Source organism: Cryptomeria japonica, chromosome 5 (genome assembly GCF_030272615.1).
Source record: "Cryptomeria japonica chromosome 5, Sugi_1.0, whole genome shotgun sequence".
Classification (NCBI taxonomy): domain Eukaryota; kingdom Viridiplantae; phylum Streptophyta; class Pinopsida; order Cupressales; family Cupressaceae; genus Cryptomeria; species Cryptomeria japonica.
The window spans coordinates 721781524-721848850 of record NC_081409.1 but is presented as its reverse complement, the minus strand read 5'-3'; the positions used below and the strand labels follow the sequence as shown (position 1 = coordinate 721848850).

The window sequence follows — 67327 nt, the reverse complement described above, 5'->3', positions numbered from 1 at the left end:
GAAGATTCTTCAATCGATAGAACCCCAATTCCCTTCCAATGGTTCTCCGCTCTCCTCTGCCGATTGAAGATGGGGGGAATTCAATTGTATGGGTGGCATAACGGGAAGGGGGCAGCACCTCGGCAAAGTGAGGTTGTGGAAGGGTGTATATGGGTGTTGTTGCATACTCATATGTATAGAAATGGTTTAAAAGGGCACATAGAAATGGCGTAGTGCGTCCATGCAAGGGCACATATAAATGTGGTTGTTTAGATAAATGCAAGGATATATGGATATGCTTATTTATGTATTTAGATATATATGTAGTTCAAAATAGTATACATTTACATGTGTGCATATGATAGAGGATCATACATATGTATATGCACATGAACACATGCACATGTACCTACATAGATATATATATACATAAATAGGCAAATGGCCACATATATGTAGTTTAGAACAATATATCTTTACACATGTGCATATGCAGATAGATAAATATGTTAATGTATATATGTATATGTATATGTACATATGTATATATATGTGTGTGTGTGTGTGTGTGGGTGTGTGTGTGTGTGTGTGTGTGTGTGTGTGGGTATGCAAAGAGATAGATGCATATGCAAAAAGATTTATTTCAAAAAGGCAGCATATATGCAGTTTAGAATGTCAATGGCATACCATTTGATGGGTAGGTTATGAGAAAAACCATAATAAAGGAAAAACATTAGTTTAGCAAAGGACATTTCACAATACATACAACATAGCTATCATTATGGATAGATGATAATTAAATTAATGTCTCAGTGAATAGCAGATTTTTAAAAAGCTAAAAGAATTACATAATGGATGGAAAGAAGCATATAGACTAATAAGTGTTTGAAAAGAGTAACCAATCTAAGATATAGATTAACAAAATTAAAGAACAAGAGAAGATATTTTTTTTTGCCAAAACACATAGTTTAGATGTTGATTGCTTAAGCAAATGTAAATATGGACTACAAAATCTATTGGTGTCATAATGAAGATGAACAAGCCATGGGAGGGGCTGAGGTCTTCTTAGAACCAATAAGCTGTAAAGAGATGGTAGCAAATAGAGATGTGGGTAACCTTGTTTTTTATTTCTGGGTCAGTGCAAGAAGATGAGTCCACTTTTTGGCCAAAAAGTGGAAGTGTTTTCCTTGATTTTCAGATTTTGTCTCATTTGAGCTTAAATTTTGAAATACTTAGAGATTGAATCTTGGAAAAAGTCAGTAATATAAAAGATAGCCCTCTGAGTGTACTTTCCAAATATATAATTTATTTTAATACCCACATAATAAAAAATAACTTTTTAAATGGAGTTCTGAAAACTATGTTTTAAAAATACCTGTTTTAGGACCATACCATGCATGTGTACGACCCACACTTTTTGACACAATTAAAATTATTTTCTCAAACCATTTTGGGAAATGGTTTGTAACACACTGAAGATTGATGAGCATATTTTTCTGTATTTTTTTTTAATTAATTTTTTAATGGCCGTAATTATCTTTTTAAAAATTTGACGTGTACGACCCATATAATTTGATGTAAACTTAACATTTTTTTATTTTATTTATTTTTAAATACAAAAGAATTTTGTGTAGATTGATGACATATAATTTTTTTTCCAAAATTCTTTAAAATAAAAAAGTTATTAGATTAACAAAATTAGTTAATATTTCAAATTTATGGACCCGATTTAGTATAAATTAAATGAAAAATAGTTAAAATAATCAATTTTTAAATAAATTTACATATTTAGAATCTAGACAATATAATCTGAAATGGGTTTTAATTTCGTATAAAAATTCTTTGATTAGAGGCATGTAAACTATTTCTGAAGTTCATATTTGTGCTTTCATTCATGGAGATTTGAATTTGCAGGTCCATGTCTCAGGTGTGGCCATCCCAGGCCTATCCCGGGCCTAATCCCGAGCCAAGTGGTAGGTTGTGGAATCAACTTCCACAAAATGGGCCCCCGTTTTCAAACAAGGGCTGCTTGTGGAAAAAAAAGGAAAATTGCCATTTAGAAACGGGGGCCCGCTTTTAAACAAAATGGGGGCCCGTTTTAGAACAAAACGGGGGCCCAATTTTTTTTGCTTCGGACCCCTGTTACCTTTCGGCTCGGGAGCCCGAAGCACAAACAGGCCCCCGTTTATAAGAGTGCATTTTCCAACGTGCGGCCTTCTGCAAATTTGTGACTCATTACCTTGTACTTGCCCTTCTTTTTTTTCCAAAAATTCGGGATTTCTACACTAAATTAGTAATTCGCTATTTCATAGGCAAGTTAGTTTTCCAAGAACTACTTACAATATAACAAAGCTATAATTGCGTAATTTGTAACCATCCATATTTGTTATTTGGCAAGATTCAATCACAATGAAATAATGTTATAGTTTAGAAGCTGCTGTAAATCATAGCCCAATGTGAAATAATATAGATGAAATTTGAAAATGCAGATGAAAGAATGCAAGTAGAATGTAAATAGGCATGAACAATTACTCCAAAGATAAACTTGTTGGAGCATAATATGAAGGGTGAGGCTCGGTGTCTGGAATCCATGAAAGGACGTTTAAGTGGAAGACTTACTATAGTAAATAGGTGGAAGCTTTTTTTTATGGAACAATTTGAAATGCAATGAAGAGACTTCAATCGGTAGAACCCCAATTCCCTTCCAATGGTTCTCCACCCTCCTCCGCCGATTGAAGATGGGGGGAATTCAATTGTATGGATGGCCTAATGGGAAGGGGCACACATCGACAAAGTGCGGCTGTGGAAGGGTGTACACAGGTGTGGTTGCACACTCATATGTATGGAAATGGTATGAAAGGGCACATAGAAATGGTGCAGTGCATCCATTCAAGAGCAGATACAAATGTGGTTGTTTAGATAAATGCAAGGATATATGGATATACCTATTTATGTATTTAGATATGTATGTAGTTCAAAATAGTATACAGTTACATGTGTGCATATGTAGATACATAGATAGAGGACCATATATATTTATATGCACATGAACACATGCATATGTACCTACATAGATATATATATATACATAAATAGGGAAATGGCCACATATATGTATTTTAGAACAGTATATTTTTACACATGTGCATATGCAGATAGATAAATATGGTAACGTATATATGTATATGTATATGCACATATGTATATATACTAACATGTATATATATATGTGTGTGTGGGGGGGGGGGTAGGTTGGTGTGTGTGTAAGTCTGTGTGTGTGGGGGGGTATGCAAAGAGATAGATGTATATGTAGAAAGATTTATTTCAAAAAGGTAGCATATATGCAGTTTAGAGTGTCAATGTCATGCCATTTGATGGGTAGGCTATGAGAAAAACCATAATAAAGGAACAATATTACTTTAGTAAAGGATGTTTCACAATACATACAGTAGAGTTATCATTACGGATAGATGACAATTAAATTAATGTCTCAGTGAACAGTGGAGCGAAGAGAATTTAAAAAAACTGAAAGAATTACATAATGGATGGAAAGCAGCATATAGACTAACAAATGTTTGAAAAGAGTAACCAATCTAAGATATTGATTAACAAAATTAAAAAACAAGAGAAGAAATTTTTTTTTGCCAAAACACATATTTTAGATGTTGACTCCTTAAGCAAATGTAAATATGGACTACAAAATGTGTTGGTTGTTTAGATAAATGTAAGGATATATGGATATACTTATTTATGTATTTAGGTATATGTGTAGTTCAAAATAGTATGCAGTTACATGTGTGCATATTTAAATACATAGATACAGGACCATATATATGTATATGCACATGAACACATGCATATGTACCTACATAAATATATATATACACATAAATAGGCAAATGACCACATATATGTAGTTTAGAATAGTATATCTTTACACATGTGCATATGCAGATAGACAAATATGGTAACTTATATATGTATATGTATATGCATGTATGTATATATACTAACATGTATATATATATATATATACATATATACATATATACATATATATGTGTATATGTGTATATATGTATATGTATATATATACATATATGTATATATGTATATGTATATATATACATATATGTATATATGTATATATGTGTGTGTGTGTGTGTGTGTGTGTGTGTGTGTGTGTGTGTGTGTGTGTGTGTGTGTGTGTGTTGGTGGGTAGGTGTGTGTGTGTGTGTTTGTGTTTGTGTGTATGCAAACAATTGAATGTATACACATATATGTGCAGAATGATATAATATGCAATTACATATGTGCAGACGTAGATAGATATATATGGGAAGACATATTAATCTGTGTATACACATGCACATATACTTAGGCACAGAGAGATTGAGATAGATAAACATGCACACTAATACATACATATATATATAAAGAGAAATATTTGGACAAGCTTGTATAGTGGTAATGTTAAGTTTAATTTTATTATGTAACAATCAATAACAAGGTATAAAACTGTAGTTAGAATTATTGTTGCAATAGTATATAAAGGAGACCTACATTTATATGTATTCCCAAAAGGTCTAAAAAGAATGTAGAGAACTTGAGGCACCGATGCAAATGCAATTTTGTAAATATGTACATAGTAACAAAGATTGTGTGTATATGTGGAAACCAAAATGGAATGCTATTAGTATTTACATAAAGTGTTTTTTGAATTGGAGCATTGTTAGAATAAAAGCATGCATAGAAAAAGAGGCTATGAACAAAAGCAGACACAGCAACTGCTAGCCTTCATTGCCAGAGACAAATATCAGTTAAAGGTTTGAGCTAGCCATCTCAAAATACAAAAGAACAGAATAGTAATGTGTGGTTATATGCAGTAGTTCAACGTTTGAAATAAGTATGACCGAATTTGGAGGAACAAAATATTGACAAACTGTTTGCAAATGGGGAAAACTGATGTTTATATACTAAATGCAGTCAAAGGGAAATCCTTTTTTTTTTGCTCCTGTAGTATAGAGTCATGCAGTTGCACCCATTTTGGCAATCTCTGCAAGCAAGTAGGTGCACTCATCTTCAAAATCAAGCCTCTGTGCTTTCTTGATTGTTACTTTTATTCTATGCTCAGAGTTGTATGTGTCAGTAGACACAAAAACTATAAAATAATAGTGGTTGAACATAGCTTCATTAAGTATGCTGTGAGGTGTTTTTTTTTTGTTAAGTCATATTGTAGCATGTATAATTAATTTGTAGGCAGAGCCAAGAGTTCTATACCAACCTCATCAAATGCACTAGCCCAAATAGTGCTTGTTTGATCTTGTAGCTTCATCTGTAGGAGGTATTTGTAATTACATTGAGGGAATTGTATTTGACACCTAGGGTAGAGCCACAAATTCTCAGCTAGTATACTATATTTCTTTTTACATTCTTTATCATTGAATTGTAACGGGCAAGCTATATAATAAAATTGGTCCCCCTTTATGAATCACAGGATAGCTGTAATAGTAGTCTCAATGGTTTCTGGCACAACGCTAAGATGTTGAAGGATGGATGCAATGGATATTCTCTGGTACTAGTTATTTTTGGCATGCACATCCATAGAGTGTGAATCAAGGCATTGTTCGACAGGGCCTCTTAAATGGAGGGGGTCTGCTTCAGGAATGGAAGGGTTAATTTTGAAAGTTGTTGACACTAAAATATTAATAACTTTTCCATTGAAATACCCAACCCTTGCATTTTGAATAGCAAGGATGACAAATGTTCCAGATGCATGCATATTCTTCAAGTCATTGCCTAGCTGTTTTGATGGCGGCCCCCAAAGGTTAACTTCAATTGTCAAAGTTGACATATCATTTATTTTTACTATTCTCTTGTTTACAGTAGATCCATCCTTTCTATGAATTACAAAAATCTCTCCGACATTGACAACAGCACCAATAACATCAACCAAACTATTGTTGGTGCTGGTGAGAACTTCATTAATAGGGGTGAAGTGGGTTTTTTTACTTGGCTCAGCAGAATCAGGGGCATAGCGCTTCAAAACTAAAGTTTTAGTCAAGACAATCTCAAGGTGGCTATTAAGCTTATTGTATACTATGTTTGCATCTTTTACAGAACCTTTGGAAAGAACATATGAAGCTCCTTTTTCAACTCGGTGATAGTGCAATTCTACTATTTGATCAAAGGAAGTAATTCTAATTTCACAACCCTCTTCGTCTATAATATCAAAACTAAAAAACTTGGCCATTGTGTTTTGTCGTATTATATTGATGCATTTTCCCCTTATTTGTGACTCGGCCTTTTATTGTCCAATTGTTTTGGAAAGGGTTCAAACTTTTAATAGGGCTGATATTTTCAGAGGGAGCATGTTGTGGAGAAGGCAGATCTACACTGAATTTAAGAAAATGTTTAGTGGATGGCGGGGTTTCTCTGCCCAACATTTGTTCTTCCTGTTCTTTAAAGAGGTATCTGGGTTTTCCAACCAAATCACAATTCATTTTTTTGTCATCTAAAGTGAATATAATGATGGTCCTGTAAAAGGAAGAAGGAGGTTTGCTCAATTGTAGGAAATACGTTCGTAAATAGCATAGAAATAGGTTCACACAAATGAGGAAAATAGACAATAGAGGCTACCTTGTGTTCCAAAAGTATCGACAAGCATAGTTTGTCAACAAAAGGAGAGAAAATATCTTCAATGTCTCCGCATGTAATAAGTCAGCATACTTAGGTGGCAAAATGGCCAACAACATATACATGCCATCAGACAAGACTATTTTGTATCTATCATTGTCATCTGGATCACCAACCATTTTTTCAAATGACAAGAGCTGCAGCAATGGGGAAGGGATATCATCTCCAACATTCATAGATTGGATTGCATATGGGGTAAGCTCGAGGTGGTCGTTAAGCCCCTACAAGGAGAGCACAAGAAGACTGAATGCATATCTGAGGGAAGTTTCATAGCAGCAATGCAAATCTGGTAAAAGAAAACTATGTTTGGCAATATATATATATATATATATATATATATATATATATATATATATATATATATATATATATATATATATATATATATATATATATTCAAAGATGGTGGAGCAATTTTGAATAAAAGAATGGGTCCCTGTATGTTTGAACAAGTCATTGGCTGTACGAGTTTTTTTTTTTTTGCCAATGGATGGATAGAATATATATCTAGACTGTGGAACACGGGAATGATGACAACTATGTAGATGCAGCAAAACATGTATACAGGTGATGTTTTTTGTGTGCTGTTGGAACACCCAAAACAATGCTCATATCTTAAAATTTGAAACAACATAGAACGGATTAGCTTACCAAAGTGTTTGGGGGAGGCTGCTGTGATGGAGTAGGAGAGCTGGCAGAAGATGACATAGTGCATAATGCTCTTCACAATTCTAGGAAATAGATCTTTTGTGAGAGCACACAACGTCTATAGAACAATAAGTAGCATAAAGGAAGGTTGAATAGCATATTCAAATAAATCCTCAGAAGGAAAGTGCAACATTAAAAATAAACATTCATAAATATTGAGATTAATATACATGCAAACTATAGATGCAAATTTTGAGCGACCAACAAATTGAAAGATTTGTTTCCTATTTTTCCAAGGTGGCAAAATACAAAATTATAGAGTGCCCAAATTAGAAATTTCAGGGCAGCACATTTATCCATGTATCCAGTGCCTACATTGCAATTCATTTATTATGCATGAGCTTTGGAAGCCTCATTTCCACAAGGTTATTGGAAACAATTTTTGCCATGCTCATTTTTTAAAAGAACCCGGAATCTAGACAATTTTCTAGGCATAAATGCCCAAACAGAAAGCTGATAGACATAGACATTTTTAATATATATATATAAAGCTATATATTTGCATGCACAAGCATAGAAATCCATATACATGTGTATGCAAAAACATAAATATGGATGTATATATATACATACACATATACACATACATAGATATGTATGTATGCAAATGGATATATAGATGTACAAGCATGTATGTATATATGGATATGTACATAAGTATATATAAACATAAACATATATATTTATATATGTATACATAAATGCATGCACACACACACACACATACATATATATGTATATAACTGTCTACAAAGCCATTCCACAATTTTGGTAAAAGTATCAAGCAAGAAGGTTCATTAGTTTTTAAACGGGCCTATCTGGGTGAAAAAACATGTAATAAATAGAAAATTATCAATGAAGGTACAATTCGAAATAGCGATGCGGGTCTAGACAAATTCTAATTTGACTGGACTTCTTGATTTGGGTTGCAAATGTACAATTCAAAAAAGTTTCGAGTATATGTTTTTTGTGTGGATTGAGATCCTAATTAGAGTTCTTGTATTAACAGATTTAACTGTTTGGTTTTTATTATTCTTATGACCATATAGCTGGATATAGAAATTAGAAAAATACATTGGTTTTTAGGCTTACAGTGAATGACAATGCTATTTTTATTTTTTTATTATATCTCATGTTCAACAAATAGCATGCCCATAGTAAAATTTTGTTAGATATCTAAACATGTAGTTTTAGTTCTTAAATGAGAAAAAGTAAATGGTATAGCAAGGATTTGATCTATTTCAAGTATAAATTTAATATAGAGTAGGTTTAAGTTTAGTTCAATCGAAATGAACCAGAATTTCAATTTTAGTATATGCAAAATATAAGACATACAACTTCACAATTTGTAGCCAGAATTTTGTTGAGGAGCTAAGCTGTATAAGAGATTCTTAAGTGAGAGCTATGAATAACAAAAGTGGACTCTAAATATCACAATGGCTACTTTCATTATAGTTCAAACACTTGAAGTGTTTTCGTATAACCAACAACGGCTCGAGACCTATGGACCATATCCCATATTCAAGCTACATCTTGTAGCCAATCATCAACTTGAAAATGGCATTACAATCCCAATTACAATTACATTGAATATTCGGATGAAACTAAAGTTTAAGTGACATATTAGAAGTAGTTTTCCATCACTTAACACAAACTAACCTCTTTTGCTTAAAAAAGCTACTGACCTTTGTTTTTTAGGCTTACAATGAACGACAATGCAATTTTTTATTTTTTCATTATATCTCATGTTCAACTAATAGCGTCCCCATAGTAAAATTTTGTTAGGTATCTAAACATTTAGTTTTAGTTCTTAAATGACAAAAAAAAATGATATAGCAAGGATGTGATGTATTTCAACTACAAATTTAATATAGCTACATTTTGCAGCCAATCATCAACTTGAATATTCGAACGAAACTAAAGTTCAAGTTGTTGGTGTAAATAAATATTCATTTTGGATATTATTACACTTACTTAAGTTAACTTAGGATAATGCATCTCTTCGTAGTTTGGATTTGAGACACTTAGGGAAGTGTGCACATAGGGATAGAGCTTGTAGGAGAAATTCCACCTTTTGTGGTCTTATTTTGCTGTTACACTCCACATTCGGTGGGTCATCCACCTCTTGTGGAATATTATATTATTTCTCCTACCTACCCCTAGTATTTCTTACCTACCCTTGTTTTTCATTGAGCCACATGTCATATTTGTGTGCTCATGCATCCATATGGCCTTGCCTATATAAGCAAGCCTATATTCATTGTATTGGTTAATCTAGTTGATCATTTGCATATTGATGAGAATACATTTTGTTCTTGTCATTCTATTGTCTCTTTTTATGCTTTTCATTGTGCCCTTGATCTTGGCAAAATCCTACACAAGTGACATATTAGAAGCACTTTTGCATCACTCAACACAAACTAACCTCTTTTGCTATAAAAAGCTATTGTGCTTTGTTTTTTAGGCTTACAATGAATGACAATGCATTTTTTAAATTTTTATTATATCTCATGTTCAACAAATAGCGTGACCATAGTTCTTAAATGACAAAAATAAATGATATAGCAAGGTTTTGATCTATTTCAACTACAAATTTAATATAGGCTATGTTTAAGTTTAGTTCAATCGAAATGAACCAGAGTTTAAATTTTTGTATATGCAAAATATAAGACATATAGTTTCACGATTTGTAGCCAGAATTTTGTTGAGGACCCCAAAAAGTTTGGTCTTTTACAATATAGATTTCAAGAAGTTGTTCTATATCTAATATTGATATTATTTAATATAATTTTACTAACACATACTTTACCTTCTTTGCTTAGATATGTGTATCCATTAGGGGGTCTCAATTTTATTTTTTTTATATCTATTTGTATTCGATATCACACCATTTCTAGATATGGGTAGGTATGTATTTTTATAATTTCTATATCCAGTTGTATGGTCACAAGCATAATAAAAACCAAATAGTAAAAATGCCAGATATGGGTACATATGTATTTTTATAATTTCTATATCCAGTTGTATGGTCACAAGCATAATAAAAACCAAATAGTAAAAGTGCCTTTGTGATAAGCATGCCACTAGCCAACAAATCAAAATCGTTAGCATAGTCTCGCAATCAGAACTAAAGGCAATCAAAATTTTGTAGAGGACCCCAAAAAGTTTGGTCTTTTACAATATAGATTTCAAGAAGTTGTTCTATATCTAATATTGATATTATTTAATATTTTAGTAACACATACTTTACCTTCTTTGTTTAGATATGTGTATCCATTAGGGGGTCTCAATTTTTTTTTAATATCTATTTGTATTCGATATCACACCATTTCCAGATATGGGTGCGTATGTATTTTTATAATTTCTATATCCAGTTGTATGGTCACAAGCATAATAAAAACCAAACAGTAAAAATTCCAGATATGGGTACATATGTATTTTTATAATTTCTATATCCAGCTATATGGTCACAAGCATAGTAAAACCAAACAGTAAAAATGCCTTTGCGATAACCATGCCACTGGCCAGAAAATCAAAATCGTTAGCATGGGCTTGCAATCAAAACTAAAGGCAAATAATATCTTTACAATATAGAAATCTACAGAACAAAAGGCAAATAATAGTTCTGTCGATTTGTGGCTAATAAATTGATGAATCTTTCCTTAATTATTAATTTTTTCTTTGATTGCTTAAACTATTATTTTAGATTGAAGTGTCATAAAAAGAGAACAAAGATACCAATGGAGTGGGTTCTTCTTCGCTTTTCCTTATGTGTCTATTTTTTTAGGTTTCTGGGCAGGCAATAAACCTAGTATTAGCCACAAATCGACAGAACTAAAACCCAAATAATTTGAAGGCCGCAAAACTAAATATCCTCCTGAATGCCAACAAATTTTTTTAATCCACCAAAACAGAAGGGAAAACCCTCAAAATGGCTGCAATTGTTATGAAAATTTTGGAATCACATTTGAAAAATAGCAAAGAATACTCTCCAAATGTCTGTTAAACAGAGAATAAACAAAATGGAAGCACCCATCTCTTCTTGGGTGGCCTCCCTTAAGACCCTTTTTTTCCCAATGCTCAAAATGTTAAACGACAATTCTAGGGATTTTAGATGGTTGTGGGCTACATACCTGGGAAAAATGGTTTTAGCCTGATCCTTTAAACACTTTCTTGTTTTCCATAGAGATTGCAAACATAAAACCTATGGAAACACAAAAACCAGCATTAGACAGTAGTCAGAAAGAAATAAATTGTACATAAAATAAGATTAAGAGTTACCTTAAGTCAAAAAAGCTTAAACGCTAACTACAGATCACAGGAAATCTTCGGACACCCTCTTCTTATCCAAAACAAAAAACTCACAGCAAAGTCACTGAAAACTAAACACAATACTAATATACCCAACAATGGTAAACCAAACTCCACATAACAACACAATCGATGAAACAAAAACCTCTAAATGCCCTCTTCTCTTCTAAAAAACATAATAGAGCCAGACAAATAGCAATGATGTTTTGAATACTGTCCACTCTGCAGGCTAAACGAAGATATTCTTCACTTCAAGTGAACAAAGAAATACGCAGATACTCTTCACTGGAACCGAACAAAAGCATCGAAAACCATTCTGCAAATATTTTTCATTACAAATGGATGAAACTGCTAAGGCCAAGCAAATTAATTATGTTGTTCAAAACCATTAATGCCCAAGGCAAACGATTTAATTTCGTTGTCAGTGAAAATTAAATCCACTTCTCGATAACATGTCATGCCAAATATATTTTTGTAAACTAATTAAAAAAAAGGCCATAAATTATATAAATAATAATCTTAATTAAAATACTACATATTTATGACTTTTTAACACAATTTCCAATAACTATTAAAAAAACACGGCAAAACACATCGATCGGAAATAGGGAATTCGATGCACTGACAATTTTCCAGGTATAAATGCCCCCACTAGAAAGCCTATTGGCTTAATAATAAAAAAAGGTGGATGTAAAAAGTTTGGCCCACTAACTCATGTTCCTTTATCCACAGCGTAGCACTGTCCATACACATTTTTTTATATTTAACTCCAACCTTTATAGTTGGAAGATATTTATAGGTATAAATGTATGAATAAGTATATATAAGTTTATTGATTGGATATTAAATGTTCTTTTGGCAGTCACTTCTTTATATATATTTTTTTAATGTATCATTTGAGGCTCTACAATAAGATAAAGAGATGGGTCTAACATCTAGGACATATCAAGTTTCATTATTAATCTTATTAATGGGGAGTAAAATGTTTGGAGGGTAAGAGATATTAGTTGTTGGCATTTTATAATCTTGTTTAATATTTTTTATAAGATTATTGTGAAAGTCTTGGTCATTAAGATTAAACTCGAGGTTCAGGAAATTGTTAGGGTTGAATAGACAAGATTCATCGTTGGTAGATTTATTCTCAATAACCTCATGCTTGCATGGGAGACTACATTGGGAGACTACTGAATGGGCTCAACAAATAGGACAAATTGTCATTCTGATCAAATTTGACTTTGACAAGGTTTATGATAGAATTTGTTGGAGCTTCATTCTTATAATGTTTCAATGGCTTAGATTTGGTCCTAAATTTGGAGCTCATGTTTAAAATGCTTTTTCAAAGCACTAATAATATGAATCTGATCTCAAAAATTTCTATCCCTAGTAATGTAGTTGTTACTAATTCTCACTATGTTGATTTCCTCTTTGATTCTATGAATGCTTACTAGTTGTCTAATCTTGATAGAATATTAGATCTATAACCACTACTCCTTTTCCTTTGATATAGATCCTGCTTGATTTTGATCAATGGTTACCATTAAATCTTATTGACACTTCCTTGACAAATTTTTAGAGATCTCATGGAAAATTGACTATGTGCAAACTCATCTTGATCTTATGGATAGGAAATTACAAAGATGTGCCTCCAAAATTTTCTTTAAGTTTTTAATTATTTTGTATCCCCACTTATTGTCCAATTGACCAATGTGAGTTTTACTTCAATAACTTTTTAAAATATTTGGGAGCTAATGTAGGCCTTTAATTAGCTTCTCCTTAATTAAATTTGCCAATAGGTTGCATGTGCCATTATATTGAAACTAGTCAATTGCTTGTATAACTCTAGATACTTTATATTGTACCTATTTTGAGATACTTTTGGTAGGCTTCATTAAAAAATGTGCATTTTCTTTTTTTGAAGGTGTAGTAAAATTTCATTATAGAGACCCTTAATTTAGCATGGGGATGAAATGGCATATTTTAACATTTATTTATGATCCTCAAGTAATCACCAAATAACTTTGTTGTATTTATTGGAAGTGATTGTATTAAAATGCATAATCTTATGAAACATGCAATAATTTTGAAGACCATACTTTTGATGCTTGTGGTTTGAATTGAATTAATTATTTTTTGTTATTACAAGATTTAGGAATACTAGCGACAAGTGTTGTCTTGATTGCAATCTATATTGTTCTTCTTGTTTAGGAGGGAATCCAAGATCCCATCTATAATTAGACCTTGATTATTTAAAAAAAAAAAAGGTACATAACTTGGAGTATAGAACTTATCTACAATTGATAATGAGATGAGCAACAAATTTGTTTGGGTCTTTATTCTATGTATAAGAATCCTCATATTTTTGCCTTAATGAACTTATTCATGAAAAATATTTTACAAACTCACTGAGTTCCTTAAAGGAATTAATGGATCCCTACACAACTTACTAAACTTATCTAAAACTATCCCTTCAAGCATTTTAAGAAAGATGCTCATGAGTACAACATCTAAAAGAGAATTCCCTAATAGACTTTACATAGGCTTTACAATGGACATTAGGATCTCCTTCCCCTTGTACTTCTAGTAAATCAAGTAAAGGCCTAAGTAATGTGAAATTCCTAATCAGGTGATCTAATAGTTTTTTGAGGTACTCAAGATTATATCTTATTATTTAGTTATTTGAGTGATAGCATATTTAATTGAGATGGATATAAGGATTAGAAAAATATATTGATTAGATGTATTCATAATAACCCTTTGCAAGTCAAGGAAACAACTTCTCTCATCACATCATACAAGATGTCAAGAGCCTAATTAAGTTATTCATATTAAGCTCTTTGTAAATGAAAAAGAAAAAACTAAACACTACCAAAACTATATCTACCAACAGTACAACCATGACCAAGATTCCCCCTAGAAGAGTTGTTCGTGCTTATTATGAAAACTCCTTGAGGAGGAGGAAGCGATCCACATGATTAATCTTCCTCATCGCTTATTTAGTCGGTCTACATTTTGCCCCAGTAGTCTAAGTACTAGTTCCTTGAGCGAAAAAATGTCACCTTGTAAAGATGTACACATCAATAAGATCCACTACAGTGGATAGATCATACTTAGCTGATATAGTCTTCTAAATACAAAAAACAACTTTCCCCCACATCTTCTCAACAACTAATTCGGCATCCTCAAAAATCCTATGATTCCTCTACACAAAGCTATAGTGTTAGCTAACTTGATTGGTAAATATTATTGATTCTCTTTTACACAAAGTTATAATAAGACAAAATTTGTCTTGTAACTTTTTTTATATTAAACAAAACAATTAAATAATGTTCACATCAAGAAACATAAAATATGAAATGAATCATAAAATATATTCCAAAATTTAAAAATAAAAACTGACATAATTTTTTTTAAAAATTAATTAATTTAAGTAAAGTGTAATAAATATTATATATTTATAATATAACTCATATTTCCACAAAACCTACTTCTCATAGAAGAAGCAAGATCAATGCGTCTTTCATAAAGATGTGACACTTTTGAAGAAGGTAATCAATGTAACATTCGTTGGGAAACAATTCTGTTAATAGAGTTTAAAATTTTAAAATTAAAATATCATTTGTTTTTCAATGGCAGTCATGTCTGTAGTGTATTTGTCTTTATACATTGTTCAAATTACAATAGTTAGTTGTATGTACGTGATATGATTATTTCCATCTGTTCTCATTTTATTTTATATATTTATCTAAAATTGTAGTCTAATTAGAGTAGTTAAATGTTCACTTCAACATGTGTTAAACAATGACTTTGAATGATGTCTTCATACATTGTTCAAATTACAATAGCTAGCTGTCCATCCGTGATATGATTATTTTAATCTGCTCTCATTTTATTTTATATTATCTAAAATTATAGTCTAATTGGAGTAGTTAAATGTTCACTTCAACATGTGTTTATTGACTTTGAATGATGTCTTCATACATTGTTCAAATTACAATAGCTAGCTGTCTGTCCATGATATGATTATTTCAATCTGCTCTCATTTTATTTTATATATTTATCTAAAATTGTAGTCTAATTAATGTAGTTAAATGTTCACTTCAACATGTGTTTAATGACTTTGAATCATGTCTTCATACATTGTTCAAATTACAATAGCTAACTGTCCCTCCATGATATGATTATTTCAATCTGCTCTCATTTTATTTGATATATTTATCTAAAATTGTAATCTAATTAGAATAGTTAAATGTTCACTTCGAATTGTGTTTCATGACTTCGAATGATAAAGAACAGGACAAAGAATTTTGAAAAGCAAATTTAATAAAATATTTTATGTGGATGCTGTTTATTCGGCAGTGGACTGAAGTACTGAAATTAGGGAAACACTGTGGGAGGATGATTAGCATACATAGCACATTCTATATCTTCTGTTTGGGGGTGTAGAATCAAACAGACACTTGTTTATATCAAATAAAAATAAATATCATGTTTAATTCACGCATGGTGGTTGATCCCTCCGATGGAACTTCAAAAAGTTTTTCAATTCCTGTTGTTCAGGAATTGGCATCTCAGAACCTACACAGCCTGCCTCAAAGGTATATCAGAACAGAGAAAGAGCGCCCAAATAACTCGACGACTCATCAATTGGATATCCCCATAATTGACATGGGCATGTTTTTGAGAGATTCGGATCTTTGCAGGCAAAAGGAATTGGAAAATCTTGGTACTGCATGCCAGCAATGGGGATTTTTTCAGGTGTGCACATCAAAAATGATTATAAATTATGTTATAGACTAGCAACTGTGAGAAAGTAGTATTTTATACACTAATTGTATTGTGTAATATTTTTTTATACAAATAATGATATTTATCATTAAAAAATGTTTCAACTCTCTATATAATTTATACTAACATTGTTATCATTGCACTGTGCTGCTCTGTAAGCCCTTATTATATTATTATTTTGAGGATGATTGTTTTAGCATCCTCCTGTTTATTACTAATATATGATGTGGTTTCAGTGTTATATTTTGAGGTTTTTTTTTTCAATAAATGACCATGACTTTGAGGTCGTTTTTTAATAAATGACCCTGGTTATCAAATAAGATGGTTTTCTGTAAATGTATTGTAATTTTTTTTTTTTCGAGAATAAGAAAAATTTAGAGTAATATTTTTAATAAGAGAATTATTGTTTTAATTTTATGAAATTTAAAATAAATATTAAAAAATAAATTATTTTATTAAATTATTATAAATAAATAATGAAATCTTTATGATAGACTTAATATTGATTGAAAATATTACAATTATTTTTCTTCAATTTTGAAAAATAAATATAAATTAAATATATAAACCATATCAACAATTGAAATTGAATATTTCTAAACAAACCCACCAGAAATTAAATCTTACTAAATCTTACTGAGTGTATGGCCATTATCTTTGTCGGCACAAAAGCTGCTACCTTAGTTTACTTCAAGAAATTAAAAAAAGACGGGGCAATCTTGGAGGCCCTCATTCTTTGTACAGAAGTGAAGTTTGAAAACAATCCTCTGTAGGATATGGGAGTCACTTTAAGGATCCTTTGTAGAATATAATAGTCATCTATATGATGTGGCATGCCAGTAATTTACAAGCTATTTATTTTAAATTAAAACGGAAAAACCTTTATGATTGAGTTAGGTTCCAAATTATCTGTGTCCTTTCAACATGCTTACTTTGCTAAGATAAGATAATATGTATGTTTCTGGCAGGTTGTGAATCATGGAGTTCCTCTGTCTCTCTTGGAAAAAATGAAGGATATTGTCAGGGAATTCATTCAACTACCCTTGGAAGAAAAGCTCAACTACAAAATGCAAGAAAACGAAGACTATGGTCAGATGTTTGTAGCCTCAGCTGATCAAACACTTGACTGGGCAGATTTATTGTTCTTGACAACTCTACCTCTAGAGAATAGGAAAATGAATTTTTGGCCAACAAATCCAACAGATTTCAAGTACCTAAGTATTTGTTAATCTAGGCGATCATAAGTACTTTAAGATCTAGGTATCCTATTAATTTATATATGATTAAGAGCAATTTATTTGCCACCACACCAAATCTATTTTTAGCTTTACAATGTCAAGGGATAATTTTCACAATCTTCTTTTTTTTCAAAGAATAGGGTAAACATCAATTAATCATAAAAGAGAGATATAATGTAAGAAAGAACAGCAACTAGGAAAAATCTTTCAATAGAGATAACTAGCTACACAATTCTATCTTCAGTAATTAATTTTTCCAAAACTTGAAAGTAATATACAGATAAGAGTTGCTAATCCATTACATTTCAACCTTCCATATATTCAGATGTTCATTTAACCAGGCAATCTGCAACTCTATTCTACTCCTGAGGAATATGATAGAAGGTAACATTCTCCAAGGAATCACTCAAACTGAGAAACAATGCTAGGTGCCAATTAACTCTATCCAAATTCTGCTTATTCAACATATCAACCACCACTTGTGAGTTAGATTCACAAGCAATCTTTCTCCAACCAAAGACACACTCTTTTTCCATAGCTTACAGAACAGCAAGGGCCTTCATAATACTATTCGAGTTTGCCCTCTATAGATAAGAAACGAAAACAATACATTTGTAAAACTATCTCTACCAATACCACCAATTCCTGCATGACTTGGATTCCCTCTAATAGAGCCATCAGTATTTATCTTCAATACTCCTTGAAAAAGAGGAAGCCACCACCCTACATGATTAATTTTCCTTTTAACCTATTTACATTCATTACGCCTAATAGATGCAGATTCATGCTGAGTAATTTTCAACTTACTGATTATGACTACATCCCTGGATCCACTAAACCACAAAGATCACACTTTGAAGAAACAGTCTCCTGAAGCTGAGCAATGATCCTCTGCCACAATTACTGAACCGCCAATATCTACAGTCCATAATAGTGTTTGTAAGTGCTTTTGGTTATAACTATGTAGTAGTTTTTAAGTAGTGGCCTGAATCATTCACAAACAATATAATATCTATCTCAAAAGTGTGCCGAGAAACTTCTGAAATTGTTTACAGTCCACCAGTTATGTGGAAGTTGGAACATAAACTTTTAGGCTGACCACCCACATTTTCAGAACTCTACATCTAACATTATCAGTAAAAGATTTCTTAGATGAAATCTCTACACAGACTGCCATTTGGCCTTTAAAAACTCCCTCAACCATTTCAGATGTTAAAGAGTGTGAGTTCGTTAGGTGATGCAAACTATTATACCTCCATTACACTAGCTACTGAAGTCTTGAGCCCATAAACTTGCCTCCTTTTTCATATGTAAACGTGTTTCTTTATCGTATTTTATGAAATTGTATAATAAAACAGAAGAGCCTCCACTGTGGGACTGCCCACAAAGAGCTATGTAAAACATTCAGGTCTGCTTTCCTTTTATTGAAAACATGACCCTGCACCAGTGACATGGAATGCAGACAAAGAAAAGAACGAAACAAATATATGGAAAAAAAAACTCTCTTTTTTATTCAAATGATTTGCTGCATATAAAGCAGAGGCATATAGAAATAGACTCCACTAATCTTGCCATGGATGAGAGATTTATTAACTGAAGTCTGAAACAAGACATCAGAAATTAGGATTTTACTGACTGCAAATGGACTGGACAAAATACCATTAATTTAGTACCTAGTGACCGATTCTTTACTAATCTAGACTGTCAGCACTGTCAGCAATGGCAGTTAATTATATTCCACACTCCCACTTTGGCCAACATATAGTAGTTTTTAGTTTGTCTTCATAGTTTTTGGATTTAACTGTATGATCAATTTTTTTCATCAATGTTTCCGATCATGTTTCATGATTTATTAATATATTATTATTTTCTCCTTTCAAGATTATTCATCCTGATAATAGATCATAGAACATGATCTAAAAAGTTGATAAAAAAAATGATCACAAAGTTAAATCTAAAAACTATCAAAACAATTTATCATGATTGCTGAAATTTCATACATTTTTTCTGGTCTCTTAACACAATTCATGTTTGAACTTTAAAACACTTTTGGTGTTGGTGTGGTGGCCGTAAATTTCAGCTCCACTTCTCCATTTTTTATTTTCTCTTAAACAAACAAGAAAGTGGTGCTGGATTCTATATGTTTTGTTGTCACATGGAACCTGGCATCTCTTGTTAGAGCTACACAACTTTTATTATCAAAGTATATGATAGTGAGTTGTCGTGCTCATATCTCAAATCTTTGAGCAACTTTCGCAGCCAAACTCCTTGCTTCATTGCTGACATATATTAAGCCTATATGGTGGACAAAGCAACAATTGGTTAGCTCTCATTTCCCCAGCTGAATGAGCCATATTTAATATAAAAAGAATTCTATTATCAACATCACCTAGCCAATTAGCATCACAATACCCTGCCAATCAACATCACAATACCCTGCTTCTCGTACAAAACATTTTTCCTTGAAAACAAATTCAATGAAAAGCTGCCCCTTTAAAATATTTAATTGTCTCACGCCGGACTTTTTCACCGGCTGGGAAATTTCACTGTTTGTCGTCGCTCGTGAATTTGACACTGAGCTTACATTATATTGGGTTGTTGGCAATCTCAGTCTTAGTTTGAAATCATTACATCGCAAGCCGCCAGACAAAAATCAAATCATTGGAAATGCTGCAAAGAAAAATAAAATCATCTACACCGCAGATTGTCAGGATCGATCTCATTTATTAATGTCACCAAAGGAAATAAGCCATACGACTTTGACTCGTCAGAAGTATCCTCACCCTCTTCCCACGATAGCCATATTTTTCCTTGTTCTTGCTTACTGTGGACATGATAAAGTGAGAGCCATATTTTTCTTGTTCTTACTTACTGTGGAGACGATAGAGTGAGGAAAACATTTGTCCATTTACCTATTTCTCCATCCCCACTTTAACTATTTTTCGAAAAAGGATAGTTATATTTACAGGGTTACTAATAGTAGTATCGGTAGAAAAGAATGGTAGATTTATTTTCATATTAGACTACTTCATCTCTCAAAATAGTTGACTTGTGTCTGTACTTTGTTATTTTTATATTTAATTTTTATTTATTAAAATGTATTCTATGCTAGTATTATAATGATAAATTTGTTGATCGTAGTGAGATACATTCATTTAGTAGTGATAATTCTATCGTTTAATTTGTTTCTATCTTTTTCTGTATTATATTTTACATATTATATTTTATGTTATCATTTTTTATCATTTGCTCTTATCACAAAAGATTTAATAAATTAGATGTATCAATAATAGTTATAATTTAGTGGAGGGAAAGTTAGATATTATTTTATGTTCTATTTCACATATCTATTGGTCACACAATGTTAAGCATCTTAATTACACAAATCTTTTATCGTGTCTTTTATGATCAAATTATGATGCTTATTGTTTAGATTCAACTTATTATATGGTTATAATTCCTCTTAATAAATCATGATCATATTATCATGGTTAGAGTTTCTACTCCAACATTTCTCTTTCCTTGATTCACCCCTTTCGAGACAAACAATTTATTTATTTCACCAATCACTTTCAACCGTTTTTTGTAGTTCAAAGTTAACTCTAAATGACAACAGTAGTTATTTTTTCTTTAAGTTGTGTTTATGATCTAGACAAGCATTCTTGTTCATACACATCTACATGTTTTTAACCTACCTACATATGATATTATAATGTCTATAGAGTGATTGAGATACCAACATGTGGCACACATCCCTTAAGTTAGCTATATGTATCACCTATACAACTTGTGTAATTAGGTACATTAAGAAATGTCTATTCCTATAATGGGTTTACTCGCTTAACATAATGTGTATTCCTATAATGGGTGTATTCATATAATGTGTATTCCTATAATGGGTGTATTCATATAATGTGTATTCCTATAATGGGTGTATTCCTATAATGTGTAAAAACATGTAGCTTTACTGTTGTGCATGCTAACCATCTCTTGAAGAGTGATATCATGGTAAGTTCTCTCATAAAAAATATTGAATGAATTTTCACTATATGAAAGAATTTTTCTATTTTATATATATATATATTGAATATTGGCCTATAAATTTTTTATGTCTTCTACATAAGCTCTCCTTTACATTATTTTATTGTCCTTATTATATGTGTAGATTATTATTACATGGTCACTAAAGTAGATAACATTTTAGAGTAGAAAACATATACTTGACACATACACCCATAATTTTATATTTCTTTGTTCAGAAATCATATCAACTTTGTGCTATGACATCATTTTCCATAATTAGCACCTTAATTGATCTAAACTCAAATTAACTGTTAAAATATTGTGATGTCTACTTAAATTTGATGCATTCATAATGAGAGGGTCCACTAAAGTATCGTTAAATAATATAGGTAGCGGTGACAATCCTTATTCATTAAAAATCATAGAAGAATTATAGATTTTGAGAAAGCGATCACAAAGTGATCTACTTTCTTTACAATGCTATCATTCAATATATTTTTGTGCAACACGTTACACTACCAGTAAAATTGTATCTAAATATATTTGAAGATGAGTCAAAGCATTTCTTGGCGAGGTAATTACAAAGCAGTAAAGTGATTTTATAGTAAGAAGGTAAATTTTAAATGGTATCTTGATTAACCATCAGCTTCTTTATAGTATACGAAAACTGTTTTTATTGAGGATAAAATCTACCTCAAAAAATTGGATCGATGAGATTTTTTCGGCATTAGCTATTAATACAGAGCCTTTTGTCTTCATGCACAATCCTTGAAGATAATATCCAACTCCTGTAACTATTACTCCGTGAATTCATTAAAAACATCACATTCCACTAGTGAATTCATGGGTAGCGCAACAGTTCTATAAAAAAAAATATGTGGCTGGGTCTAATGACGAAGTCAATGGTTTAGGGAGCTGTTAAATTTTACAGCATAAACAATAGTAAGAAGTTTCATGTCTAATCCAACTACCCAAGCAGATGGATGTCGTTCAATAACCAAGGTGACTACAATTGACTTTAACAGGCCCATCAAGCATGCTAGGGTTTTAAGAGAAAGTTGCACTGGATACTTCTTGAGAGTCCAAGCCTGAATTCACCAAACTTGATTGAATTAAATTAGAACAAGAAGGCATCAAAATAGGTATGATATATTTGTTGTATAGAAGTATGGGTCCTCATCATCCATCAATGCATGGTGTTCTTCGACTAATTGTTACTCTAGATGGTGAAGATGTTATTGACTGTGAACTTGTTAGCGTAATAACTTTTGTTACCTCCGTAATTCACAGATCTGACTCCAGTCTTCTCCTTTGTTTATGGTGATAAACTAATGATTGCATTCTTGAGTAGACTTACGGTAGAATTATGTTTGCATGATCGCTTAGTTAAGCCTAACCAAGGTGAACAACAAGTTAATTTTTCACGCTCCACCTCTTTCACCCTAACCAGCCAGTTTTGCGGTTGTTCTTCTTTGTTTCCTTCGTTGCTAATGTGGTGGTTCTTTGAATAAAACCATGCATTCAACAGATTGTAATTGTGACAATGAATTAACAGAATTATATTCATTTTGTTTTATTCTGATTTGATTTCTTTCCTGCAAGTTTTGTTTCTTCTTTCATGCTAGATCTATATTCTGCAATGCAGAAAATTTAACAAAACTTATATTAGGTTATTTACATAGAGGGATGGAAAAAATTGCTGAGAACCAAACAATTGTTCAATACCTCTCCTATGTAAGATGGAATTATTTGACTACTATGTTCATAGAGGCGATGATGGTTAATGCGTTTGAAAAATTAGAAAATATTCAAATACCTAAAAGGGCTAGCTATATTAGAATTATTATGCTAGAGTTAAGTTGTATAGCTTCTTATTTGTTATGGCTTGGTCCTTTCATGGCTGATATCGGTGCGCAGACTCCTTTCTTTTATATTTTAAGAGAGAGGGAAATGATATATGATTTATTTGAAGCTTCCACAGGCATGCGATGCTAATTATTCCCATATTGGAGGAGTATCTATGGATTTACCCTACGGTTGGATAGATAAATGTTTAGATTTTTGCTAATATTTCTTCCCAAAAGTGACAAAATATGAAAGGCTTATTACACGCAATCCTATCTTTTTGAAACGAGTTGAGGGAATAGGAATTATTAGTTCCTGCCTCGCATGGAACTATAGCAGAGGGACCTGTTTAAACAGTGATTAGTCTTAGTTTTTTCAACCAATCAAATTGTTCCTTCAAAAGACTTCCTAATCTTTAACACAATCTATAAAGTAGCAAAGCGAACAATATTTAACAATACAATTAATAAGTTTATTTTGTAAGTTTCTAACTGGTCAAGACAGTGACGTGGAGAGGCATGCTCAGTTCTCAACATAAGAGAACGCACAAAAAGTAATGCACTCTACTAGGTCCTCGGCAGTGATTGACAGAGGACAGTGACAGCATAATAGGGGTGTTCACACATTTATTACTGGGAATCAACATTTGTGCAGGAGGCTACAGACAGGTGGCAATTCAAAGCAGTTCACGTGCCTGTCTCTGCTATTACATTTTGCATACAGTTTAGGAAACTTTGCAGTTATTTTGTAGATATGTTTTTGATCCATTGTTTGTTTGAAGGAACGGAAGATGCAGGGAAAATATTGGTGTTCAAAATTACATTCACAGTTTCAGACCCTCAAACTAAGCCACCATTGGAAACACTAGTTTTTTAGGATTCGGCAAGGGTTTTTGCTCAAACGCCTCAATGTGCAAGAAATTTCTCTTTTCTCATCACAATTATCCATATTTCCTAAAGATATTGCTCCTCTGTCTCTTAAATTACAGAGATTCTCAACATTTTTTGAATATTTTCTGAAGACTTCGCTTCTTTGTCTCCTAAATTGCTGCAATCGGATAGAATAATATCCAAGCTCTGCAACTCTCGATGATGTCTCTGCACTTCAATCCAATTATAGGTAATGGACCTCCGGTATGCCTCTTGCTCTTCATTGACATTCTACTTCATTACTGTTTTTCTCAGGGTATGCATATTGTTAAACCATTTTTGTGTTTTCGGTTCTGAAGCAATACATCAGGAGTGGAGTGTACAAATCATTAGTATGCTATTTGCCTGTCCTGATATTATCATTGTTATCATTGAGAGAATGATACTCTCAAATGCTGAATTGGAACATTATCATTCAGATTCTCTCAAATACTGAATTGAATTAACAAATCCTAGAAACACACCACCAATCCCTCTCACACAAGCATTGCACAGAAAGAATCAGAGAGATTTTTATGAGGCTTCAACTTCAGAGGACACGCAGCCGAATCTGCATCAGGGTTAGCTTCAAAAGCTTTCAAAGAAAGAAAAGGGTCACTCTCTAATTTTTTTTACGATTCTCATCTTCAGGACCATTGTAAATGACATCTTGGACAATAGATGTGTGCAACACTTAAGGAGTAAACAGATTTTTTTTCCAAAACTGCCCTGCCACCATTTGGCAGGAACTACACTGCATTGCAGCCCTTGTTAGTAGAGAAGAAGCAATAGATTGGAGTTTATTAGGACCCATGCTACGAGCTTTTGCAATCCAATGGGATCTTCGTAAAGTGGATCATTATGAATGCTACATGATTTGGATTGGAAAATCCAATGGCAAAAAGAAGGAGATTTGTTAGCTCGTTACTTGCTTCAGACCCGGAAATGAAAGAATATATACAAATAATTAGACAGGCCCTAGAAGTAATTCTGGGAGGTCCCTCTGAGAATTTAGAGGTTCAACGTTTAAATAAGGGAAAAGATTCGCACAGCAACCTCTCAAAGGAAAATTCCACGGAGGGAAATAAGTAGGAGAAATAGAAGTTTGGGCTCTACAAGGTTTTGGTGTTTCTTATATCTTACACGAGATGCTTACTTTAAAATATGACCATATGGATACTCCTGAAAAAATATTTGGTGCCATTTTCAATGGAGAACCAATACTTATCAGACTATTCTATCCGAGATAGACTTTCAGATAGATAAGAAGGAAGTTTGATCAAAATGAATGAAAATTTAGTTTTTTATGAGTGACCAGGATAAACACGAACAACTTTGAATTGGATTAGTTTCTCCCGAGAAGATCCTTATTACTATCATCATTATTCTTCAATTCATCATGTGAAGGCCAAGGCATGGGCACAATAGGTCCTTTGTAGAAGTTCATCAGCATTGCTCCACTCACACCCACAAGTGTTCCCACTATCTTTGCTTGACTCTATATCTCTGGAATTATTATCTTTGCTATTCTATATGATAAACATAAATCAATTTTAAGTTTTAAATACATAATATAAAATAGAATGCAATAATGATATTATAATTTAACTGTTTTTAAATTTGATTGTGTGGTTTTTTTTCATCAACATTTGGGATCACACTCTTTGAACCATCATCAGAATGTTACAAAGTGTCAAGAGACTATGTTCTCCTCTTGACACTTTTTAACATTATGATGATAGATCACATAATTAATCCCAAACGTTAATTAAAAGGAAATACACAATCAAATCCAAAAACAATGAAATGATATATTTATGAATTTTGATAAAATTAATTATTATAATTACCTAAAAATGAGAGCTATTGAAAAAGTAATAGCAGGAATTAAATTATGCATTGCAGTTTCAAATGTGATAGAAGTAAATTTCAAATCCACGTAATAGAAATTATTACCCAATGTCTTGCCAAAAAATGTTATTGATGAGACACGATTTACACAGTAATTAAATTTTCACATGGTGTCATAAAATATTCATAATGATGCTTATGAATATGATGTGCTTTGATGAACGAAAATGTATATTAAACCACTAATATAGCTTAAACATCTTTTCGAATGTTATTGCAAATGACCATTTTGTAATTGATTAGTTTATTTACTTAAAATATTTCTATAAGGTTTGCATACTTTAAAAAGCCAAAGATACACAATATAAATGGATGACCTGATAACATGACTACAACATCTTTGATAATCAAAAAGATAGTTTAGAATATAAGTCTAAATATAACTATATCAAAATTTCTAATAATATTTGTATAAATAATTTTTTAATATTTTTACTTCCAAAAAAGTAAGAGTTGATTTTAGTTTTTCTAAAAATCCTTGATTTTTACAAAATAAAATAAAATTAAGAACTTAATAACAATCTCCAATAGAAAAAAAATCTTCTCCTTGATTTCTATTAGTACTCACCCTTCTCTTAATACCATCTTATTTCTCAAATTGATCAGACTAATCTTCCTATATATAAGCAAGATTCATTATCTTTTGTACAAAAATGTGTGACTTTTTTATGATAGACACAAGCCGCAAATTTTGAGAAAGCTTTCCATATGATATACAACATTGTGAACACTGATGAATCATATCTTTTCCTTTTGTGAGGGGTGCTTCACACATTTCTAGGTGGATGGTGTGATCAACTCCAACAGTCAAGTGAACAGGTGACATGGCCCATGGATTCAAACTGTTGGTTTGAAGAGGTTGATTATGATCAGAGTTTCCCTCTTATTGTTTGATCTCATGTATTAAACATACAACTTTTTCTTTTCTTAATTTGTGTTTTAATAAAGGTATCTGTTTATTACCACGTTTTCATGGTTGATGTGAATGAATTGGCATATTTTTTGGAAAAATTTGTGATGAATTGTATATTTTGAAGAGCAGTTTTGCAACTTCGAATCAAAGTGATTGATAAGAAGAAAGAAAAAGGGCAAGTAGCAAATAAGGACTTAGAAATAATCAGAAATTTGATTAAATCTAGCGGTTTGTTTGATGATTCAATTTCGATGGAGGCAATTGATACTTGACTTTTTAGTTATTTCCTAATAATTTTTACAATCATTTGTGTCAAAAAGCTCAATGAAAATATTTTAATATAAATTACTATTGGCTTAACCATTGCACCTCATTTAGGTGCGAGCGCTAGTTATTGATTCTCTTAATGAAAATCCAATGTTGTGCTACTAGGTTTGATAAATACTGACTCACAACTTCCACTGCATATGTAATGGCAAGTCATGTGTATGAAAAAAAAAACAATGCATGAGGAAATACTTTCTAAAAGCAATACATGATGAAATTATTTCTAAAATAATCTTATAAGAGAGTATTGTGCAAATTTAATCTTTATAATTCCAAAAAATAGAAATACATATAAAATAATGAATCAATTTCCCAGAACATAACAGTCTATGTGAGAAAAACCTTTCAAGAGAAAAACCTCACACTATTATTTGGTACAAACATAGTTACAATATAGTCAAGGCTATGCCTTTTATCAAAGTATCCAGTGACATAATGATACCTACAAATCAACTATGTAAACTACATCTTCAACCACCAATAAATAGGCAAGGTTCAAATAGGAAACCATGAATGGTTTAGGAAAACTATTTGAGAAACACTAAGAGGAAGAGCATCCAAAATCATGGGTTCAAATTTTAATGCCCCTTTTTGGTCTTGATCCTCCTATCTATTTTTACCATACTCCTTATACTCTTACATGTGTCATAATCTTTCATATATGACCACCCAAACATGGAAACCCCATTTTTTTCTCATTCAACCCATTCAAAGATGCTTCATGGCAAGTGTTCAAACTTGTCATAATGTTGGTCAAGATTCCAATATAACCTTCTTACATGTTCTTATGCATCGCAAGAATTTTTCATATGTAATTCTCGTCATAATGACCTTACACCACAAGATGCCGACACATGGCCAAAAGATGCCAACTCGCAGTGTGATTCGCAAATCTTCATGTGGAATTAAAATCCAATAGAAAAAAATTATATGTCACCCCCAAATGAGATGCCAACTCTAGCATATGAAGAAAAAATATACAAAACATGAAATAATGATTGCATGCAAAATTTTACATTAGAAATGCAAAGTTGAGACATCTTTTCTCAACAATGCACACTATTTTGTATGTAAGACTGCCTAGTATACTTTGATATGGGTTGCTTGTTGATATATTAGTTGTGTTTTGACACTATTCTCCACAGTTGTGCTTATCAATGTACTCGCGTCCATAGTGAGTTTTTTCAAAATGTTCTCAATGTAGCTAATTGTTATTGAGCCGAGAGCAAGTAGCTATGTTAAGACCTTAATACAACTGATTTTAACACCATTGTAATGAGTGCAAGAAGGTGACAAGATACATGACTCACAAAGATTTTATTAGATGTAAAGTTGGTAATAATTAATCTTTGCTTCTCTGTGAAATCATGAACTACCTTAAATTTAGGATTGGACCAAAATAAAAATAACTAATCTAATGATTTGGTCTTTTAATTGTTTGATTGAATCAAAATATTCCCAAATTGGTGCCTATAAATGGGCTATAGAGTCACAATTTACAATGAAAGATGTGGTAGAATATTTGATCAAAACTCAAAGATACATGAAGGTTAAGTATCATAGATAAAAACAATTAGTTGTTGATGTAGGAGCATCCTGCCTACATATGCCAAGCTGGGGGCATCCACGTGGAGAAGGGAGGTAAGCATTGAAATAGGAGTAAAAGTATGAGGGAATCATGAATGTCATGGAGCATTAAACAATAAAGTGTGGGCACTCATTTTTTACTAGTTGAAGTGATAAGAATAGCAAAAGGTAGAAATGAATTGAAGAAGTGTGGGTATCGACTAAGGGATAGGATTGTAGAGGCTTCATAGTGGGAGAATGTGTTTAGGAGTAAACGAAGGACTACGAGGGTAAGAAATGGAAAAAAGAGACCCTATGTATGTGCTAAGATTTATTGGCAAACTACAGAGAGATTTAAATGGGGGCTTTTATTTTGTAGGGATTGTAGCAAGGTGAATCGAATAAGAGGGAATGGAATAAGACAAGAAATGACAAATGGAAAAGGAGGGGATCAAAATTGATTCGGAAGAAGTTGCATTGGAAATAATACAGAGCTGCATGCAAAGATGTGAAATTTAAGAATTCAGAATAACAATGAAAGAAAACAGGTAACAGTAACCAAAACAGAACACAGAAGATAAAACTCTAGTTTTATCGTGGTTCGGCAAAATAGCCTACATCCACACTAAGCAGAGGAAATATATTATAATGACTGAACAATACAATTTACAATGAGATAGCAACAGCTATTTAATAGACTACAAAGGATCAGTTGAAGAGTCATAAGAAATGGAAAGCCAACAAGTGACCGTTGGGCTTCAATACACAACAATCTCCCACCTGAAGTACAACAGATACCTCAACCGATCAAACATTTTGCTATTCTACCTACTGATTTATTTTAGTTTAACAAGACCAAGAGAAGTTCTTACACATTCGAACTTCTCTTTGGTTACAACCTTAGTGAAAATATTTGTCGGATTGACCTTTGTGTCAATTTTAACAACCTTCAATTTGCCCTCTTCAACCATGTGACACACAAAATGAGCATGAATATCTATGTGTTTTGAACGTCACTAAGATGTATGATTGTGAGCCATAAAAATGGCACTGCGACTATCACAAAATAGAATGTAGTCATTTTGTTGATATTTCATATCACCAAGTAGTTGCTGCAACCAAATCATCTTCCGAGCACCTTCTGAAAGTGCCAAGTACTCAACTTCAGCAAAAGAAAGAGCAACTGAATGTTGCAGCCTTGAGGCCCAACTAATGGCAGCCCCAACAAACATGAAGGTATAACCAATAGTAGATCTCCTTTTGTCTAAGTCTCCGGCAAGATCAGAATCAGTGAAACCTTGTAGCAGAACATTATTGCCATTAAAGCATAAAGCAAAATTAGAAGTCCCTTTTAGATACCTCAATATCCACTTAACAGCCTCCCAATGAATCTTCCCAAGATTGCTCATGAATCTACTCACAACTCCCACTGCATGAGCAATGTTGGGACATGTAGAAACCATAGCATACATAATGCTACCATCTGTTGATTTGTAAGGAACTCCTTCCATGAAATCCTTGTCTTCTTGTGTATGTGGGCACAAATCAGAAGATAAATGAAAATGTGGAGCTAGTGGAGTAGAAACAACATTAGCATCAGCCATACCAAATCTCTCAACTACTTTGTCAATGTATTCCTTTTGTGACAAAGTGATCTCCTTCTTCTTCCTGTCTCAGGTGATTATCATGCTGAGAATCTTCTTTGCTGCCCCTAAGTCCTTCATAGAAAACTTGCTTTGCAATTGAATCTTCAATTCATTAACAATCCTAGGACTTGTACTAGCTAATAACATATCATCAACATATAGTAAAAGAATGACAAACTGCCCATTAGGTAGTTTCTTATAGTAAACACGTGGGTCTGATTCACATCTGATGAAATTGTGAGCAACCATGAAATGATCAAACTTCAAATACCACTATCGCAGGGCTTGCTTGAGCCCATACAAGCTATGCTTCAGTCTGCAATAGAGATGTTCTTGCCCCTTTTTGATGAAGCCTTGAGGCTGCTCCATGTACAACTCTTCATCTACATCACCATGTAAAAATGCAGTCTTCACATCAAGCTGCTCCAATTCAAGATCCCATACAGCTGCTAGTCCCAAAATAGTTCGAATGGTTGTCATTTTAACAACCGGGGAGAGGATTTCATTGAATTCAATCCCTTGTTGCTGAGCATACCCCTTTACCACTAATCTAGCCTTGTAGCATTTACAAACTCCGCTTTTATCTTTCAATTTGTATACCCACTTGTTCTTAAGAGGTTTTCGATTTGGTGGTAAAGAGACCAAATCCCAAGTTTGATTGGCTTCCAAAGAACTCATTTCTTCATTCATAGCAGCCATCCATTTATCCTTGACGCTACTCAAACATGCTTCTTTGTAATTTGCTGGTTCAACTTGCTTAGAAATTAATAATTCCAGATCTGCCTCTTCAACAAAGAGTAATTCATAATCAAAAAATTTGGAAGGGACCTTCCTTTGTCTTGTCGACTTGCGTAATTCATGTTTATTGGATGAGTCGCCATTCAATCCTTGGCAGCCTTCCTCTGTATCCTTGGCACTACCATGACATGTATCTGTAACTGCATCCTCATAGCCTTGGTCACTATGAATTCCCTAATTTAAATTGGGAGTTAAAATACTATGTTCTGGCTGAACTAGTGCTTCTTCATAGAAGTTTTCAGACTATGTGTTATGTTCACTATTTGAACTTGTAGTGGTAGAAGAGGGAGGATTCAAAATAGAATTTGGTGTAGAATTTATGGGATTGACAGGCTACAATTGGCCATTCTGAAAAGCATTTGTGTGAAATGTGGATAAAGGAATGTATTCCTTTATATGTGTTTCCTCCTTCATAGCTAGAAACTTTTTCTCATTAAAAACTACATCGCGACTGCGGGTAATATTTTTGCTAATAGGATCCCATACTTGATAGCCAAATCAATCTTCACCATATCCAACAAATATACACTACTCAGATTTGAAGTCAAGCTTGGTCCTCTTCTCCTTAGGGACATGTACGAATGCTTGACACCCAAATACCCGAATGTGAGAGTATGAAACTCTCTTGCGCAACCATTCCTCTTCCAGAATACCAAACTCTAACTAAGATGAAGGACTTTGGTTTATCAAATAAACTGCTATGTTACATGCCTCTGCCCAAAACTCTTTATCCAAATCAGCATTGGAAAGCATACATTGAGCTTTCTCAAGAATGGTTCTATTGAGCCTTTCTACTGTCCCATTTTCTTGTGGAGTATATGGGACAACCTTAATCCTTTGAATACCATGATCTACACAAAAATCATCAAACTCCAAAGAGCAAAATTCACCTCCATTATCCATTTTTTGACATTTTATTTTGTGTCCGCTTTGGTTTTCAACAAGTGCCTTGAAATGTTTAAATTTTGAAAACACTTCAGATTTTCTAGAGAGCATGTAAATCCAAACTTTCCTAGTACAATCATCAAGGAAAGTAACAAAATAGTTTGTGCCTCCATAAGAGGTTACCTCCATAGGCCTGAAGACATCCGAGTGCACTAGCTCCAATGATGTTGTCTTCTTGTCATGTCCATCCTTCAAGAAGCTGACCCATTTTTGTTTTCCAGAAAGACAATGTTTGCAGAACTCCAAATCTGTGGATTGAAGACCGGGTAGTTGATCTCGGTTCAACATAACCTCTAGTCCTTTCTTGCTCATGTGGCCCAATCTTTGATGCCAAAGTGCCACATCGCTGCCTACAACAGTCATAGCAGCTCCCACCTCACCAATAGTTTCTACAATATAAAGGCTGCCTACTTTATAACCTTTTGCAATGACCATAAAACCTTTAGTGACTTTCCATGTGTCTATGAAAGTGGTGAGAAAACCTTGTGTATAAAGCTGACTTATAGAAATCAGATTTCTTTTTAATTTGGGAACATGCCGAACATCTCTTAATAACCATTGAACTCCTCCAGCTAGTTGCAAAACAACATCACCTTTTACAATAATTTCACAAGCATTATTGTCACCCAAAAAAACGTTTCCAAAATTACCTTCTTGATAATTTGTGAAGGCCTTTGTGCATGAAGTAGCATGAAAGGAAGCACTGGAATCTAGGACCCAAGAGTCTAATTTTGTGTCGCTTGCTGAAAGAATTAGAATACTGTCATCCTTGTCTTGAGCTATATTAGTTGTGCTATCCAACACCCTTTCTTGTGCCTTTTTATACTTTCTACAATCTTTCTTGACATGACCAACCTTCCCACAAAACCAACAACCGCCTTCTCTTCCTCTAGATTGCGATCTTCTAGCTGATTTGGACCGTTGATTGTGATTATTTCTGCCTCTATATTGACTTCTTCCTCTAGTTTCAGTACTCACCATAGAGAGAGCATCACTAGATGAGGGCTCATCATTTTTCCTCCTTAAATCTTTGGAGAGAAGAGTAGTAGAAACTTCATCAAAAGTCAACTTCTTGGAGCTTGATGCCGTAGTGCTTATGGTTGTCACAACTCCATCCTAGCTATTAGGAAGAGAACTTAGTAATAGGACAGCCTTGTTCTCACCATCTTGCGTAATGCCAACCGAATTTGCTTGGCTAATCAAGGTATTAAACTTATTAAGATGTGTAGAAGAGGGGCAAAATGTAGACGTATAAAAATGACCATATTCCCAAATGAATATTTTATGTTCATTCATCTATTTAGTTAAATCTAATTTAATTAAACTACTTGCATTCCTCTATTTAATTAAGTAAATTATTCAATTTATTTAGTTAAATTCATAAGACCCCTTTCGCATCATTTAATTGAATAAATCAATATATTTAATTAAACCCCTTTCTAGCTACTTTTAATTAAATTTACATTTAATTAATAGTCCACCCCAAATTGAATAAATCTAATTTATTCAATTTCCCAACTTGCAACCAAATTGAAATAAAGCAATTTATTTTAATAAATCCTATTATCCCTCCATCCACTTGCAAAATCCTACATCTCCCACTTGCTTCCTAAACCCTATTTCTAACCCCTTCTAGATTCTTCTAATCACTTCCAATTAGCCTAACCCATCTCCTAAACTTTGTCACATCCCTAAGCAAGGGGAGGTCACTTCTCAAATCTTCAAAGTCTTTGAAAACCTTTAAAGGCTTCAACCACTTAACTTTCCAAGTCTCCCAGACCATTAATGGTTAACTCAACCCTCTAGCATGATTAAAGAATTTCTTCTAACTCAACCTCCATGTAACCCAAGGGTCTCATCAAGGATTCATTGCTTTGACCATGGTTATCCCTTAATCATTTGCACAAGAGTTTATCCTTTGATTAAAACTTAATCCAATGGGTAACCCTAACTTAAACTTTAACGCTTACCCCTAGGATAACCATGAGGTCTTCTCAGGCATTTAATGCCTCCAACCCCTTTTCTCAACCCACCCTATGTTGACATTTGTCACCATTTCATTGGTGCCAATTACAAACATGGATCCCCAACTTTCAAACTTATCCCTTGATTAACTCTTTCAATCCTAACCATCCATTGCCCTGTTTTTGCTATAAATAGAGCTCTCATTCCTCCATTTTAAGAACCAAGTCTTTAGCATCATACTTATGCTCAAATACATTCAAGCTTTCATATCATTTTATGGTCATTATATAGCCTCTCTTTTGAATAGGAATTTATCTAAATATGCATGTTTAGAGTATGTTCCTCATCATTTAGCTTAAATCATTAACTAATATAGCATGCTAGGATAGTCTTGTTTACTAATCTTGTCATCTTATAACTAGTTTATTGCATTTATAGGATCATGCATAGCTTAGGATGCATCTCATCTTAAAATCAACAAAAGCATCCCTCGTTCTTGCATTTGTCATCCCTAAACCATTTTTCTCAATGATCTGAGAGCAAAAACATTGGTTTGAGGGACCTTGTGAGGTAGAGAACCATGGAACCAACCTTGGGAAGCTGAGCCATACTTCATGACTCAGCTTGCACCAAGAAGTTCTGTGGGTGTGTGGACAAATCTCCCTAGAACTCCATTTTTCACATTTTTAGTTCTATCCACCCACTTTTCCCACATACAAGATGATTTGTCATGGTTTCACCTTCCCTCATCTTTAGCTTGTATAACCTCTTCATGATGAAGACTTTGTTTGCAGTGGATGCCATTTCATATGTTGAAGTGAGCTTGTCCCATACCTCCTTTGTTGTTGATTCTCTTGCAACATTATACAATACATTATCACTTAATGCAAGAAAGATTGTCGCCTTGGCTTTTTGATCGAGCGTTTCCCAATCTTCATCTTTCAAGGTAGCTAGCTTCTTTACTTTTCCATTAAGCGCAAGAGAAAGATCTTGCTTAATCAACAAGGATTTCATCTGAATTTTCCATATCCCGAAATTCTTCCCAGAAAATTTCTATACTTTCAAATCTTCAATAGCTTTGAAAATTATTGGCCAATTTTCAAATAGTAGCTCTAACCTGCTCTGATACCAATTGTGAAATTTAAGAATTCAGAATAATAATGAAAGAAAACAAATAATAGTAACCAAAACAAAACACAAAAGATAAAACTCCAGTTTTATCGTGGTTCGGCAAAATAGCCTACATCCACACTGAGTAGAGGAAATATATTATAATGACTGAACAATACAATTTACAATGAGATAGCAGCAGCTATTTAATAGACTACAAAGGATTAGTTGAAGAGTCATATGAAATGGAAAGCCAACAGGTGACCGTTGGGCTTTAATACACAACAACAGAAAGGGGTATCGATAATGGTGATATGGGTTGCGATAGTATGATATGAGCCATGCAGGTTAAGGAAGAGAATGGTGTGAAGGAACACCATTGATGTGGAGGAAGAGTAAAATCAAGAAAGTTATCGGCCAAAAATTAGAGGTGTGTTAGGTGTATAAAAAATAGATGTCAATAGAAATACAGATGGAAAGAGAGACCACAAAGAAAAGGAGAAAAGTTGTGCTAAAGAAAAGAGAGAAGAAAAGAGAATAGATGTGGGAAATGTAGAAGTGTCAAAGCTGAAGTAAGAAGAATGATTGGTTTAGAAATTTGAAATGCATATGTGAACAGTATAAAGAGAAAGGGTTTTGAAAAATAGAGTTTAATCTTTGACATTGATTGTGATAATTGTTATATGTTTTTTTTTAAAATGAAGAATTTTGGTGTGAGTTGTTTCTGAAATTTGTTGGAGTCTAATCTCACCTACCCCATCCACATGCTCCGTATGCACAGGTGTTTACAGAATTAGCAGATTTAGATTTGTTTTCAACATCTACTCCAACCTGTCCACTGTACCTTCTCTAGTGTTAAAACATTATTTTATATGCAAAATTCTGGAAGTTTCCAGCTACCTCCTGACCATTCTAGAAACATCTAAGACCTCCATTAAAAGAGGCATTTTGTAATCATTTTGGGTATGAAAGGAAGAATGAAAATATGGTCTAATAATTAAAAATTTGTCTTCCTTGTGTGCTGCTCTGTTTTTCTCCATGCTCTATTTTTGTGTTTTGTTTTGGTCTATTTCATTTCTATCAGTGGTATCAGAGCCAATGGTACGAAATTTTAAAATTACTGGGAAAGTAGCAGAAGAATGCAATAGAAGGGATCTATGAGGGAGAACAAAAGAAATACTAGCAGTTAAAAAGGAGGCCATAGCAGTTAAAAAGGCTATCAAAAGGAGAAGACTCTAGCAGACTGGAAGTGTAAGATGTTGGGTAAAGATTGTGAAGGTATACAGAGTTGTTTAAAGGAAGAAATTTGTAGCAGCAGAAACACAGTCAAGTGTCAGGGTAAGGTAAGTTTATTCTTTTTTTTTTTGTTTCAATGGGTAAAGTGGACAGAGTAAAGAAAGAGAAAACAAATGATTTAAAAGAAGAATTGAAGGAATGTAAGAAGAAAATTTCAGAAATGATATTTCTTTTAAAAGAGAAGCAAAAGGAAAAATGTGAACTGTTAGATGAAAATTATAATCTTGAAAAAGAATTGAATGAAGTTAAAGATAAAAATAAGGAATTAGAAGAGAAATTACAGTTATCTGATGATGTCAAAAGGAAGTTTGATGATTTGGAAGAAATGTCAAAAAGGTTGGAAGAAGAAAACAGTTTACAAAAAAGGGAAATTTTAAATCTGAAACAAGAGAATGAATGTTTGAAGTTAAAACCACTTGTTAGTAATGCTTCATGTGACACAGAAGATTTGTGTTCATCATTTGGCGAAAGTGATTTAGTTGAATCTGTTTATGATCAAGAATGCAAGAAAGAAGATGAGAATGTGTTTGCAAATTATGTTAGTTGTGATTATAAGAATATTGGTTTAAAAGTCATGAAGAAAATGGGTTATAAAGGTCAAGGATTGGGAAAACAAGATCAAGGAATTAGAGAGCCTATTGAGCCTATAATGAGGCCAAAGTATGAAGGCCTTGGATATGTCACAAGAAAAGAAAATGATGCTACTAGTTCAAACAAAATAGCCCATAAAAGGCATTGTATTAAGTGTTTTCATTGCAATAGAGAAGGAAACACAAAAGAAATGTGTTGGGACTTACATCCATGTAAAATTTGTGGTTTGAGAAATCATTCTGAAAAAATGTGTTGGAAGAAAGAATCAATACTAGGTTGTATAAAAATGGATTGTGGATGGACCTATGGACCCAGTTGGCAAAAGCTCATAGGTATGTTCAAAAGATTGTACAAATGTTCATATGTGAAGAACAATAGAAGTAATGAAAGCTTTGAATGTCCAAAAAGGATTGAAAATGTTTTCAGCCAAAAGAAACCATTGTCTAGCAAGGTAACTACTGATTGTATGATGTTTTGAAGACTTCAAACCAAAGAGATTGAAAGACTATAGTAGCAGTTGAAGAAAACTGGAGCACAAGAAAGAAAGAGAAGTTGATGAAAGAAATTAGAAAATCAGAGAAGGATATCAGTTAATGAGAAGACATTATGGATGCTAAAAATTGTAGCAGTTGTAGCAACAAGAAGTTAGCAAGAAAACCAAAGAAGAGATCACAGACAAAAAGGAAGATAGTTGAAGAAAGTTGAAAGAACAAAAGAATGGATAGAATATTGGTAGTTGAGATTAAGGGGGAGTGTTGGAGTCTAATCTCACCTACCCCATCCACATGCTCCATATGCATAGGTGTTTACAGAATTAGCAGATTTAGATTTGTTTTCAACATCTACTCCAACCTGTCCACCGTACCTTCTCTAGTGTTAAAACATTATTTTATATGCAAAATTCTGGAAGTTTCTAGCTACCTCCTGACCATTCTAGAAACATCTAAGACCTCCATTAAAAGAGGCATTTTGTAATCATTTTGGGTATGAAAGGAAGAATGAAAATATGGTCTAATAATTAAAAATTTGTCTTCCTTGTGTGCTGCTCTGTTTTTCTCCATGCTCTGTTTTTGTGTTTTGTTTTGGTCTGTTTCATTTCTATCAAAATTGTTATTATTTAGGAATGCGATTTATTGTTTTGGTGTTGTTAAGTTTGAGATTGTTGGTAAGAGTGATAAGGGAGATGGGGGTTTGAAGATTTGTGTAGAAAAGAGGAGAGAAGAACGTAAAATGGGCCTGAAGGAGTTCCATTATTTTTCTAGCAAAGAAGTATTTGTAAGTGAAGTTGTGTATGCAGGTGAATAGGATGATTTACTTTTATAGATTGAAGCAGAGTGGGATAAACTCATTGCAGGTAGAGACAAAGTTTCAGCAGAATGTGACAAGGTAAAATCTGATTTTATTCTTGACTATTTGTTAGAGAATGTGGAAATGGAAAGAAAAAGAGATGATTTGTTAATGAGAATCATAGCAGTGGAGGTAGAGTCGAATGCATTGGCTGTAGGTCAAAGAGATGGTGTGTTTACATGTCTTGTCGAAGGTATGAAAGACAAGAATGAAATTGAAGTTGTAGCAGAGGTTGATCAAGAACCTAATGAAGACAACCCATTGCTTAGAGAAGAGATCACTTCAAGTGAAGAGAATGAGAAAGAAGATGACTTAGCTAAGGAAGTAGCAGTCACAGTGAGAGATGATGAAGAAGATGTTGCAGAAAAAGAGGAATATTTTTTAGGAATTTTGTGATAAAGAATTTGAGATGGATTTGTGTGCTAAAGTGAGTGAGAAAGAAGATTGTGTAGTGACAAAAGTGAAATACAGATGTTGCAAACCTGTGTGGAAGTGGTCGGTTTGTAGTGGATTGAAATCCACAAAAGAGAAGAAGAGAGGAGAGAGCCATTGGCAGAGGATGGTTACTGGCCGATGTCAATCCACGAGAGGAGAAAAGAGTGGTAAGAAGAGTTATGGAAGGAGGGTGATAGTTTTTAGAGGAGGAAAAAGATATAGTCTCATGTGCAATTGTCATAGTGATCGAGTTCGTTGCAGATTGTTCACAATCTAAAAGAATGATTCTATCATTCAACTCCACTTTTGTGAACCTATGATCACAAACTTTCTATCAGATGCATGTGATATAGGAACATCTTGTCCGATCCATGTGGAAGGGGATAAGCATTGAAATAGGAATAGAAGTATGAGGGAATCATGACTATCATGGAGCATTAAACAATAAATTTTGGACACCTATTTTGTAACGGTTGAAGGGATAAGAAGAAAAAGTTAGAAATGAATTGAAAAAGTGTGGGTATTGGCTAAGGGAAAAGACCGTAGAGGCTGCATGGTGGGAGAATGTGCACAGAGTTAAGGAGGAGTATGTGGGGTAAGGAATGGAAAAGAGGAGACTCTCTGTTTGTGCAGAAATTTATTGGCAAACTGCAGAGAGATTTAAATGGGATTGGTTTTCCGTAGGGATAGTAGCAACGGGAATGGAATAAGATAGGAACTATTTTAAATAATTGAATTATATAATTAGCGACATGATTATATGGTAAATATCATCATGACTTTTGTAAATAAACATAATTTATATAACTCACCAGTAAAGGGGATAATGTAGTTAGGAAAGTGTTAATATGGTGAAAGTGTCAATTTTAGAGAATTAACATGGTGATGAATATCAATATGTTATTTAGAATCCAATGTTAAACATTGTAGTAGGAGGGATGGCAAATAAGTAAATTTAGTTGTCTACACCATTCAAGGGTTCCATCTACTTTTAGGTTTTTCTTGAACAACAATTTGCACCTAAGAATATTTACCTCCAAAGCATCTGTGGTTAAACTCCAAGTTTTGTTGGTCAACAATGACTTGTGTTCAAGAATCAACACCTCTTTCCATTTAGCTGCTTTAGGACTATTTAGTGCTTCGGTTAAGCTATTTGGTATAGCTGCAAAGGATTCTAAAGCAAAGATGAGGAAAGGATTTTGAATCCTGATGAATCTCTGAAGCTATAGTGGAAATTCTACAGTTTCTCCCTTGCATACACCATCAGTTCCTTCTTCATCTTCACTAGGTTGTATGCCTTATTCTCCATCACTAACTCTACCGATCTGTTGGTATAGTGGCTGCACTAAATCCTAATTTAAGGTAGCTATAGGAAGCTCATTGTCTGCCACTTTATTTGGTACACCCATGCTTTCATGAAATATTGCATCTTTGCTAATTGTCATTGAGCATTTAACGGGATCATACACCTTATAGCCTTTAACTCCAAATGCATATCCAGGAAGATGCACTAAAGATTTTTCACGTCTGTCTTTTTTTTCTAATCAGGTATGTGTATAAATGTTGCACACCCGAATACACCAAGGTGGGTTTCTGTTGGTTTGCACCTTCGTTGGAACTCTATTTCCAAGATCTGCTACAGTCGCAACTGCATCAGTCCAAAAAAATCTTTTGGTATTATAGCATGGTTCAACATGTTCCTTGCTTGTTCCACTAGCACTTAGGCTTTTGCATCCAGCACCTCCTTTTTGTTCTTGATTGTATGGGGATGTCCATTGTTTCTGGGTTCCCACATCCATTTTAAAATTGTTCATACGCTTTTAAGTTGTACTGTTTGCCATTGCCACTTGAACTTCTTAATGCAATTTCCTAGTAGCTTCCTCACAAGATTCTTCAGGTGTTTAACTTGTCAAAAAATTCAAAACTTCAAAGTTTTATTTAGTGAAGAACAGATAATTATACCTTCATTGATGAAGATTATGAAATACTTTGCTCCTGCTATTGACATGGTTTAGATTGGTTGCCATATGTCAGAGTGTAGAAGCTCCAGAACTCCTTCGCTGAAGTGCCTCCTTCCTTTGAAATCTTTGTCCTTTGATGCTTGCCCAAAATGGATGCTCCACATCAACATGGCTTCGTGTTTGATTTCTTGTCTATTTCCAAACCCAACATGAATTTTTGGTTATCCATGAGTTATAGATTCTACATGCTAATATGGCTGAATTTTTTATGCCTTAAATCCGCCTTGCAAATTTTCTGCAACATGCTTACAACAGTAGCATGTTCTTCCACACGTGATGAGTATAGTCTGTATAGATCGCCATATCATACTCTCTTAGCCATGATCGGCCTATTGTTGCTCTTTAGCATGCATATATTTGAGCCAAACTCCACTTTAATTCCCTCATTCAGAATTTTTTCAACATGTAACAAATTTTTGTTTAACCTTGGAACATGCAGAACATTGTGCATTTGTTTGCATACACCATCTCAGAGCTCTACCAGAATCACTCCATCAGCATATATCTTAGGACTTGAATTTCCTTTAAATAAACCTTCGTCTTACTAGAAAATTTTGCATATGACACACATATCTCTACATGGTGTCATATACTGTAAGGCTCTTGAATCAATACACGAAAGGTTTTGATCAGTTATTCTGGTGGTCAACACTCTTACAAATAGCTTAGACTCTTTAGCTCCTCCATTTGTGCATTTGTGCATTTGTGTGTGGGTTTCTGAGGTTTGTTTCTGCAAGATCTACCGTTTTTTTCAAGCAGTCCTTTGGATGGTAACCTACCTTCTTGCAATAGTGACATTTTAATAATTTCTTCTTCTTTGAACTTTCGTCATCGATGGTGGCTAGGTTCTCTTCCTTTGGGTGGATTTTCTTTCTTATATACGGGTCATAACACTACCCTCTTTTGACATTGGAGAACCAATTGCAGCCAACTGATTCAAGAGAAATTCAAAGTTGTTGATGTGTGATGATGACACTGATTCTTGATCAATCATTATAGTTGAAAGAATTTCCTCCACAGGCACAACCTTGTTGTCATGTAGTTTGTCTCAAACATCTGACACAATGCGTCCCAAGTGTATTACAAGGCTTGTTTGAGGTTTTCATTCTGCTTACATGCAGCATTGAGCTTCCTTTAGGTTGAGCAAGATTGTGCCTATTGTTTTTCCTTCTCCTTGGTCACATATGGTTGCTGCATCTCCATTAGCTGCTTTCAATTCAGTCCGTAGGTCTACTCCCCAGTGCTGCATGTTCATGTCATCTTCCACAGGTGGAAGTTTTGTCCATTAAAATTCTCCACATGTTGATTTCTTCACCTGATTGGCCAGCCATTTCATAAATTTTTTTATGAATCTACCCACTTGAGTAAACCTTTCTTTTAAAATGAGTAATCTACCCACTTAAAGCTTTATCGACTGAAACAGGACTGAACAAATTACTACTAATGTAGCATCTTCTGAATGACTCTCTACCTAATCTAGATTACTAGTGTTGGCAGCTAATTATTTCGACAGCTTTAGTGGTTACTTGCATAGTAAGGAATATGGTGGCTGTAAACGCTCCCATTAGATTCGAATGCAGGGAGACACGTTATATAGAGCAGGATTTGCAAATAATCTGATGGATAGGCACTGGTTTTCCATTACTCTATATTTTTTGGCTTCTTAGTTCTTAGACAATGCGGCGTTACATTAGTCTGATGCTCAACTTTTCCCTCTTTCAATAGAAGGAATAAAAGTTTAAACTCAAGCAATGTGGTTGATCATTTTATTTAACCCATGTTGATAATTATGTCTTTGGATTGATCTTATGTGAAGTCTCTTGATGGCTGTAAATATGTAAAGAATATATACTTCTTCGATTCCCTTTTTTTAATCCATTTCAAAAATAATTCCAGGGTATGGTAGCATGTTCCTGTCCTACTTTTATCATTTGCATTTTCAATCTGATTGCACTGCCCATTTGTTGCAGAGAAACCTTGGATCAATATGCTGTTGAAATTCAAAAGCTTGGTACTACAGTTCTTTCACTTTTATCAGAGAAAGTTGGGCTAAAACCAGACTGTTTCATTAACAAGTTTGGGAAAATGTCACAGACAATGCGAGTGAATTACTACCCACCCTGCCCAAGACCAGATCTGGTTTTAGGCTTAAGCCCTCATTCAGATGCAAGTGGTTTGACGGTGTTGCTGCAGGATGATGAAACGGTAGGGCTACAGATCTGTAAGGATGGCAAATGGATTCCTGTTCAGCCCATCCCTGGTGCCCTGCTTATCAATATTGGGGACATGCTTGAGGTAATGATGATGATTTTTAGGTCTTTAGGCCAAAACAATGTGTAGGACCTATTAAAGGATGTTAACTTGTTCCGAAGTTTATTTCTATAGATGTATGATTTGAAATTTTTCATCCAAGCTGTGAATGATTATCTCGATTTAAGATTCGAAGTGTGTAACAAAACTCTCCCCTCTTTATTCTTGATGATGTATTTACCTAGGTTTCTGTTTTAATAAATGGCGATTAATGTTTGATGCCACCATGGCCAGATTAATATCAAATGTAAGTTTTGTTTGTGTGTTTTGATTTAGGTAATAAGCAATGGAATATATAACAGCATTGAGTACAGAGCGGTCACAAGTACAGAGAGAGATCGAATCTCCATAGCGATGTTTTGTAGTCCAAGTGGCGAAACAGAAATGGGTCCTGCTCCTGAGCTCATAGATGAGTTGCATCCCTGTCAATACAGAAAATTCATTCGCCAAGAATATATGCAGCATTACTTTTCTAGCAGACTTGATGGGAAGGGGAGTCTTGAGTTTGCCAAAATCAAGTCATAACTTTGATTTGAGTTTGTTCACAGTTGGGCTCGTTTAACTGCTTAAAACCTACATTTTATTTGATTCTATTTTATATGAAATTAGTTTGAAATGTTTTTTGGGTTTGACTGTAAATATTTTTGACGGTCACATTCAAAAATTTGTTCGAAACTTTTGAGATAAGTTGGAATTATTTATTTTATGTTAATTGTATAGTCGATCTTAAAAGATAATCGGGCAATTGATTAAACTGTGTTTCGATTTCCATTGCACATTTACATAAATAAAGTTGATTTTCTCCGAGTTCTAATTTTCAACATTGGTACGAATGATCCGGTCATAAAATCAGGAAATTACACGTGATATCCACGAACTTCTGTGTATACAAAGCTGACCAATCAGTCTGTGTATATTCTTTTAATGGGTACTGTAGCTTTTTGTACAGATATCATGCCCCAACTTTCTTTCCATATATACCAATCCTACCTCTACCTATTAATATTAGTTATTATTTATTTTATTTTTTAAAATTATGTTTATTTTGAACTGACATGTATTAAATAAAAATCAAAAGATTTATAAAAGAGAGTGAAAGAAAGAAAGTTGTAAAATGATAATTATATATTGAGAATGGAAGGAAGGTTCATATATATATATATATATATATATTTAATAAAAGTGGATGGAACTATTAAAATTAGCATAGTAATATTTTTATATATTTGAATAAAATATTTTAATTTTAAAAGTAAATATAATGAATGAATAAAATTTTAATATTTTTAAGATAATATTTTTAAAAATTATTTTTAATGTAAAAAAGTAAAATCTAAAATATAATATATAAATAATATTTTTCTTTTATTGATCTCAGAATCAAAATCAGAAGAAGAGGGAGAATTTGAAAATGGGGAAGAAGAGGAGGGTATTCTAGAAGAAAGAAAGCTAGCCAATGTTTTGATGTTTGCATGCATCGCCCCATTGCAAATGGGGATCCCCACACTTTTTGCTTGTAGGTTAGTTCTTTTGCTTTATTTTCTTAGCTTAGCAGTAGTTTTTTTAGTCATTAACCTTTTTCTTGTGAGAGGTGTTACAAGCTAGGGTTGTTGTTGCACCAAAAGATTGACCTGTCAATGCCCGATACAACCACTAGACTTATAGAATCCATAGGAGGTTGTTAAAGCATGTCATGAATCCACATGAGGGACATTGGCCAACTTCCAACAATCCCCCTCCTAGCATCACTCGTCATGGCCTACATGATTTGAATATGTGACCAAGCTTTAATACCACTTGTTACAAGCTAGGGTTGTCGTTGCACCAAAAGATCGACTTGTTAATGCTCGATACAACCACTATACTTACAGAATCCATATGAGGTTATTAAACCATGTCGTGAATCCCCCGAGGGATGCTGGCCCACTGCCAACAATCCCTCTCTCGGTGTCACTCATTGTGACCTGTGTGATCGAACCTATGACCAAGCTCTAATGCCACTTATTACAAGCTAGGGTTTTCGTTGCACCAAAAGATAGACCTATCAATGCCCAATACAACCACTAGACTTATAGAATCCATAGGAGGATGTTAAAGCATGTCGCGAATCCTCACAAGCGACGTTGACCTACTACCAACAAGAAGGTGTAGTGCTTTGATTGTTAGGATGTGATCAAGACAACATGTCCATGTCTTGGGCTAAGATGAGCAAACAACCTTCATCTTCCTTTTTATCAAAAATGCTTAGGTATTGGATAGGAGTCAACGAATTCATTGAGAAAGGATTCATAGTGCAACCCATACGTTAAGTCATGATATAGGTTTACTGAATGATGAACAACTCTCAAGCAAATAGAAGCACTTCAAGAATTGGATTGGGTAAAAGTACAATATTGTGTCACGTTTCAGGCCAACTTATCAGTAAAAGTGAATTTAATTTTTTCTAACTAAAAATTAATTTTAGTCAAACATATGGTCTATATAGATTCATTATAGATAAGTATGTATGGACCACAACTTTTCCAATTGAAAGTGTCTACTAAATTTATATTTTATATCACTTTAGGTCTAATTACTAAAAAAAATAAAACTTAAAAAAAGTATTGATGTTTCAACAACTCCTACTCTTATAATTTTTTATTATTTTTGAAACATAAAAATACCCATTTTATAGATCTACAAGTGAATATTCCAAAATATATCTATTTTAATAATTTATTTATTTTTAATATTTTACATTTATTTTAATTCAAATAGGTCATCAACACTTAAATATAAGATTAATGATCTTGACAAGAAAAAATACTAAAACTTATTTAAAATTTTTGAAAAAAATATGATGTCAGTACACGCGACATTTTAAACTTATTGAAAAATATATATTTATAAAAAATAGTAAAAAATATATATCCAAGCACTAAAATTTCAAGTTATCAATATACACAATTTTTTTTGAAAAAAGGGTAAATGTATTAAATAAAGTGTGGTGTCTTGTGTAATTTCAATTTCAGTATTTTATTAGCAACTAAATAATAGTTTTTACTTTATAGAAAACTATATTCAAACCATTTTAAATTTTTTTATAAAACTTATAATATTAAATACACAAAAGAATATACATTATTTATTAGTTTGCATCATTTCAAAATTCAAAACATATATTTCACTTTCTATTGATTCAATTTAAAAAGATGAATCGACATTGACCATTTGCTTTATAAAAGTATGACACAACATTATACTTTTATTCGATGAGGAAGAGAGGAATCGATCAAGATATAGATGGATGAAAAATGGATATTTTTTTTTTACAAGTGTGGATGAGAATTAAATTCCTTGAGTGCTCAAATTTATTGACCTCAAGGAATCCCCCTCTTGACTTTTCAAATTCCTTGACCTCAAGAATCCTTGACCTAACTTCTCAAATTCCTTGACCTCAAGGAATCTACAACTTGGAAATTTCAAGAGCTAGGTCAAGTGGATGTTGCACTAGGATATAAGCATCAAGTGTCAAGATAAGGAGTTTTCCGTGACATCATGATCAAATGTAAAAATCCAAAAATTACAAGAGTAGAGTGTGACTTGTCCTCAAGTGATCATTTTTCCTTGATCCCAAGGAATCTACAACTTGAGGGTCTTAAGGGCTAGTTTTATCCACGAGTTGCACTTCAATAGGTTCAACACAATAAGTGGAAGTTTGTCCATGTTTCCATGATCAAATGCAAAGATCCAAAACTTGAAAGAAGACTTGTGAAGTTCCCCATTAGTTGCCAAAATCAATGAAATCAATCTTCTAGGTGTTAGGAAAAATGCATAAGTACATTGATAAAGCCTTAATAATTTCAACAAGGGAGATAATCTCCAATTAAACTTGCAAACAACTAACTTTTCCTTGGTGAAATCATCATTGAAAAGAAGTGATTTTGAAGCATATGAGAAAAGTCATCCCTGAGTCCCCAACCTCACTTCTCAATTTTCTTGACCTCAAGGAATCCATGCCCTAGACTTGAAGGTGAAGTGAGGCAAAATTTGCATTATCTAAATTCATCTCAAGGATTTTCAAAATTGTTAACAAAATATCTTTAATAGAAAGGAGATAAATTTAAAATGATCAATGAAGTTGAAGGAATAAATTATGTTCTTTTATGAATGCTCTAATACCTGACTGCAAGGAATCCATGACCAACTAGTGTGGATTCCATGAACCCAAGGAATCCATGACTTTGAAGGAGGGAACACAATTTTGTCCATGATTTGATAAAATCTAAGACTTAGAGGTGGATAGAAATAATCCGTCCTTGGTCAACAAGAATGTACACTTAGGTACACCTAAAGTAAATTAGACCTAAAGAGAAAAAAATTGCAAGTACATAAACCCTAATAAGTACATAGAAAAACTTAAAAGCAAACCTAAAAAAATGAAATAAATTAACTTTTAAGGTTGGAATTGTGTTTGAAGTGGTGGAATTTTCCCCATATTTATACCTTTTGAGGAGTTGCAAAGAAAAATTTACCCAATCAACCTTTTTCAAAACAATTAATTATGAGGTGTGAGCACTTAAGTTTGGTCAAGAAGGTCGGCTAGGATGGGAGAGGTGTTATTTTAGATGTGAAGGAGCATATTTACGAGGGTGAAATGTGATCATTTTCACCATTATTTCAATTCAAATTCAAATCAAATCAACAAGTGGGTCTGAGCAAACTATTCTAGGAGATGTGGATTAGTAGTGAAGTTATTTTTATCAATAACTCTTACATTACTAGGGAAAATTCAAAAATAGAACTGGGGTGAATTTAATAGGAGGGTAATTTAGAGTAAGTTTCAAGCTATTTTCACTAATTTATAGCCCTAACTTGTACAAATTTCTTCAGTTGTAAAGTGCTTTTGATGTAGACCTGAGTTAGGTCATTGCAATCATTATCAGACCTAATGTGATTTAATTAGGTCTAACCAAGTGTGACTCTAAGGAATATTTTCCAAGAAAAATATCGCTTATGTGGTAGAAATATTTCTTTATCTAATGTCAATCTTAAAATCAATCAATAATATCAATTCAATTCATACCTGAGAATTTTTTAGTAGCAAAAGATTCAAATTAGAATTGATTGCAAACAAATTTTATGAGCAGATTGTCATTCCAAATTTGAATTAATTTTTGAAAGAATGATTAGTGATGCATTAGAGGTCTGAAAGTTTTTCTTTAATATCATGATTTTTGATTCATTTTGTTTCCTTTCCAGTTTTGATGCACGAAGTGAGTGCAAGGATTGATGAGGAAGAAGACATTAACGAAACAAATCAAAGATGAAATACTTCACCCCCAATGATACAAGATCAACCTATCCAAAGAATTAAATAAACGAACTCAACATCAACATGCTCAAAGAAAAGATAAGGAACACTTGAAGAAGGCAAGGAAGATCAATCACCAATGTAAGGGAAGCTTAGTGAGGATTTTTTCACAAGGAGAGGCTCTACATGCAAATAAACCTATGCATACATATGGAGATACTTGCCCATGCCAAGGTGAGCTATCCAAGCACATCATAAACAAAGGGAGGATCCAACATAGATATCTCAGAGTCTACATCGACATCATGAAGGAGAGAGAAGGAGATTAATTCTTGAGTATGAAGAAGGATAAGTGAAAGTAATCAAATTAGATAAGATGATGCAATTTGGGGATATGTCTCACCATCATCATATCCATCAAGGAACAATTTTAAGTGTTGAGTATCAAGAAATATTTCTCAAAGACAGGCACATGTGAGAAGTTAGAAAGAGTAGGATGAGATGACAACTAGTCATCATCAAACCAATCACATCACTCCAAGTTAAAGCATCTAGATTAAATGTACTTGACTTATCCAATGAGGAGGATAAGTACCACATGTGGAGGCACAAAGTTCAATGTACCTAACCTCATCACTGATTGGTCAGCATTCAAAGAAGGACATGTGTCCTATTCATTACAATTTCCTTATTGGTCATGAAAGAGTTTATTGTAAAAAACCCTAATTAGGATTTTATTGTAAATATTGACCATTGATTTAAGAATCAATTTGAGCTATTGAAATGTAATGAGCTCTCTATAAATGGATTTCTCTCCTCATTTGTAAAGATTAATAGACATTAGATAGTCACATAGTTAGAGTAGAGTAGGAGGAAAATAGGTTGTTACAAATACTTTATTGCAAGAAACCATAGCCCATCAAAACAACCTAGCCAAAATAACCCATGACACAATAGCCCGGTCACAATAACCCAATGATAAATAATACCAAGGTAATAATATCCCATCTTCAAAATAAACCTACATCAAATTACCTTAGTTCCAAAACAACCCATGGTGGAAAGGAGAGCTGACACATGATAATCATTCACATTTAGTAAGTTTTTACTATTAATTAGTGTTGATGAAGTCTTTAATTTGTGAGTGCATGCTGTTTTTTTATCAAAATATCAGTGACAATGCCTCTTTAATTTTTAATAAGCCAATAAGACAAGAAATTACTTGTTATATACAGTTAAACAATTTTGTTTCAATGACGAAGTACAAATTAAATGATTAGGTGTTGTACAGATTATTTTACAAACAAATATTCAAGCTAGTGCCATACTACAATGAAAGCATAATCTGGTGATGTAATAAGCAGTACACAAAACATAATCATGCTCTAAAATATGAAATGATCACTGTCAAATGTGAATTGAATGAAATAAAAGACATGACATGCTCGACTCAAGATTCTACAAGAAATATCATTGTTTCCTCATGTTTTAATATTTCATTAGCCATAATGGGAGAATTAACATCAATCGATGCATTATCTAGAATGAGTCAAAGAAAAAGATTAAGGTTTGAAGCACAACCACCAAATCCTCAAATATCAACAAATCTTACCTTACCAGTTGAATATACAATTACAGATAGAGGGGAAAAGTTTCTTTTTCATGATAGTAATGATGAGAAATATTTTGTAATAAATACCACCTCACAAAATTCGCAATTACTCGAAGAAACTGAAAACTAGTTTAGTGATGATAGATTGAAAACAATGCCATTTTTTAATAGTTGTACATGATCCATGGCTTGAAAACTAATGCAATATTTTCACTCATTTATATTCTTATGAATAACAAAAGAAGAAATGCTTATACACAATTATTTGTAGAATTAAAAAAATTTCAACCTAATCTAAACTAAAAAATTATACTTATTAATTTTGAATTAGGTTTCATGGCAGCTATGTCTAAAATTATTCCAAATGTTAATATATGAGGATGTTTTTTCCATTTTTCTCAATGTTTGTAGAGGAAATCTCAAGAAGAAGGTCTACAAACACATTAAAGTTTCATAAATTTTTTGCATTTGAGATCACAAAAATTGTTGTATTCTTTTGTGCCTCAGATAGACATAATTGATGCATTTGAAACACTTACAATCTCCTTATTATATAGAACACAAGGAGAATTCACAAGGCATGATTGATAATTTTGAAGACACCTAGATTGGTAGACTGACCAGATGAGGTAATAGATTATCACCCATTTTTCCAATCACAACGTGGAATTGTTGTTCAGCTATTCAAGATGATCTTCCCAAAACCAATAATTCTATTAAGGGATGGTATAGAGGGTTTAGCGAATTGTTTCAACCATCACATGACTCATTCTATAAATTCATCAAAGTAGTGAAAAAAGAATAGGATCTCTAAGAGAATAAAATAGAGAAATATATGGTCGAATGCACTATATAACCAAGCAAGAAACAATACCATGATCTCAAAGAAAAACTAAAAAGGCTAGTTGATGGTTATGACAACTACAACATTTTATATTATTTAAGAGGTATTGCTCATAATTTGGCACTGCAACTAAAAATTTGAATAATAATTTTTTTTTGGATATGTACATGTAATTTGTAAAAAATTTCCTTCCTCTATAATCTTACAGGGATATCTTGTCAATGGATTATTTTTATCAGGGGTTATTTTTGTCTTGGGTCGTAATGATATGGGGTTGTTTTTACATGGGTTATCTTGAATGAGTTATTATGTCACAAGATATTTTGACTATTATTTTGTCATGCAATCACAAGAAACATATTATTTCATTGAAAATATGGTGAATTTCATGTGTTGATTCAACATTTTGCGTGGTCTCTACTTCTCATTTGTTCTGATGTTGATTAGATATGGATGGAATATCTTATTGTTGATGAATGGTGAACCTATGTTCATACCACTTGAAGTTTGTTGATTACAAATTGTAGTGTGTGGTCAAAGTGAACTTAATTAAAAGCTTAACTTCAATCATTGTATGCTCATTGTTCATAATTTTTGTGTGCATGGGTGATATGAAATCATTCATTATCCTTAGGAGATTGGACATTCTTTGTTAAGTTGTTCTCTCTTGGTTAAGAAAAGATTGATTTGGTTGCACCTAATCAAAACTCATTTATTACACTCTTAGAGTAGCATAGATTATCTAAACCCTTTCCCATTTTATTCTTATTTTCATTTGAGTTTGAATTAGTATAGGAGAAGAAGCATCACATGATTAATACATCCGATGTTCATGTTCCAGTTGTACTTTAGAAACGTAAGTTCCCTTTTGATTCTAGCAAAATCACATCAACACACTGAATCTATCCACATATAAACTCAAGACCTAACTATCAAAACCTTTGAGTCATCTTGTTTGATCACATAGTTTAGCATCCAAGAGTTTTTTGGTCAAGAGAGAATAGAATACTTAGTATTTTACTCTTTATTGCATGAGGTCATAAAAAACACATCAAGAGACCAAAAAGTAAATTTAAAAATGCTCGAATGTAAAGGGCCAAATGGAATTAAGGTTAGGGAGGAAGTTTCCTTTCCTAGGTGTAATGAGGTACATTTTGTGGAATGTTAGGGACATGAATGATCATAACAAAAGGTGCATGATCAAGCACAAAATTGATCAAAGCAAGGTGGAGATCATTATGTTACAAGAAATAAAAAATTAATGAGGAGGCAAAAAAATCAATCAAGAGATGGAGGTAGTGGTAGGGGATCTTTCTTGGAGCTCAATGTTCTACTAGGGGGATGGGTTCCCTTAGAATCCCTTTAGGGTCACGGTAATACCAATCCTAGAGGATATGCATTGGTAATTGTTGAAAGTGAAAATTCATTTGTGTCGGGATGACATCTTTCTTATCAATGTTTATGACCCAATAAACATAGTAGCAAATAAGGTGGTGTGGGGAAGATTGTCCAATATTTTTAACACCCTATAGGGGCACAAATCAACATTGGAGGTGATTTTAATGAAACATTAATAGGGTTAAAGAAGAAGGGAGGTATTAAAAAATTCTCTTAAGTGCAAAGGAGTTTTTTGGACTTTGACAACAATATTGGTTTGATTGATGAGATCCAAAAAAATGATTCTTTCACTTGGACCAATACAAGGAGAGTCAAACCATGAAAATGGCATACAAGTTAGATAGGCATTTACTAGCTGGTGATTGGGGGAATTTGGTTGTGATGGTGGAGGCAAATATTCTTGACTTAATTAGATAAGATCAGTCTCTAGTTGCTCTCATTTTCTCCCTAGATGCTAAACTCCCCTAGATGCCCATCAAATTTGGAAATATGTGGTTAAGAGATAAGGGGCCAAAGGGAAAAATAAAAGAGCAATGGATGGTGCAAATAGTATGTAGGGGTTCACATATGTTCCAATTAATAAGGAAGCTACAATTTGTAGAATCCCAACTCCATGAATGAAATAGAAAGCATTTTAAAAACTTTTTTTGTTGAAAAGGAAAACATTGAAGCATAGTTGTAAGACATTAACAATAAATTTCTCAAATTGACCATGCAAATGAAATATTATGATAAGGAGAAGTCTCTACTATGCCAGTACATAGGGGTTCATGCCACAAAATAGAATTTTTTTGGAGACAATGTTTGATAGAACCATGGCTTAAGGAAGGGGTTAGAAACTAAAAGTATTTTCACAATATGACTAAAGCCAACTAGCGATTAATTAATATCTCAAAAATTGCTTGACATTATGGTATAAAAGTCTCTTTGGATGAATAAATTAGAGTGTAAGAAATCATATATTTTCATAACCTTTTGAACAACATTGAAGGGTAGGTTTATGTGGCTAGAAATGAGTTCTCGCACATTCCTATATTGGTAAGTAAAGAATTGGTGTAGTCACAATAGGAGGGTCCTCAAAGAGAACAATCCAAACTGTGCAACAAGAGTAAACACATCATAAGCAACTCAATGTGATGGATGCAATGCAAAATAGACTGAATTATATCATGAAAAATAATTATAATTTATCAACAACATGCAAACTTACAAGACTTGGCTCATAGGCCCGATTACAACATGTCCAGATACAATATCAATCAACTCTGAACCTCTTAAGCTTAAGATCCATCTTCTATGTTCTAATAAATAATTCCTACATGCTTAATTACATTAATTTATATGATCAAGAGAGATCGGCATCGGCCCAAGATGAATCAAATGTCAATGAATAAGATGAAACGTGTAAAACCACCAGGTCAGCCTCCACCAAAGAGAATCCTCTAAAAGACTCATAGAATGTAGGTTGGAACCAAGGGAAGGTTGATCACATGCCAAGAAACATTGGAAATAATGAATTGAGGCTCTAGAATCTACATAACGTATTTGCAAGATTCACTGATAGCAGATAGGTCCAAGTGGTTTCAGTGTTCTAAGCCAAAAAATAGTCTCAAATTCTAAAAGCGATAACTTGTCGAATATGAATCCAAACATCTTGCAGACTTAGGATAAGGTAGATGAACATGTCCATGAACAAAATCTATCTCCACAAGATCTAGTGAGCAAAAGAAATGAAATGCAAAAAGAAATACTGAAACTACAAAATAGGAAGCAAATTGAAAGAAAATGTTTTGGCTGATGTAAGATTGCCAAGAACCAGGGATGCTCCTACATCAAACATCTGTTGTTGTTGAAAAAAAGTGAGTCTCGAGCACTTTTCTTGGGTCAGAGGAAAACCAAGATAGTCTACCTCTACCTATGAAATACAAAATGAATCTTCAACTGGTTTGTCCTTCCATTTCACAAGGTACTCTTTGTACTAGTTGTTCCAAGTGTTATGCTCAATCCTGCTATCCAAAATATTTTCAATCTGATCCAGTTCCTTCCTAGGCATCTTCTTCTCCAAGTATACAACACTATCTTCACTAAATTTGATCTCATGATATTGATTTAGATTTGCAATGTTGAATATAGGTGAAATACCCAAACTATTTGGTAACTCCACTTCATATGCATTTCCAGACTGAACTTCCTCAAGATTTTACATGGTCCAAAATTTCTCATCTACAACTTGTTATAAGTATGAACTAGAATCTCTCATTTCTTATATACACCATCACTTCATCTCCAAATTTAAATTCATTATCTCCTTTTCTCATCTACTTTCTCCTTATGCTTACTATTCATATCCTCCAAATGTTGTTTGACCTAAGTATGCAATTCCTTCATATGCTCTACAAATTCTTCTACTTCTACATGTTGGCATTTGCATGAAGATTGCATTAATGATATGTTATTTGTCATTGATGTCAATTGAACCAGTATAAAAGGTTATACTAGTTCAATTGATAGGGTTTAACCTTTTATAAGATGAATCAAAGGTTAAACCCTATCTATGTAATGTAACCACTAAACCCTACCAGTTATTTTTGTTAAACCCTAACTGATTAAAGTTGTTGAATTGGTTATGTTGGTTTATGATTTGATGTTGAGCAGTAATGATGGTGACACGTATGGTCATTGTATGAAGACAAGTTTAAAATGTTTTGGCACATTGTTTGTCTAGGAAATTAGCAAATGTATTGCATCTAATGAAAAGTGCGTGATGAGTTACTGAGCTCAATGATGCGGTAATCAAGGAGCGGTTGAGGTTTTCTTGATTGATGTGTAGAGATTGCTATGTAATCCAATGGTCATACTTGAACCGACTTGTTTGTAATCTCTATGAGAGAATTAGGTTTTTGTTGTGTTATCAACCGGATTGATTTGTTTATAAGGTCAATGAAGTTGTCTAGTTGAAGGTGTTGGTAGAAATCAGTTGAGTGTGTGGTTGCCAAACTGGATGATGAGTCTGCAGTTTGAGTAAAGGCAAATGGGAGCTTAAAAGGAACTGATCAGGCAATTGTAGTGCTATTTAGACAGATCAACAAACTCCTATTGTTTTCTAACAATTACAACATAATTGAAATCCCCTAATCGGATAAGATCTAACAAGCTTGGTGCTATTCAAATCCTCTAACAAGATAGCCCATTACCTTGGATTTTCAAATCCTCTACTAAGGTTACTATTTATAGGGTATTGCTTCTAACAAGGCATTTGTAGTTAAATCCCTTAACCGGGTGATTCTTAACAGGATCAGTTCTTAATAGGACTTTTGTAAAGCTTTAACAAGCTTGACTCCTAACAGGGCAAACTTTAGAAGAGTTCAGATATTATCTTGTGAGTCTCATCTCACCATGGTTTTTACCTATTTTGGTTTCCACGTCAAAAATACTTGTGTCATGTGGTGAATGTTTTTGTGGTTATGATCTTATGGTTGATTTGATTAACTACTTAAATATTTTTGATAAGGCATGATAATCGGAAGTATTGAGAAATGAAGTGTGTTGACATATGATAAAACATTTGGATGTTTACAAGTTTAATGATGTTTACTATTAAGTTGTTCTAATAGTCAACCAGTTTTCTTATGAATTTTCATCTTGACAGTGATATTTCATTGATAATTTTACTTTGTGTGATTGAGATTGAGATTGGGAAAGTTTGTATCAGTTTTTCTATTTACTAATTCACCTCCTCTCCCCTCTCAGTAGTCTACCGAATACTTATTATTTCATCATACCTTCACTACTCTCCTCTTATCTTCATTACTTATGTCTCTCAATTTTGATATACCTCTAGGGTGTGCTTTGTTAACAATCTGAAAAGGTGTTCTTCCAATACACCTGTTCACTGAATTATTGTAGGCAAACTATACTTGTGTAAGAATCAAATACCAACTTTCGGTCTTCTCTCCAACCAAACATCTTAGCAAATTTCCTAGACTCATATTCACTACCTTTATATATCCATTAGTTTGTGGATTTAAAGTAGAACTGAACTTCAAATCTGTCTTCATCTTCTTACAAAGTTTCCTCCAAAAATATCCAACAAACTCAGTGTCTCTATTAGAAACTATGGTCTTAGGTAATCCATGCAATCTCACCACTTCCTTGAAAAATAGGTCTACAACATGTACTGCATCTATTGTCTTCTTACAAGGTATGAAATTTGCCATATTCAAGAATCTATCCACCACCATAAATATAAATCATTTCCTATTTGTGTCTTAGGCAATCCAAGTATGAAATCCATGCTTATGTCCTCTCAAGATCTCTCCTGAATTGTCAAAGGCTTATACAATCCAACATTCTGACTACTACCTTTTTCAATCTGAGAAATTCTACAATTTTGAACGAATTTTCTAACATCCTTATGAATCTGATGCCAAAAGTAATTATCACTTACCAATGCTACTGTCTTATCAACACCAAAGTGTCTGGCTAATTATCCACTATAATTTTCCTTGATCAGACTTTCCCTCATAGAACTCCTAGTTATGCACAATTGAATTCCTTTAAACAACATCCCATCTTGAATGAAATAGTTCGACCACTTAACTTTGTCCATCATAACCATGTCTTTACATGCTCTCCAAGGTTTTGCAAAATTTGGGTCATCATCATACAAGTTCTTTAACTCCGCAAATCCTAACATTGCCACTCTCATCTCTGTTAGCGAATTCCTCCTTCCACTCAATGCAACATCAACCTTATTTGAATTTCTACTTCTATGCTTCAACACAAATGTATAACTCTGCAAGAACTCTACCCATATCATATGTCTCGGATTCAACTTAATCTAACTATTCAAATACTGCAAAGATTGATGGTCAATATACAACATAAACACATTAGGAAACAAGTAATGTCTCCACTTCTTCAAAGCTTGAATAATGGCATAAAATTCCTGATCATACACAGAATATTTGCTCCTTGCATCATTCAACTTCTCACTGAAATATGCTACTTCTCTTCCTTCCTAACTTAATAGTGCTCCAATTGCATTTCTAGTCAAGCATCACAGTCCACTTGAAATACTTTTCTAAAATCTAGTAAAGCTAACATGGGCTACTTAGTCACCTTCTGCTTCAACAGTTCAAAACTTTTATTTTCTTCGATGGTCCACTTGAAATCCTTCCTATCTCCTCTCATTATTTCTATCATAGGGCTACAAACTAAAACTAAAATTCTAATAAACTTCCAATAGAAACTAGCTAATCCATGAAATTATCTTACCTCCCCAATTCTTTCTAGTGTAGGCCATTCAACAATTTCTCTTACCTTCTCAGGGTCCATCTTCAATCCATCCATATATATCACAAATTCCAAATAGACTAACTCTTCCTTCATGAAATTGCACCTTGATTTTTATCAACGACTTCTCTTCTCTCAACCTCTACAAAAGTTGTCTCAAATGCAACAAATGTTATTCCTTTCTCTTACTAAAAACCAAGTTATCATCCAAATACACAATAACAAACTTACCCAATAATTTCTCAAATACCTCATTCATTAACCTCATGAAAGTACTTGGTGCATTAGTTAGCCCAAAAGGCATTACCAACCATTCATACAATCCTCCATTTATCTTAAATGTTGTCTTCCACTCATCTCCTTTTCTGATTCTATCTTATGGTATCCACTCTTCAAGTCTATCTTTGTGTAGTATTTGGCTCCACTCAAACAATCCATTATGTCATCCATCCTAGGGAAAAAAAATTGGTACTTCATTATGATCTTGTTTATTTCTTTAGAATCAGTAAACATCCTCCATTCTCCATTCTTCTTAGGTGCTAACACGCTACTGCCCAAGGACTCAAAATTTATCTAATTAAACCTTTCTTCAACAATTCTTGCACTTGTCTATTCAACTCCTTATTCTCTATTGGCACCATTCGATGTGCTATTTTATTAGGCAAACTAGCTCTGAGAATTAGGTCCATGCAATGACTGATACTTCTCACTGGGGGTAACCCATCAGGTACATTATGTGAGATGATCTCTCCATACTCTGTCAACAACTCTTTCATTTCTTCTAGTTCTTCTTCTTCATGCTCCAGATTATCAGTCTTCTTAGGAACTGAAGAAAAACATACATTCTCATGTATTATCTCATCCATGAATTTCCTTCCATCAACCAAACAATTTCTAGCACTTGTACAAACTTCACTCTTCAAAGGTTCCTCCAATGGTAATAGGGTCTTCTTCATCCCATTCACAATAATAGTGTAGATGTTATTTCTACCATCATGTATTGCCTACCTATCAAACTTCCAAGGTCTTCCCAACAAGATATGAAAAATATCTATAGGCATACTATCACACAAAACTTCATCATGATAATTTCCAATTTTCAATTTCACTAGACATTGTTCACTTACTAGTATCTTATGATCATCTAGAATCCATGCTATTTGATAAGACTTAGGGTGTTTCAATCTTTTCAAATTCAACTTATTCACCATTTCCTCTAAGACAAGATTATCTGAACTATTACTATCAATAATCACTTTACAACACTTATCGGATACCTTACATCTAGTTTTCAACAAATTCCTACTTTGCAAGGATTCCTCATCATCTCCAGTATGACACAAAGCTCTCCTCATCACCAACAATTCTCCATCTTCCAGATTGCTAGTTGATCCAATAGGGTCTTCTTCTATGAATGTCGTTCTCCCACTTCTCTTTGTCTTCTTACATTTAAAAGCATGATGTCCTTCTCCTCCACCTTTAAAGCAAGTTCCTCTAAATACTCTTTTATCTTGTGTTTTGCCATCCTTTCCATAACCTTCATTCTGGCAACCATCAGGTTCTCTTCTCTGGTGACTTTTTTTATCATCCTTCTAGTATGAACTACCATCTTTGCTGGCTTCCTTATCTTTATTTTGATCTGCACAAGGTCCTCTTCCTTTGGAATAACTTCTTCCTCCTTGAAATCTTCCTCCAAAAATCCATCCACCTATACCTCTTTATCTCTGCTCATGTATTTTGTTAATCTTCTCTTTTTCTTTCAGGGCTTATTAATATGCTTCCTTAGGACTTTACAACTTCATTAGACCAAGTTCATCTTGTATTGACACCTGCAACCCATTCAAATACCTAGAAAATTGTTTAATCTCATCATCAGTATGTCTAGATCTAATATTCAACTTGTAGAATGCTTTAGTATAGTCCTTCACATTAGATTCCTTCTACTTTAGGTTTTGCTACTTCTAGAATAGATTCACTTGATAATCAGCTAGCATAAACTTTTATTTCAACTTATTAGCTATCTGCTCCCATAATTTGATCTTCTCTTTACCTCTTCTCTATCTATCTACCTGCAAATGTTCCCACGAAAGAGATGCATGACCTTTCAACTTAGTGCAAGCATATCTTACCTTCCTATCTTCCATGGTACCTTCAAAATCAAAATACTTTTCCATCTCCATGATCCAATCCAACAATTCATTCGAATCTAACTTTCCATCATTATCTAGTGGGGTAAAATATGGTTTCGTATTCATTCTTGACAATACTCTTATAAATCTCTCTTCATCTAAATTGTTAGCTGATGGATTTGCTCCTTGTTCTTCTGGCACTTGTTCTTCTTCATCATCACTCACATCTTCAACATGTCAACCTCTTCTTTGGGCTGTTTCAATAGCTTCTAACTGGGTTGCAATTATTCTCAACATTTCCATCATAGCAGGGTCTATATTTCCACACACTCCACTATTTCTATTTCCTCTTTGTGCCATCTTCGTGCTAGTCCTCTGCAATTGCAAGTTAGATCCTTAGTCTTCCACCCTACAACAAAATCTTATAGGACACACAATCTTTGGGATGAAATCTTGCTCCGATACCACTTGGTCTAGTCACAATAGGAGGGTCCTCAAAGGGAACAATTCAGATCATGCAACAAGAGTAAACACAATGGAAGAAACTCAATGTGATGGAGGCAATGCAGAACAAACTGAATTATATCATAAAAATCAATTACAATCTATCGACAACATCCAGGCTTACAGAATTCGGCTCATAGGCCTGATTACAACATGGTCAAATATAGTATTGGTCAACTCTAGACCTCTTAACCTTAAGATCTATCTTCTATGTTCTAATAACTAATTTCTACATGCTTAATTATATTGATTTATATGATCAAGAGAGATTTGTGTTAGCCCAAGATGAATCAAATGCTGATGAACAAGATGAGACGTGTAAAACCACCAAGGCAGCCTCTGCCAAAGAGAATCCTCTAAAAAATTCATATAATGAAGTGTGGACCCAAGAGAAGGTTGACCACATGCCAAGGAATGTTGGAAACAACAAATTGACGATCTCCAAGCTATGGAAGGGATCCACAAGATTCACCAATAGCAAATAGGTCCAATCAGTTTTGTTGTTCTAAGACAAAAAACTGTCTCACATTTCAAAAGTGATAGCTTGCTAGAAATGAAAATAAATGTCCTGTAGACTTAGGATAAGGTACATGAACATCTCCATGAACAAAATCTAGCTCCACAAGATTCGGTGAGCAAAAGAAATTAAACGGAGAAAGAAATGTTGAAACTGTAAAAAAGGAAACAAATTGAAAGGAAATATTTTTGGTTGATGCAAAATTTCCAATAACCAAATTGAAAGGAAATATTTATGATTGATGCAAGATTGCCAAGAACCAGGGATGCTCTTGCATCAAGAATAAAATCAAATACTCTACAAGGAAATCTCCATAGAGGAACTAAAAATGACTACTTTTCAATTGGGGAAGGATAAAGTTCCCAACTAGATGGCTTCCTTGCTAGCTTTTTCCAATATTTTTTTGAGAGATTTTTATTTCTAATGTGGCCAGGATGGTAGAGGAATCTAGGAAGAAGCAAGAAATGGTTAAAGACCAAAACATTGCTCTAATTCCAAAGAAACAAAATGTGGAATCTATGGGGTACTTTATACCAATCTCTCTATGTAATACAACATACAAAGTGATTTACAAAATTATTTCTAACAAATTGAAATAGGTCCTAAATAACCTTATCTCAGAGGAACAAAGCGGCTTTTCGCTAGGAAGGCTGATTCTGGAAAGCATTATCACAACCCATGAGGCAATCCATACTATTTTGGAAAGCCAAATTTGAGAGAATGATTATCAAGTTAGACATCCATAAGGCATATGATTAAGTAGACAAAGACCTTCTCCTTCAAGTCTTAAGCCGGTTCGACTTTGATCCCAATTGGATCTAATGGTTACAAGGTTGCATCTCTAGTCCCAAGTTCTTGGTCTTGGTTAATGACACGCCTTACAACTTTCAATCCAAGAATGAGCTTATGCAAGGCAATCCCTTCTCGCCTTTTCTCTTCATTTTAATGGCAGAAGCCTCGGGCATGAGTATCAAAAGTTTGGTGGATAGTGGAAGGTAGAAGGGCATTCGTATTAACGATTACCATTTTATTCTGGGTCTTTTGTGAGAGGGAAGTTGTGATCATTAAGACAACATTGTAAGTATTGTGTGGCCTTAGGGAAAAAAGTAAATTGGCAGAAGTCAGTTGTCTTCTTCTTCAATATGGGGCCAAAAAATCAAAGGAAAATTGCTAGAATCTTGAATCTCAAAGTGGCTCATTTCCCAAGTAAATTTCTAGGTTTACCTCTTTTTGTAGGTCTCAACAAGGCTAGCTAGTGGAATCATTAAATAACAACTACATCAGCAAGGTAGGTACTTGGAAACGTGTCATATGCCCTAAAACCTTGATAATTCTCTTGCATGATCCTAGCTTTGATGTAATTTGGACTAGGGAGGAATTCTAGATTTCTGTTATATTGACATATGTGTATATGTGTGTGTGCCAGTTGCAAACTTTGATACTAATATTATCGAATGCAATTATTATCTTTTTTACGTTATTTATAATTTAGTTTTTAAGTTTTGTTTAGACTAACGTAGAATAATAATATGTTAAAGGACTTGTATGACGTTTTGCCTTGGTTGCAGATATTTGAATGCAATAGCAAATTTTGAAGTCCTGTGGGTAAAAAATAAGTAGCTTAACACCATCCTTATGTCAAACCTAGTTAACCTTTGAAAAACTTAGATTCTTGCAATCCAGTTGATTTGAGCTTGCAATATTTAATAAATTCCTTGGACGAATAAACGAGCGTAGGGAGACTTGTTTTGAGAGACCGATTAACCCTAAGAACCTAGATATTCATGCAATCGTCATTATTTATTCATTTCCAACTGCTACGCAGATATAGATAATAACTTATTTGAACTTTTAAACAATTGCAAGCATCCATTCACCATCCTTACAGATCTGCAGGCCCACTGTTTCATCATCCTGCAACAACACTGTCAAACCCCCTGAATCTGAATGAGGGCTTAACCCTAAAACCAAATCTTGCCTTGGGCATGGTGGGTAGTTAATCATTCGCATTATATGTCTCATTTTGCCACACGCGTTAATGAGACAGTCTGGTTTCTACCCAACATTCTCTGATAAAAGGCGTAGAACTGTATTGCCAAGCTTCTGAATTTCAACAGCATATTGATCCACTGCTTCTCTGCAAAAGGTGCAAGTATAATTACATCGAAAATGAAAATAGTGGAGAAGTCAAAGGATAGGAGATACGTTTGTTATACCCAGCAATTATTTTGGATGGACTGTAAAAAGGAGATTCAGGAAGTGAATATGATTTACATACCTACAGCCATCAGAGACTTAATACATTAAAATAGGGAAAAAGGGGAATTAATCCAATGACATTTTATCAAAATGAATTGATAAAATGATCAACCACATTGCTTGAACTTGTGCTTTTATTCTTGCGATTGAAAGAAGGAAAAGTTAGGCATGTTAACTCAGAACTTTGGGTCCACATCAAAAGACCAAACTAACAAACTAAGAAGGCCAAAAACACAGTAATGGAAAGCCAGTGTCAATCCATTAAACATTTTAATACTCCAAATACTATAGATACTCCCAAATACTCTATATACTCCCAAATACTCTATAGACTCCCATTTTAGTTTAATGGGAGTAAAAGATGGTCACCATATTCCTTACTGGGTAAATAACTGACAAAAGAAGGTAGCCATGAATATTTTACATTGCTTGGTGAGGACAGTCCCATAGTGGAGGCTCTTCTATTTATAGTATGATGTTTCTCAGAACGATTGAAATGAGGAAATAGATTTAAATATTAAAAAGGGAAACAAGTTTATCGGCTGGAGACTTTAAATGGTCAGTAGAAATAAGGTACAAAAATTTGCAGCAACTGTTGAACTTGAAATTATATTGTTGACATCTGAAATAATTTAGGGACTTTTTGAACGCCAGATGGGAGTCTGTGTAGAGATTTTATGTAATGAGTCTTTTGTTGATAATGTGAGATGCAGAAAGACTGGGGCCTAAAGTTTAATGTGACAACCTATGCTTGACATGACCGATAACATGCAAACCACTTCAAAAATTTCTCAGCACAACTATTTGAGAAAGTTATGCTGTCATTATAATCCCCTAGAAGGTACGATTATCTGAGTTTACCTTTTAAATTGTAGAGCACCATCCATGACTTCATAGACATTTTTTATATTAATGGCAGGTCTTATTATGGCTGTCTAGCTTATTTTAACTATCTGCCATTTTGGAGCTGGTTGTCTTCTGAGTACTGAATTTATGATTTAATTTTAAGTAATTATATTAAATTTGTATTAATAGTATTAATAACAATTTCTATTGTTAAAATTTAGGAAAAAATGGAATGGTGTTGCTGATTGTTTGATCAAATGGGCGTCTCGGTGCATATGCAGGATTGAAATATTTTGGATAAGGGACAATTACCTCCTGATATGGCTTGTGTGCTTGATTAGTTAGTTGATAGAGACAGAGTCTTATAGTGCTCCTTTTGTTGGGCTCTTTGTTTCTTTGTATCTCTTTGTTGGTTGAATAAAGTTTTAGTCCTCTTTTAGTTTAAAAAAAAAAATTAGGAAAAAATGGAATTAAATGTTAAAAGGAGGGAAAGAAATTTATAGAATCCTGACATTTTTGGTAATATATGGTTGCTACTTATTTCCAGCCCCAAATTTCTATCTACAATTTCATAAATAATAGTTGCTCGAATAAAATAAAAAAAGATTTCAAATTATCATTTTTTTATAATTAAAATTTTTTAATATCACACATCAATTACTTGAAAAAAACACACTTAAACAACCACATGAAAACATGAAATAATTCCAACTTTATAATTCAAAAATATCTATAAATATAAATAAAATATAAAGACAATGGTCAAATATATGATATCAATATCTAACCAATGCATGCACCAAAGTATGGTGGGGAGCTCTAGAACAAGGTATGAGGAGAAATAGAAATAATTTATTTGAATGAAAAATTCAAAATGTGTAGTGAAGCTATTAAAGGAGATAGATTGGAGAATGTAGAACAAGATGGCGTCTATTTGCAATCAATCACGAGTCACATGTAAACATTAAATTGGATTGGCAGGGGAAAACACATGTATAAGCGTCTATCAAAACACAAAGGATAGAGGAACTTAGTTAGAGATGGCGTAGGTGCTTTCCATAGAGGAGCTTCTTTTAGGTTTAAGGAAAGTACTTATTTGCGACAACTAGTGGGTTTGGAGGGGGGATAAAGGAATTTATTTTAATAGTAGTCATCCATGATTCTTTCTATCATTAATGTTAAAGATAGATCTAGAGGAAGTTAAAGAGGGAGAAAAGTCAGATTGGAGTTATGGTGCTAAGTGCATAAAATTTCTTAGTCAAGTGGAAATAATCATAACTAATCAATAGATCTTAATAATGTACCTATCTTGAATTTATATAAAATTGTTGTTATTTTCATAACTTAAATATCTATAAGATTATTGTTACAGTATATTATATTAAAGAAACTACAATTTAAAAAATTAATGTAAATCATTCACCTATGCTCTCACATAAGGATACAATTATCCTATAATTTTGGGGATACAACCCATAGCTCTACCTATACCCTCACATAAAGATACAAATGTCCTACAATTTTGGGAACATGAGCGTTAGTGCATCCATCTTGATTTTCTTCAATTTTTTGTTTTCTGGTTTGATGATGAAAGGTCCTCCATATAATTTGGGAACGAATCTACATATCCAACCTGTAGATCTCCTTCCCTCGAGCCTCATGCTGATAAGATTTACAGTGGGAGGATCAAGCATTCTCTGTCAATCTTAAATTTCAAGCCATTATAGAAAAAGGTTGTGCAAAAAACCCGGTTAATTAGTCATTTTTGTTAGATATTCAATAGTTTTAATATATCAAATATAGCTTAAATAATATATTATAAATAATTTAAATATTTATTTTAATATTATAATAATATATTATTAGTTAAATAATTATTATGTATTATGTAAGATTTAGTAATTTTGAAATTAGTAATTTTTTTCAAAGATCAGTAAGTTAAATCATATTTAATGATATTCATTTATTTGATCATATTAAATTCAAATAAATGAATTGTTTGTTGATTTTAGCATTCATTAAGGTTCAAATCCATCTTAGATGTAATATAAGACATAATATCAAGATTATGATTCAATGACTTCAACAAAATAGATCCATATCCTTTAATTCTCTGTTCTTAGCTAAAAATGTATTAATTTACTTTTGTGCTCTTAATAAAAATAATCTATAAAAAATATTATTGGTTACACATAAAATCTACAATAAAATATATAAAAACTAAATGTAATCCTAACTCTTAATTGAATCCTCACCCTAATAATTGAACTCAAACTTTATACTTTAGCCATAACGAAAAACCTAATCCTAACTCCCCACATGGCTGCCTAACTGAAGGAGGCTTGCCTAGCTGAAGGAGGTTTGTAGTTTAGATGTATGCTTATTCGAAATATTGTAATCTTCTATGTAAAGACCGAGATGCTGACATCTATATATGTTGACATGTTTCCATAAAAAAAATAAACCTAACCCTAAACATAATTGAAAACTGATAAATTTTATCCCTAATCCTAATTATACTAATCCTCGTTGAAAATCAACAGACCCCATTAGCCATTATCATTACAACAAATCATTCTTCTAAAGAGGTCCATCAACCATTCAAATCATATTAAATTGTACTCAATCGTTTGATCATTATTGAATTCAAATCAACAATTCGAAAGCTGCTGGCAATTCTTCTGTCCTTGCTAAGGAGATGGCACAGTTGATCAATGCGGATGGCGAAGGAGACCCTCAGAAGAAAGAGCGAGAGGTTGAAGTGGGCGAAGGAGAGCTTCGACTGCAACGGATTGAAACAGAGTTGAATAAGGCCATCCAAAGGCTGGATGAACTCATGTTCATCTTCCCTCCAGTATTGCTGCTCTTCTCATTCGTCATCGGCATAGGATCGAGGTATTCCGACAGAGATTGGATATTTTATGCTTTAAGCAAGGTTTTGGGGGAAGGTGTCTTG

General features: G+C 33.3%; 2 protein-coding genes and 1 pseudogene across 2 annotated transcripts; all 3 read left to right on the top strand.

Moving 5' to 3' along the window:
* The first annotated feature begins 16194 nt into the window (after window positions 1-16194).
* On the top strand, window positions 16195-17708 carry LOC131855864 (S-norcoclaurine synthase 1-like). The gene is made up of 2 exons (XM_059220915.1): window positions 16195-16449; window positions 17448-17708. Exons 1-2 carry the CDS (start codon window positions 16195-16197, stop codon window positions 17706-17708), a joined length of 516 nt encoding a protein of 171 aa, XP_059076898.1.
* A 5200-nt stretch (window positions 17709-22908) lies between these two features.
* On the top strand, window positions 22909-25585 carry LOC131876125 (NAD(P)H-quinone oxidoreductase subunit H, chloroplastic-like; annotated as a pseudogene).
* A 13206-nt stretch (window positions 25586-38791) lies between these two features.
* On the top strand, window positions 38792-44199 carry LOC131032831 (protein SRG1-like). The gene is made up of 4 exons (XM_059220914.1): window positions 38792-38858; window positions 38916-39300; window positions 43335-43659; window positions 43951-44199. Exons 1-4 carry the CDS (start codon window positions 38792-38794, stop codon window positions 44197-44199), a joined length of 1026 nt encoding a protein of 341 aa, XP_059076897.1.
* Window positions 44200-67327: the final 23128 nt, after the last annotated feature.

Coding starts and splice junctions, on each gene's coding strand:
- LOC131855864 (XM_059220915.1), top strand. CDS start 16,195: ATGGTGGTTGATCCCTCCGATGGAACTTCAAAAAGTTTTTCAATTCCT. Junction 16,450..17,447: donor AGCAATGGGGATTTTTTCAG/GTGTGCACATCA, acceptor TGTTTCTGGCAG/GTTGTGAATCATGGAGTTCC.
- LOC131032831 (XM_059220914.1), top strand. CDS start 38,792: ATGGGCCTGAAGGAGTTCCATTATTTTTCTAGCAAAGAAGTATTTGTA. Junction 38,859..38,915: donor AAGTGAAGTTGTGTATGCAG/GTGAATAGGATG, acceptor AACTCATTGCAG/GTAGAGACAAAGTTTCAGCA. Junction 39,301..43,334: donor GAATATTTTTTAGGAATTTT/GTGATAAAGAAT, acceptor CATTTGTTGCAG/AGAAACCTTGGATCAATATG.